Raw genomic sequence first — 72,089 nt, 5'->3', positions numbered from 1 at the left:
TTTCTTTTAATTATATCCATTTTTATTTTTGCTTTATCTGAGATCAGAATAACTATAATAAATTCTGTTCCAGCCATTTACCTTTACTCTTTTTGTGTCTCTCTGTGTCAATTTTTTACTTATAAATGTAAACATATTCTATGTTTTTTAATCCATTTTACCATTCCCTTTCATTTCATTTTATTTTATTTTCACAATCACAGTTAGGATTATAGCTTTATATTTCCTTTCTATGCTTTTTTCTCTTCTGTATATATGTTTGTTTTTTATCTTCCATCCTGTCTTTAGTAGTGTTTTTTAAATCCAGCAGATTCATTACTCATACATTACAGTGTTTCTGTCCTCCTTCTATCTATCCCCTCCCTTTTATATCCTCTTTTTCCATTCTACTTCTTTATTGAGTTAGATACATTTTTCTATTCAACTTAGTGATTAAGGTATTTCCTCTTTGAGCCCAAACTGATAAGATCAAGATTCAGACAATGCTCATCCTCTCCCTTTTCCCTGGATTGTAATAGATTTTTTGTGTCTCTTGATGTGATATATTTTGTCCCATTATACCTTCCCCTTTCCTCTTCTTGCAGTATAGACCTTTTCCACCCCTAGTTTCTTTTTCTTTGATATCATCACACAGACTTCATTCACAACCACACCATCCATCCATGTAATGCCTCCCTTTGTCTGCTCTAGTAACAGATACAGATGCAATTATGAAGTTATAGATATGGTTTTCCCTTGTAGAGATGTAAACAGTTTAACCTTTAAATAATATGCATATTTTCTCATTTACCTTTCTGTGGTTCTCTTGAGTCCAGGGTTTGAAGTTTAAATGTTCTGTTTAGTTCTGTTGTTACTGTTTTTTTTTTTCCCCCATAGAAATGATTGAAAATCTTTTACTTCATTAAAGATCCATTTCCTTCCCTGAAAGATGATGTTTAGTTGAAAGAAATAGTTCAAATTATTGGTTGTAACCCTAGATCTTTTGCCTTCCTGTATATGGTATTCCAGGCCCTCTGATCATGTATTGTAGAAACTGCTATATCCTGGGTAATGCTGACTGTTGCTCCTTTGCATTTGAATTGTTTTAGTCTGGCAACTTGAAGTGCTTTTTCCTTGAGATTATAGTTATGAAGTTTTGCAACAATGTTTTTTGAGGTCTTCCTTGTGGGATCTCTTTCCCAAAGTGATTATTGGACTTTTCTCAAGGATAATTTCCCCTCTGTTTCTACTATATTAGAATAGTTTTTCTTGATTATCTTGCCTTTTTTTTTTTTTTTTTTTTTTTTTTTTTGGTCATGGCTTTCAGGTAGAACAATAATTTTTAAATTGTCACTTTTGGATCTATTTTCCCAATGAGGTATTTTAAAGTTTCTTCCATTTTTTCACGATTTTTAGTTTGTTTGACTGATTCTCAATATCTCACAGAGTAATTAGCTTCCATTTGCCTCATTTTTGTGTATGTGATTTTCTTTGTGTGATTTTCTTTATGTAATTTTCTTCAATTAGATTTTCCCATTAGATTAATTTTATTTTGAAGGTATTTTCCTCAGTGGATTTTTTTTATTTGAACAATTTTATTTTGTAAGGAATTGACTTCTTCCAAGTTGTTCACTTTCTCTTGAATATTTCTCATTTCTTTTCTCATTTTTTTCTTTTATTGCTCTTATTTTCCTTTTAGAGATTTTTATGAGCACTTCCAAGAAGCTTCTTTGGGTTTGAGAACAATTCATCACTCTTTGAGATTTCCTCTATAGACATTTTGTCCTTGTCTGAGTTGGTGTTTTGGTCTTCCTTGTCCCCAAAGCAGCTTTCTAGGGTCAAGGTTCTTTTTTGTTTCTTACTCATTTTCTTTCCTTTTCTTTTGATATTTTCTTTCTTTAATTTTACAACTGAGCTTTGCTGTTGGGGTAAAGGGGGAATTATCCCCATCTTCCTGTGTAGCTCTGAACCTTGGCTTTTGCACAGGATAGGTTTATTTGCTCTTTCTAGAAAACAGTCTGGTTTCCCAAAATTTACATTCAGAGCTGAGAGTAGAGGCTTCCAAACTGGTTTGCTCCTCTACCAAGCCAGGAACAAGTGTTTCAGGTGATGATCTGCTATGATTAAGACCCCTCACTGACTTTCCCAGACTCTATCTGAGCTTTGTGAACACCCTTTTTACCCCAGTGAGACTGATCTTTCTTGAAATTTTTCCAATCTTTCTTGAATTGGAGGCTGATTGATGGATTCACATGTGAATTCTAGATGGATTCACGTGTGAATTCTACCAAACATTTAAAGAACAACTAACTCCAATGCTATATAAACTATTTGAAAAAATAGGGGATGAAGGAGTCCGACCAAACTCCTTTTATGACACAGACATGGTACTGATACCTAAACCAGGTAGATCGAAAACTGAGAAAGAAAATTATAGACCAATCTCCTTAATGAATATTGATGCTAAAATCTTAAATAAGATATTAGCAAAAATACTTCAGAAAATCATCTCCAGGATAATACACTATGATCAAGTAGGATTTATTCCAGGAATGCAGGGCTGGTTTAATATTAGGAAAACTATTAATATAATTGACCATATTAATAATCAAATTAATAAGAACCATATGATCATCTCAATAGATGCAGAAAAAGCATTTGACAAAATCCAACATCCATTCCTACTAAAAACTCTTGAGAGTATAGGAATAAATGGACTATTCCTTAGAATAATCAGGAGCATATATTTAAGACCTTCAGTAAGCATAATATGCAATAGAAATAAACTGCAACCTTTCCCAGTAAGATCAGGAGTGAAACAAGGTTGCCCACTATCACCATTACTATTCAATATAGTACTAGAAACGCTAGCCTCGGCAATAAGAGCCGAGAAAGAGATTCAAGGAATTAGAGTAGGAAATGAGGAAATCAAACTATCACTTTTTGCAGATGACATGATGGTATACTTAGAGAACCCCAAAGACTCTGCTAAAAAGCTACTAGAAATAATTCAAAATTTCAGCAAAGTGGCAGGATACAAAATAAATCCACATAAATCCTCAGCATTTTTATATATCACTAACAAAATGCAACAGCAAGAGATACAAAGAGAAATTCCATTCCAAACAAATGTTGAGAGTATAAAGTATTTGCGAATCCATCTACCAAAGAAAAGTCAGGAATTATATGAGAAAAACTACAAAACACTTGCCACAAAAATAAAGTCAGATTTAAATAATTGGAAAGACATTCAGTGCTCTTGGATAGGCCGAGCGAATATAATAAAGATGACAATACTCCCCAAACTAATCTATTTATTTAGTGCTATACCAATCAGACTCCCAAGAAACTATTTCAATGACCTAGAAAAAATAACAACATAATTCATATGGAAGAATAAAAGGTCGAGAATTGCAAGGGAACTAATGAAAAAAAAGTCAGAGGAAGGTGGTCTAAGTGTACCTGATCTAAAGCTATATTATATAGCAGCAGTCACCAAAACCATTTATTATTGGCTAAGAAATAGACCAGTAGATCAGTGGAACAGATTAGATACAAAGGATAAAAAAGGGTACATCTATAGCAATCTAATCTTTGACAAACCCAAAGATACCAACATTAGGGATAAAAATTCATTATTTGGAAAAAAACTGTTGGGAAAACTGGAAATTAATATGGCAGAAATTAGATATGGATCCACATTTAACACCATATACCAAGATAAGATCAAAATGGGTCCATGATTTAGGCATAAAGAATGAGATCATAAATAGATTAGAGGAACAGGGAATAGTCTACCTCTCAGACCTGTGGAGGAGGAAGGAATTTATGACCAGAGAAGAATTAGAGATCATTATTGATCACAAAATAGAAGATTTTGTTTACATCAAACTAAAAAGTTCCTGTACAAACAATACTAATGCAAACAAGATTAGAAGGGAAGTAACAAATTGGGAAAATATTTTTAAAAACAAAGGTTCTGACAAAGGTCTCATTTCCAAAATATATAGAGAACTAACACTAATTTATAAGAAACCGAACCATTCTCCAATTGATAAATGGTCAAAGGATATGAACAGACAATTCTCAGAGGAAGAAATTAAAACTATATCCACTCACATGAAAGAGTGTTCCAAATCACTATTGATCAGAGAAATGCAAATTAAGACAACTCTGAGATACCACTACACACCTGTCAGATTGGCTAAGATGACAGGAACAAATAACGATGAATGTTGGAGGGGATGTGGGGAAACTGGGACACTAATACATTGCTGGTGGAGTTGTGAAAGAATCCAGCCATTCTGGAGAGCAATCTGGAATTATGCCCAAAAAGTTATCAAACTGTGCATACCCTTTGACCCAGCAGCGCTACTACTGGGCTTATATCCCAAAGAAATACTAAAGAAGGGAAAGGGACCTGTATGTGCCAAAATGTTTGTGGCAGCTCTTTTTGTTGTAGCTAGAAACTGGAAGATGAATGGATGTCCATCAATTGGAGAATGGTTGGGTAAATTATGGTATATGAAGGTTATGGAATATTATTGCTCTGTAAGAAATGACCAGCAGGAGGAATACAGAGAGGCCTGGAGAGACTTAAATCAACTGATGCTGAGTGAAATGAGCAGAACCAGAAGATCACTATACACTTCAACAACAATATTGTATGAAGATGTATTCTGATGGAAGTGGAAATCTTCAACATAAAGAAAAGCCAACTCACTTCCAGTTGATCAATGATGGACAGAGGTAGCTACACCCAGAGAAGAAACACTGGGAAGTGAATGTAAATTGATAGCACTAATATCTGTCTGCCCAGGTTGCATGTACCTTCGGAATCTAATGTTTATTGTGCAACAAGAAAATGATATTCACAGACATGTATTGTACCTAGACTACATTGTAACACATGTAAAATGTATGGGATTGCCTGTCATCGGAAAAATTGAATACAACGGATAATATTATAATATATATATATATATATATATATATATATATATATATATATAATAAAAATTATTAATTAAAAAAAAAAAAGAATTGGAGGCTGATTTGAGTCTGTCAGATTTTGTTCACAGGCTTGGTTTCATGTGGTTTTTAAGGACAACTGGGAGAGCTGGAGCAGCTTCCTGGCTTCACTATGTCATCTTATCTTCAAGGTGATAAGCAGGGTCATCTCAGTCTCTGAGAATTCACCTGTGGTCAATGAGGAATTTTTGGAAGTGTTTCCTCATCCAATCCTTATCTTGATTAGTAGTTTGGAAAGACTCCATGAAATCTATGACAATGGAGCTGTGATAACTTTTTCATGGTTACAAGATGTCTCTTAGTTGTCTGTCTCTTTCTTTTGCAAATTCTTGAATCTCATTGGATTATGGAAATAACAGTGTGTGCTCTAATGGATATACAGCTGGTCACCCAGTAGGTTAGGTATCCTATCTTCAGGTTTTCTCTGTGGAACTTAATAGGATATAGTTTCATATACGTCTGCATCCAAATGAATTGAGAACTAACACTTTTTTGTAAGGACTACTTTAACTTGTCTAGGCTATTAATCAGACATGGACTGTTGGAAAGAGTTAGATGGGGCAATTACCAGTATCTATCTTTAGAGTCAACTGGAAGATTCTCTTTTTTTGGAAGATTGAATTCTCAGATCCTATTTTTAGAAAGCCTGAAATACCTCAATTTGTCCAGTCTTAACCAAGTGTATAAGACTGAGTAAATGCTACTGGAATATATAAAGATGGTAGATAAATAGTAAAGGATATAGTCCAAAAACCCTAATAGTTTTGCAAGGATCTGATAAAGAACTGATGAAGTCAAAATTTAAAAATGGAGAGTTAGAACCTGTGGATTTGTGAGAGGAATATGATTAGTCCAGAGCAACATTATATGGAGATAAATTCTTCATTGAAACTTATCCACAGAACCATGATTGGAAAGTACATAGGCAGTAGAATTTAATGTTTTCTTTTATGCATTGTTTGATACATTACTGAAATTTAGAAATATACTGAGGTTTGCTAATGCTTTCTGATCTCACTTCTGAAAATCATATCACATTATGTGATTAGATTACTATAATGGATTGTCAGATTACTGAATGATGTGCAATTGACCCAACATAGGTCAAATAGTTGATTAAAAGTCTGAAAATAGTATCTGAAAGAAGAAAGAATAGATAACTCTGGAAAAAAGACAGGGACAAATGAAACCAATTTCTTAAGATCTGGAGGAGACATGTTATCATTCTCCTAATTAAAAAGGAATTAAATTATATTATATCATTCTTCAGAAATTCAATAATAGAAATAACATTTAAGAATAATTTATATATACATATGTAAATATGCATATATTTATATGAGTACAATGTAAAAAGTATTTTCTTATAACATCACATCCTAATTCACTTCACATACATAGAAAACAGAATCTTTGACACTTAGTGTACAAGAATACTAATTACTGAGAGAATGAGGTTTTTAATAGCTTTAAAATAAAGCATATTAGCATACATTTTTTTTCTATGACACCATTTTCACTGTCAAGTTTGGACTCAAAAGCTTTCAATTGCTTGTAGCAGGGGTGTGGGGATTTTTTTTTTTTTTTGCTGCTAAGAGCCATTTGGATATTTATAATATCATTTGCATGTCATACAAAATTATCAACTTATAAAACTTAAGCTGTGGGAGATTTTTGTATCTAGATTTCTACTCATTATCACTTGTGGTCACTTTAACAAATTATTTTGTAGACATATAAGGTCTATGGTCAGATGTCGCTCACCCCAAGTCTATAGCATAAAATCTAAGCTCCTTAGCTTTGCATTCAAGATCTTATAAAATCTATAGGATCTATAAATTCTCTAGAAATAAAATTCCCACTAAACTTTTTTATTCATTTTTTCCTAAGTATGCCTTGTGCCTTATAGATCTCATAACATTGTTAGCCATTCATCATTCTTAATTATGCTACTTTCCTTGACTACTTTTTTGTTTTCTCCCCACTCTAGTGGAGCATGTCTAATGCCTCTTCCACATGGTATCATTTTAAATATTTAAAAATATATAGCATGAGTAGGCAGCTAGATGATGCAGTAGATAGAGCACCAGTCCTGGCATCAGAAGGGAGCTGAATTCAAATTTGGCCTTAGATATTTAATGTTCTCTAGCTGTGTAGCATTAGGCAAGTCATTTAAGTCCAATTGCCTCTCAAAAAAAAGAAAGGACAGAAAAGATACATATCATAGTTGTTTCCCTAAAGGATTCACTTAGGACTGCAACTCTTCTTTATGTCCTATGAACTTTAATCCCTTTCAGTCGTCCTCATCTGAATATATTCCATCTTTCCCATCTTCTTTCTAAACTATGGTGAATAGAGCTCTACATAAGATTCTCAGATTGTATGAACTGGCCAGGCAAACAGTGAGATTATGCTCCACTTTTCTTGGAAGATGTCTTTTTTTTTAAATGGAGATAAAGATCAATTTAGTTTTTTGGCCATATCACACTATTGAGTCACATTGAATTTGGAGTTCAAAAAAACTCACTATATTTTCTTCAAATCTCTATAAATCATTTTAGACAATTGTGAAGTTGGAAAGTAGATTTTTTTGTAAAATGGTATAAAAGTTGGCATCTATCCTTATTGGAGTTTAATTTAGCCCAGTACTATAGTCTGTCAAGGTGGTTTTGAATCCTAACTCTATCATCCACTCTTTTAGCAGGGAAAATACTATTTAAAGTGTAAAAATCAATTGGGGGGGAGGAGATGATTTAGGGGAAATTGTAGAGTAGATCAGAAAACCTTAAATTCTCCAGATTTCCCTCACAAACATGGCAGAATAGCATCTCAGGGCACAAATAGTGATACAAATAAAGAAAACTTGGGACAAAATGGTGGTCCTCCTGGGACAATTGGAGAAGACTCAGAGAAAGATATCAGGACTGAGGTCTGGTTCATATTAAGTTTAAACACCTCCAGTCTAGTTTCACTGAAATAGTAAGCAGTGAACCCTGGGACTAGCTGAGTTGGGATGCAGTAATAGGCTTAGCCATAGGCATTTTTACCTCCCAGACAGCATGGGGATTAGAGTGAGTGGGTCAGGGAAGACTGAGGGAACCTCTGTTGACAAGAATGCCAGACCCAGCTGTGCTTCAAAGATGAGGCCCTGGCCAAGAAGAAAACAGCACATGCAGAAACGGTGTGTCAGGGATATTATTAGCTGTGAACACTTATAGGAGAGTAGAATTCTTGAATTCTTGGTTTCAAGTTTCAGGCCAGAGGGGAGAACTGAATAAAACCTGAGGGTCAAAGGTATCATCCCCCTTACTCCAGGATTAGAGGTGATTATACTGATGTGCTGTGAAAAAAAAAAAAGCAAGCAAAGAAGAAAAAACCCAACCATGATTATGAGACTAGATCATACCAGGGTTCATCTTCAAAAGAAGGTATTGAAACAAAAATGAAGAGAGACAGAGTCACAGAGAGAGAGAGAGAGAGAGAGAGAGAGAGAGAGAGAGAGAGAGAGAGAGAGAGAGAGAGAGAAGAGAGAGAGAGAGAGAGAGAGAGAGAGAGAGAGAGAGAGAGAGAGAGAGAGAGAGAAAGAGAGAGAGAGAGAGGGAGAGAGGGAGAGAGAGAGAGAGAGGAGATACAGAGACAGAGACAGAGATAAAGGAAGGAAGGCAGGAAAGGTGATAGGGAGAAAGGGAGGGAGAGGAAGAAGGAAAAGGGAAGAGAATAGTGGGGAAAAGAATGGAAGAGAAGGGAAAGGAAAACATCTCCTATTTCAAAGAATGGTCATGAGAGAACCAAAAAATACTTTAAAAATCAAATGAGTCTGACAAAATGAACAAAAAATTCAAAAGGGCTCTAACCATTGACAGCTTCTGTGTGGAGAGGGAGCAGACTTCAAATGCTGAGGAGACTAGGAACAGACTGTCCCCAGATGTATCCCCTGGGAGGGATATAAGCTGCTCCTCAATACAAAAGAACCTCATAGAGGAAATCAAAAAGGCTCTCACAAGAGAGCTGGAGGAGAAATGGGAAAAGGAAAGGGAAGCTTGCAAGAGAGCCTGGAGAAGTCATCCCATGCATTCAAAGACAGAGTGGATAAAGAAATCAAATCATTGAGAAACAAGATTAGTGAGCTGGAAAAGGTAAACAACTCCAAGGAAAACAGGATTAGAGAGCTGGAAAAAGAAATCAGCTCTCTAAAAAATACAATGGAAAAAAATTCCATAGAAGATAAAAACTCAATTGGACAATTACAAAAAGATATAAAAAAAGTGAGTGAAGAAAATACATCATTGAAAATTAGACTGGAACAAGTAGAAATGAATGACTCAAGGAGAAACCAAGAGGGAGTCAAGCAAAACCAGAGAAATGAGACAATTGAAAAGACTGTCAAGTACCTTACCAGAAAGACAACAGACCTGGAAAACAGATCCAGGAGAGACAATTTGAGAATAATCGGACTCCCTGAAAAATGGGAGGAAAAAAAGAGCTTGGACACCATTTTCGAGGAAATTATCAAAGAGAACTGCCCAGACGTTTTGGAAACAGAGGGTAAAATAGACATTGAGAAAATTCATCGATCACCTACTGAAAGGGACCCTAAAATCAAAATGCCAAGAAATATAGTGGCCAAGTTCAAGAACCATCAGACAAAGGAAAAGATACTGGAAGCTGCTAGAAAAAAACAATTCAGATATGGAGGATCCACAATAAGGATAACACAGGATCTAGCAGTGTCCACATTAAAAGAACGCAGGGCCTGGAACATGATATTCCGAAAGGCTAAGGAACTTGGTATGCAGCCAAGAGTGACTTACCCAGCAAGAATGAGCATCATTTTCCAGGGAAGAAGATGGACATTTAACGAAATAAATGAATTCCATCTATTTTTGATGAAAAAACCAGACCTACATAAAAGGTTTAATCTTCAAATACAGAACTCAAGAGACTTCTAAAAAAGGTAAAAAGAATCTTGAGAACTATACTTCTGTCAAAAAAATATGTAAAGAACATATGTACAATTTGTCTTAGAAACTAGAGGTGGAAAGGAGATTATATCATAAAAAAGTATAAAGTGGTGGTACTACATCTCATGAAGAGGCAAAGGTAACCTATTATATCTGAGAGAAAGAAAGGAGGGAGATGAACATAGCGTGTATCAATAGACATATTCGATTTATGGTGAAACTTCTTCCACTTCATTGAAAAGTGAAAGGGAAGGAGTAAGCTAAGGGGAAGGGAATACAGTAATTTCGAGGAAAAGGGATAAAATAAGGGGAGGATCTTTAAGGTGGGGGAGGGATCCTAAAAAGGGAGGGCTGTGAAAAGCAAGTGGTGTTTACCAGTTTAATACTGGATAGGAGGGTAAAAGGGAAGGAAAGGGGAAAAGCATAAGCAGGGGTTAATAGATGGCAAGCAATATAGAATTAGTCCTTCTAACCATAAATGTGAATGGGGCAAACTGCCTCATAAAGAGGAAGCAGTTAGCAGACTGGATTAAAAGTCAGAATCCTACTATATGTTGTTTACAGGAAACACACCTGAAACAGGATGAGACATTCAAACTAAAAGTAAAAGGGTGGAGCAGAATCTATTATGCTTCAGGCAAAACCAAAAAAGCAGGAGTAGCCATCCTCATCTCAGATCAAGCAAAAACAAAAATTGATCTAATTAAAAGAGATAAGGAAGGGCATTATATCCTGCTAAAGGGAAGCATCAATAGTGAAGCCCTATCAATATTAAACATGTATGCACCAAGTGGTGCAGCATCTAAATTCTTAAAAGAGAAATTAAGAGAGCTGCAAGAGGAAATAGATAGCAAAACTATAATAGCGGGAGATCTCAACCTTGCACTCTCAGAATTAGATAAATCAAACCACAAAATAAATAAGAAAGAAGTCAAAGAGGTAAATAGAATACTAGAAAAGTTTGATATGATAGATCTTTGGCGAAAGCTAAATGGAGACAGAAAGGAATATACTTTCTTCTCAGCAGTTCATGGAACCTATACAAAAATTGATCATATACTAGGGCATAAAAACCTCAAAATCAAATGCAGTAAGGCAGAAATAGTAAATGCATCCTTTTCAGACCATAATGCAATCAAAATAACATTTAATAAAAAGCCAGGGGAAAATAGACCAAAAAATAATTGGAAACTAAATAATCTTATACTAAAGAATGATTGGGTAAAACAGCAAATCATAGACATAATTAATAACTTCACCCAAGAAAATGACAATAATGAGACATCATACCAAAATGTGTGGGATACAGCCAAAGCAGTAATTAGGGGAAGTTTTATATCTCTACAGGCCTACTTGCATAAAATAGAGAAAGAGAGGGCCAACGAATTGGGTTTACAACTAAAATTGCTAGAAAAGGAACAAATTAAAAACCCCCAGACAAACACAAAACTTGAAATTCAAAAAATAAAAGGTGAGATTAATAAAATTGAAAGTAAAAAAACTATTGAATTAATTAATAAAACTAAGAGTTGGTTTTATGAAAAAACCAACAAAATAGACAAACCCTTAGTAAACCTGATTAAAAAAAGGAAAGAGAAAAAGCAAATTGATAGTCTTGAAAATGAAAAGGGTGAACTCACCACTAATGAAGAGGAAATTAGAACAATAGTTAGGAGCTACTTTGCTCAACTTTATGCCGATAAATTCGATAACTTAAATGAAATGGAAGAATACCTTCAAAAATATAGCTTGCCCAGATTAACAGAGGAAGAAGTAAGTAGTTTAAATAGTCCCATCTCAGAAAAAGAAATAGACCAAGCTATTAACCAACTTCCTAAGAAAAAGTCCCCAGGACCAGATGGATTTACAGGTGAATTCTACCAAACATTTAAAGAACAACTAACTCCAATGCTATGTAAACTATTTGAAAAAATAGGGATTGAAGGAGTCCTACCAAATTCCTTCTATGACACAGACATGGTACTGATACTTAAACCAGGTAGATCGAAAACTGAGAAAGAAAACTATAGACCAATTTCCTTAATGAATATTGATGCTAAAATCTTAAATAAGATATTAGCAAATAGACTTCAGAAAATCATCCCCAGAATAATACACTATGACCAAGTGGGATTTATACCAGGAATGCAGGGCTGGTTTAATATTAGGAAAACTATTAGTATAATTGACCATATTAATAATCAAATTAATAAAAACCATATGATCATCTCAATAGATGCAGAAAAGGCATTTGATAAAATCCAACATCCATTCCTACTAAAAACGCTTGAGAGTATAGGAATAAATGGACTATTCCTTAAAATAATAAGGAGCATATATTTAAAACCTTCAGTAAACATCATATGTAATGGTGATAAACTAGAACCTTTCCCTGTTAGATCAGGAGTGAAACAAGGTTGCCCACTATCACCATTACTATTCAATATAGTACTAGAAACTCTAGCCTTGGCAATAAGAGCCGAGAAAGAGATCCAAGGAATTAGAGTAGGAAATGAAGAAATCAAATTGTCACTTTTCGCAGATGACATGATGGTATACTTAGAGAACCCCAAAGACTCTGCTAAAAAGCTATTAGAAATAATTCAGAATTTTAGCAAAGTCGCAGGATACAAAATAAATCCACATAAATCCTCAGGATTTTTATACATTACCAACACAATCCAACAGCAAGAGATACAAAGAGAAATTCCATTCAAAATAACAGTCGATAGTATCAAATATTTGGGAATATATCTACCAAAGGAGAGTCAGGAATTATATGAGCAAAATTACAAAACACTTGCCACAAAAATAACGTCAGATTTAAATAATTGGAAAGACATTCAATGTTCTTGGATAGGCCGAGCGAATATAATAAAGATGACAATACTCCCCAAACTAATCTATTTATTTAGTGCTATACCAATCAGACTCCCAAGAAACTATTTTAATGACCTAGAAAAAATAACAACAAAATTCATATGGAAGAATAAAAGGTCGAGAATTGCAAGGGAACTAATGAAAAAAAAGTCAGAGGAAGGTGGTCTAAGTGTACCTGATTTAAAGCTATATTATAAAGCAACAGTCACCAAAACCATTTGGTATTGGCTAAGAAATAGACTAGTTGATCAGTGGCATAGGTTAGGTTCACAGGACAAGATAGTGAATAAAAATAGCAATCTAATCTTTGACAAACCCAAAGATCCCAAATTTTGGGATAAGAATTCATTATTTAACAAAAACTGCTGGGAAAACTGGAAATTAGTATGGCAGAAACTAGGCATGGACCCACATTTAACACCACATACTAAGATTAGATCAAAATGGGTCCAAGATTTAGGCATAAAGAACGAAATCATAAATAAATTGGAGGAACATGGGATGGTTTACCTCTCAGACTTGTGGAGGAGGAAGGAGTTTGTGTCCAAGGGAGAACTAGAGACCATTATTGATCACAAAATAGAACATTTTGATTACACCAAATTAAAGAGTTTCTGCACAAACAAAACTAATGCAAACAAGATTAGAAGGGAAGTAACAAATTGGGAAAAAATTTTTACAGTTAAAGGTTCTGATAAAGGCCTCATCTCCAAAATATACAGAGAATTGACTTTAATCTATAAGAAATCAAGCCATTCTCCAATTGATAAATGGTCAAAGGATATGAACAGACAATTTTCAGATGATGAAATTAAAACTATTTCCACTCATATGAAAGAGTGTTCCAAATCACTATTGATCAGAGAAATGCAAATTAAGACAACTCTGAGGTATCATTACACACCTGTCAGATTGGCTAAGATGACAGGAACAAATAACGATGAATGTTGGAGGGGCTGTGGGAAAACTGGGACACTGATGCATTGTTGGTGGAGTTGTGAAAGAATCCAACCATTCTGGAGAGCAATCTGGAATTATGCCCAAAAAGTTATCAAAATGTGCATACCCTTTGACCCAGCCATACTACTACTGGGCTTATACCCCAAGGAACTACTAGAGAAGGGAAAGGGTCCTGTATGTGCCAAAATGTTTGTGGCAGCCCTTTTCATAGTGGCTAGAAGCTGGAAGATGAATGGATGTCCATCAATTGGAGAATGGTTGGGTAAACTATGGTATATGAATGTTATGGAATATTATTGTTCTATAAGAAATGACCAACAGGAGAAATATAGAGAGGCTTGGAGAGACTTACATCAACTGATGCTGAGTGAAACGAGCAGAACCAGAAGATCATTATACACTTCAACAATGATACTGTACGAGGATGTATGCTGATGGAAGTGGATTTCTTCAACATAGAGAAGAGCTAATCCAATTCCAATTGATTAATGATGGAAAGAACCAGCTACATCCAGAAAAGGAACAATGGGAAATGAATGTAAACTGTTATTTTTACCTTCTGAATCCAATTCTTCCTGTGCAACAAAAAATTCGGTTCTACACACATATATTGTATCTAAATTATACTGTAATATATTTAACATATATAAGACTGCTTGCCATCTGGGGGAGGGGGTTGGGGGAGGAAGGGAAAAAATCTGAATAGAAGTAAGTGCAAGGGATAATGTTGTAAAAAATTACCCATGCATATGTACTGTCAAAAAATGTTATAATTATAAAATAAAATAAAAATTAAAAAAAAAAAAAATCAAATGAGAGAGATTGAGGAAAAAATTTAAAAAAACCAAGAAGAACAAGATTATAAAAAATAAATCTTAAGGAAGATAATAATGCCTTAAAAACTAGAATTTGGCAAGGGGAAGCCAGCAAAATTATGGGACCAAGAAATATGTAATAAATATAAAACAAATATATTAAAAAATAAAACAAATATGTAATAAAACATAAAGAATAAAAAATAGGAGAGACTTTGAGATATCTCACATAAAAATATCTGATCTGGAGAAGAGATTAAACAGAAAACATAAAACTACCTGAAAGCTGTAGTGAAAACAAAATTTTTGATACAATCAAATAATAAATAGTTAAAGAAAACTGTCCTGAAATTTGAGAACAAGAGGGGAAAGTAGAAATAGGAAAAAAAAAACTCAACAATCACCACCTGAGAGAAGTCCTATGATGATAATATCTTTTTTTTTTAATTTTAATTTTATTTTATAATTATAACATTTTTTGACAGTACATATGCATGGGTAATTTTTACAACATTATCCCTTGCACTTACTTCTATTCAGATTTTTTCCCTTCCTCCCCCAACCCCCTCCCCCAGATGGTAAGAAGTCTTATATATGTTAAATATATTACAGTATATTCTAGATACAATATATGTGTGTAGAACTGAATTTTTTGTTGCACAGGAAGAATTGGATTCAGAAGGTAAAAATAACAGTTTACATTCATTTCCCAGTGTTCCTTTTCTGGATGTAGCTGGTTCTGTCCATCATTAATCAATTGGAATTGGATTAGCTCTTCTCTATGTTGAAGAAATCCACTTCCATCAGCATACATCCTTGTACAGTATCATTGTTGAAGTGTATAATGATCTTCTGGTTCTGCTCGTTTCACTCAGCATCAGTTGATGTAAGTCTCTCCAAGGCTCTGTATTTCTCCTGTTGGTCATTTCTTATAGAACAATAATATTCAATAACATTCATATACCATAGTTTACCCAACCATTCTCCAATTGATGGACATCCATTCATCTTCCAGCTTCTAGCCACTGTGAAAAGGGCTGCCACAAACATTTTGGCACACACAGGTCCCTTTCCCTTCTTCAGTAGTTCCTTGGGGTATAAGCCCAGTAGTAGTATGGCTGGGTCAAAGGGTATGCACATTTTGATAACTTTTTGGGCATAATTCCAGATTGCTCTCCAGAATGGTTGGATTCTTTCACAACTCCACCAACAATGCATCAGTGTCCCAGTGTTCCCACAGCCCCTCCAACATTCATCATTATTTGTTCCTGTCATCTTAGCCAATCTGACAGGTGTGTAATGATACCTCAGAGTTGTCTTAATTTGCATTTCTCTGATCAATAGTGATTTGGAACACTCTTTCATATGAGTGGAAATAGTTTTAATTTCATCATCTGAAAATTGTCTGTTCATATCTTTGACCATTTATCAATTGGAGAATGGCTTGATTTCTTATAAATTAAAGTCAATTCTCTGTATATTTTGGAGATGAGGCCTTTATCAGAACCTTTAACTGTAAAAAATTTTTCCCAATTTGTTACTTCCCTTCTAATCTTGTTTGCATTAGTTTTGTTTGTGCAGAAACTTTTTAATTTGGTGTAATCAAAATGTTCTATTTTGTGATCAATAATGGTCTCTAGTTCTCCCTTGGACACAAACTCCTTCCTCCTCCAAAAGTCTGAGAGGTAAACCATCCCTTGTTCCTCCAATTTATTTATGATTTCGTTCTTTATGCCTAAACCTTGGACCCATTTTGATCTAATCTTAGTATGTGGTGTTAAATGTGGGTCCATGCCTAGTTTCTGCCATACTAATTTCCAGTTTTCCCAGCAGTTTTTGTCAAATAATGAATTCTTATCCCAAAATTTGGGATCTTTGGGTTTGTCAAAGATTAGATTGCTATTTTTATTCACTATCTTGCCCTGTGAACCTAACCTATGCCACTGATCAACTAGTCTATTTTTTAGCCAATACCAAATGGTTTTGGTGACTGTTGCTTTATAATATAGCTTTAAATCAGGTACACTTAGACCACCTTCCTCTGACTTTTTTTTTCATTAGTTCCCTTGCAATTCTCGACCTTTTATTCTTCCATATGAATTTTGTTGTTATTTTTTCTAGGTCATTGAAATAGTTTCTTGGGAGTCTGATTGGTATAGCACTAAATAAATAGATTAGTTTGGGGAGTATTGTCATCTTTATTATATTCGCTCGGCCTATCCAAGAGCACTGAATGTCTTTCCAATTATTTAAATCTGACTTTATTTTTGTGGCAAGTGTTTTGTAATTTTGCTCATATAATTCCTGACTCTCCTTTGGTAGATATATTCCCAAATATTTTATACTATCAACTGTTATTTTGAATGGAATTTCTCTTTGTATGTCTTGCTGTTGGATTGTGTTGGTAATGTATAAAAATCCTGAGGATTTATGTGGATTTATTTTGTATCCTGCGACTTTGCTAAAATTCTGAATTATTTCTAATAGCTTTTTAGCAAAGTCTTTGGGGTTCTCTAAGTATACCATCATGTCATCTGTGAAAAGTGACAATTTGATTTCTTCATTTCCTACTCTAATTCCTTGAATCTCTTTCTCGGCTCTTATTGCCGAGGCTAGAGTTTCTAGTACTATATTGAATAGTAATGGTGATAGTGGGCAACCTTGTTTCACTCCTGATCTTACAGGGAAAGGTTCTAGTTTATCACCATTACATATGATGTTTACTGAAGGTTTTAAATATATTCTTGTTCTTATTTTAAGGAATAGTCCATTTATTCCTATACTCTCAAGCCTTTTTAGTAGGAATGGATGTTGGATTTTATCAAATGCTTTTTCTACATCTATTGAGATGATCATATGGTTTTTATTAATTTGATTATTAATGTGGTCAATTATACTAATAGTTTTTCTAATATTAAACCAGCCTTGCATTCCTGGTATAAATCCCACTTGGTCATAGTGTATTATCCTGGGGATGATTTTCTGAAGTCTATTTGCTAATATCTTATTTAAAATTTTAGCATCAATATTCATTAAGGAAATTGGTCTATAGTTTTCTTTCTCAGTTTTCGATCTACCTGGTTTAGGTATCAGTACAATGTCTGTGTCATAGAAGGAATTTGGTAGGACTCCTTCAATCCCTATTTTTTCAAATAGTTTACATAGCATTGGAGTTAGTTGTTCTTTAAATGTTTGGTAGAATTCACCTGTAAATCCATCTGGTCCTGGGGACTTTTTCTTAGGAAGTTGGTTAATAGCTTGGTCTATTTCTTTTTCTGAGATGGGACTATTTAGACTACTTACTTCTTCTTCTGATAATCTGGGCAAGCTATATTTTTGAAGGTATTCTTCCATTTCATTTAAGTTATCAAATTTATCGGCATAAAGTTGAGCAAACTAGCTCCTAACTATTGTTTTAATTTCCTCTTCATTAGTGGTGAGTTCACCCTTTTCATTTTCAAGACTATCAATTTGCTTTTTCTCTTTCCTTTTTTTAATCAGGTTTACTAAGGGTTTGTCTATTTTGTTGGTTTTTTCATAAAACCAACTCTTAGTTTTATTAATTAATTCAATAGTTTTTTTTTTACTTTCAATTTTATTAATCTCACCTTTTATTTTTTGAATTTCAAGTTTTGTGTTTGTCTGGGGGTTTTTAATTTGTTCCTTTTCTAGCAATTTTAGTTGTAAGCCCAATTCGTTGGCCCTCTCTTTCTCTATTTTATGCAAGTAGGCCTGTAGAGATATAAAACTTCCCCTTATTACTGCTTTGGCTGTATCCCACACTTTTTGGTATGATGTCTCATTATTGTCATTTTCTTGGGTGAAGTTATTAATTATGTCTATGATTTGCTGTTTTACCCAATCATTCTTTAGTATAAGATTATTTAGTTTCCAATTATTTTTTGGTCTATTTTCCCCTGGCTTTTTATTAAATGTTATTTTGATTGCATTATGGTCTGAAAAGGATGCATTTACTATTTCTGCCTTACTGCATTTGATTTTGAGGTTTTTATGCCCTAGTATATGATCAAGTTTTGTATAGGTTCCATGAACTGCTGAGAAGAAAGTATATTCTTTTCTGTCTCCATTTAGCTTTCGCCAAAGATCTATCATATCAAACTTTTCTAGTATTCTATTTACCTCTTTGATTTCTTTCTTATTTATTTTGTGGTTTGATTTATCTAATTCTGAGAGTGCAAGGTTGAGATCTCCCGCTATTATAGTTTTGCTATCTATTTCCTCTTGCAGCTCTCTTAATTTCTCTTTTAAGAATTTAGATGCTGCACCACTTGGTGCATATATGTTTAATATTGATACTGCTTCATTATTGATGCTGCCCTTTAGCAGGATATATTGCCCTTCCTTATCTCTTTTAATTAGATCAATTTTTGTTTTTGCTTGATCTGAGATGAGGATGGCTACTCCTGCTTTTTTGGTTTTGCCTGAAGCATAATAGATTCTGCTCCACCCTTTTACTTTTAGTTTGAATGTCTCACCCTGTTTCAGGTGTGTTTCCTGTAAACAACATATAGTAGGATTCTGACTTTTAATCCAGTCTGCTAACTGCTTCCTCTATAAATAGGCAGTTTGCCCCATTCACATTTATGGTTAGAAGGACTAATTCTATATTGCTTGCCATCCTATTAACCCCTGCTTATGCTTTTCCTCTTTCCTTCCCTTTTACCCTCCTATCCAGTATTAAACTGGTGAACACCACTTGCTTTTCACAGCCCTCCATTTTTAGGATCCCTCCCCCACCTTAAAGATCCTCCCCTTATTTTACCCCTTTTCCTCAAAATTACTGTATTCCCTTCCCCTTAGCTTACTCCTTCCCTTTCACTTTTCAATGAAGTGGAAGAAGTTTCACCATAAATTGAATATGTCTATTGATACACGCTATTTTCATCTCCCTCCTTTCTTTCTCTCAGATATAATAGGTTACCTTTGCCTCTTCATGAGATGTAGGACCACCACTTTACACTTTTTTATGATATAATCTCCTTTCCACCTCTAGTTTCTAAGACAAATTGTACATATGTTCTTTACATATTTTTTTTGACAGAAGTATATTTCTCAAGATTTCTTTTTACCTTTTAAGAAATCTCTTGAGTTCTGTATTTGAAGATCAAACCTTTTATGTAGGTCTGTTTTTTTCATCAAAAATAGATGGAATTCATTTATTTCATTAAATGTCCATCTTCTTCCCTGGAAAACGATGCTCATTCTTGCTGGGTAAGTTATTCTTGGCTGCATACCAAGTTCCTTAGCCTTTCGGAATATCATGTTCCAGGCCCTGCGTTCTTTTAATGTGGACGCTGCTAGATCCTGGGTTATCCTTATTGTGGATCCTCCATATCTGAATTGCTTTTTTCTAGCAGCTTCCAATATCTTTTCCTTTGTCTGATGGTTCCTGAACTTGGCCACTGTATTTCTTGGCGTTTTGATTTTAGGGTCCCTTTCAGTAGGTGATCGATGAATGTTTTCAATGTCTATTTTACCCTCTGTTTCCAGCACATCTGGGCAGTTCTCTTTGATAATTTCCTCGAAAATGGTGTCCAAGCTCTTTTTTTCCTCCCATTTTTCAGGGAGTCCGCTTATTCTCAAATTGTCTCTCCTGGATCTGTTTTCCAGGTCCGTTGTCTTTCTGGTAAGGTACTTGACATTCTTTTCAATTGTTTCATTTCTCTGGTTTTGCTTGACTACCTCTTGGTTTCTCCTTAAGTCATTCATTTCTACTTGTTCCAGTCTAATTTTCAATGATGTATTTTCTTCACTCACTTTTTTTATATCTCTTTGTAATTGTCCAATTGAGTTTTTATCTTCTATGGAATTTTTTTCCATTTTATCCATTTTATTTTTTAGAGAGCTGATTTCTTTTTCCAGCTCACTAATCCTGTTTTCCTTGGAGTTGTTTACCTTTTCCAGCTCACTAATCCTGTTTCTCAATGATTTGATTTCTTTATCCACTCTGTCTTTGAATGCATGGGATGACTTCTCCAGGCTCTCTTGCCAAGCTTCCCTTTCCTTTTCCCATTTCTCTTCCAGCTCTCTTGTAAGAGCCTTTTTGATTTCCTCTATGAGGTTCTTTTGTATTGAGGAGCAGCTTATATCCCTCCCAGGGGATACATCTGGGGACAGTCTGTTCCTAGTCTCCTCAGCATTTGAAGTCTGCTCCCTCTCCACACAGAAGCTGTCAGTGGTTAGAGCCCTTTTGAATTTTTTGTTCATTTTGTCAGAGTAGGAATCAAAGAAAACAAACTGACAAGAGAAACAATTGGTCTGTTTTGTGGGGGATGGGGCTGGATGGTATTAATGGGCTTCCTCTACAGACAGGGTGTAGGGCAGCAGAGAGCCACTAACAGAACAGCAATGACTGTACTGAGTCTGCACTCTGAGGCTCCGAGAATGCACTGAGTCAGTCCAGGTGGGGGTTGGGGGTGGCCAGGCTCTGAGAGATGCTGGCTTTCTGGGGTTTTAATCTTCACCTCCGGTGTTTACACCCTCTCCGCTGCTCCTGGCTTGCTGCCAAGACGGAGCATCCACACTGGGGCAAAAGCCCTTTCACAGAAACGGGAGAGATCACACCCCTCCCCCTCTGGTCTGAGTTGTGTGAGCTGCCTGTCTTGCTCTGGCTGCCTGCCCTCAGTCTGTGCCCAGTCTGATTGACCCTCCCCAGAGCAAACACAGACCTTTTTTGGCGACTTTCAAGGATGTCTTCTCTTGGTGATTATTTGTGGATTTCTTTCTGGGTCAAGCATTAAGTCAGAGGCTTGTCATGAAGTAAGTTCTGAGAGAAAATGAGGAGCTTAAGCAGCTGTCTGCCTCCACGCAGCCATCTTGGCCGGACTATGATGATAATATCTGGGAACATCATAGTAAAATTTCTAAACTCTCAGGTTAAGGAGAAAATATTACAATAAATAAGAAAAAGAAATTGAAATTGAAATATGGCTGAGGGTAAGATGGCGGCGTGGAGGCAGACAGCTGCTTGAGCTCCTCGCTTTCTCTCAGAACTTACTTCATGACAAGCCTCTGACTTAATGCTTGTCCCAGAAAGAAATCCACAAATTATCACCAAGAGAAGACATCCTTGAAAGTCGCCATAAAAGGTCTGTGTTTGTTCGGGGGAGGGTCAATCAGACTGGGCGCAGACTGAGGGCAGACAGCCAGAGCAAGGCAGGCAGCTCACACAGCTCAGACCGGACGGGGAGGGGTGTGATCTCTGCAGTTTCTGCGAAAGGGCTTTTGCCCCAGTGTGGATGCTCCGTCTTGGCAGCAAGCCAGGAGCAGCAGAGAGGGTGTAAACACCGGAGGTGAAGATTAAAACCCCAGAAAGCCAGCGTCTCTCAGAGCCCGGCCACCCCCAACCCCCACCTGGACTGACTCGGTGCGTTCTCGGAGCCTCAGAGCGCAGACTCAGTACAGTCATTGCTGTTCTGTTAGTGGCTCTCTGCTGCCCTATCCCCAGTCTGTAGAGGAAGCCCATTAATAACATCCAGCCCTATCCCCCGCAAAACAGACCAATTGCTTCTCTTGTCAGTTTGTTTTCTTTGATTCTGACAAAATGAATAAAAAATTCAAAAGGGCTCTAACCATTGACAGCTTTTGTGTGGAGAGGGAGCAGACTTCAAATGCTGAGGAGACTAGGAACAGAATGTCCCCAGATGTATCCCCTGGGAGGGATATAAGCTGCTCCTCAATACAAAAGAACCTCATAGAGGAAATAAAAAAGGCTCTCACAAGAGAGCTGGAAGAGAAATGGGAAAAGGAAAGGGAAGCTTGGCAAGAGAGCCTGGAGAAGTCATCCCATGCATTCAAAGACAGAATGGATAAAGAAATCAAATCATTGAGAAACAAGATTAGTGAGCTGGAAAAGGTAAACAACTCCAAGGAAAACAGGATTAGTGAGCTGGAAAAAGAAATCAGCTCTCTAAAAAATAAAATGGATAAAATGGAAAAAAATTCCATAGAAGATAAAAACTCAATTGGACAACTACAAAGAGATATAAAAAAAGTGAGTGAAGAAAATACATCATTGAAAATTAGACTGGAACAAGTAGAAATGAATGACTCAAGGAGAAACCAAGAGGGAGTCAAGCAAAACCAGAGAAATGAAACAATTGAAAAGACTGTCAAGTACCTTACCAGAAAGACAACAGACCTGGAAAACAGATCCAGGAGAGACAATTTGAGAATAATCGGACTCCCTGAAAAATGGGAGGAAAAAAAGAGCTTGGACACCATTTTCGAGGAAATTATCAAAGAGAACTGCCCAGACGTTTTGGAAACAGAGGGTAAAATAGACATTGAGAAAATTCATCGATCACCTACTGAAAGGGACCCTAAAATCAAAACGCCAAGAAATATAGTGGCCAAGTTCAAGAACCATCGGACAAAGGAAAAGATATTGGAAGCTGCTAGAAAAAAACAATTCAGATATGGAGGATCCACAATAAGGATAACCCAGGATCTAGCAGCGTCCACATTAAAAGAACGCAGGGCCTGGAACATGATATTCCGAAAGGCTAAGGAACTTGGTATGCAGCCAAGAATAACTTACCCAGCAAGAATGAGCATCGTTTTCCAGGGAAGAAGATGGACATTTAACGAAATAAATGAATTCCATCTATTTTTGATGAAAAAACCAGACCTACATAAGAGGTTTGATCTTCAAATACAGAACTCAAGAGACTTCTAAAAAAGGTAAAAAGAAATCTTGAGAACTATACTTCTGTCAAAAAAATATGTAAAGAACATATGTACAATTTGTCTTAGAAAATAGAGGTGGAAAGGAGATTATATCATAAAAAAGTACAAAGTGGTGGTACTACATCTCATGAAGAGGCAAAGGTAACCTATTATATCTGAGAGAAAGAAAGGAGGGAGATGAACATAGCGTGTATCAATAGACATATTCGATTTATGGTGAAACTTCTTCCACTTCATTGAAAAGTGAAAGGGAAGGAGTAAGCTAAGGGGAAGGGAATACAGTAATTTCTAGGAAAAGGGGTAAAATAAGGGGAGGATCTTTAAGGTGGGGGAGGGATCCTAAAAAGGGAGGGCTGTGAAAAGCAAGTGGTGTTTACCAGTTTAATACTAGATAGGAGGGTAAAAGGGAAGGAAAGGGGAAAAGCATAAGCAGGGGTTAATAGGATGGCAAGCAATATAGAATTAGTCCTTCTAACCATAAATGTGAATGGGGCAAACTGCCTCATAAAGAGGAAGCAGTTAGCAGACTGGATTAAAAGTCAGAATCCTACTATATGTTGTTTACAGGAAACACACCTGAAACAGGATGAGACATTCAAACTAAAAGTAAAAGGGTGGAGCAGAATCTATTATGCTTCAGGCAAAACCAAAAAAGCAGGAGTAGCCATCCTCATCTCAGATCAAGCAAAAACAAAAATTGATCTAATTAAAAGAGATAAGGAAGGGCATTATATCCTGCTAAAGGGAAGCATCAATAGTGAAGCAGTATCAATATTAAACATGTATGCACCAAGTGGTGCAGCATCTAAATTCTTAAAAGAGAAATTAAGAGAGCTGAAAGAGGAAATAGATAGCAAAACTATAATAGCGGGAGATCTCAACCTTGCACTCTCAGAATTAGATAAATCAAACCACAAAATAAATAAGAAAGAAGTCAAAGAGGTAAATAGAATACTAGAAAAGTTTGATATGATAGACCTTTGGCGAAAGCTAAATGGAGACAGAAAGGAATATACTTTCTTCTCAGCAGTTCATGGAACCTATACAAAAATTGATCATATACTAGGGCATAAAAACCTCAAAATCAAATGCAGTAAGGCAGAAATAGTAAATGCATCCTTTTCAGACCATAATGCAATCAAAATAACATTTAATAAAAAGCCAGGGGAAAATAGACCAAAAAATAATTGGAAACTAAATAATCTTATACTAAAGAATGATTGGGTAAAACAGCAAATCATAGACATAATTAATAACTTCACCCAAGAAAATGACAATAATGAGACATCATACCAAAATGTGTGGGATACAGCCAAAGCAGTAATTAGGGGAAGTTTTATATCTCTACAGGCCTACCTGCATAAAATAGAGAAAGAGAGGGCCAACGAATTGGGTTTACAACTAAAATTGCTAGAAAAGGAACAAATTAAAAACCCCCAGACAAACACAAAACTTGAAATTCAAAAAATAAAAGGTGAGATTAATAAAATTAAAAGTAAAAAAACTATTGAATTAATTAATAAAACTAAGAGTTGGTTTTATGAAAAAACCAACAAAATAGACAAACCCTTAGTAAACCTGATTAAAAAAAGGAAAGAGAAAAAGCAAATTGATAGTCTTGAAAATGAAAAGGGTGAACTCACCACTAATGAAGAGGAAATTAGAACAATAGTTAGGAGCTACTTTGCTCAACTTTATGCCGATAAATTCGATAACTTAAATGAAATGGAAGAATACCTTCAAAAATATAGCTTGCCCAGATTAACAGAGGAAGAAGTAAGTAGTTTAAATAGTCCCATCTCAGAAAAAGAAATAGACCAAGCTATTAACCAACTTCCTAAGAAAAAGTCCCCAGGACCAGATGGATTTACAGGTGAATTCTACCAAACATTTAAAGAACAACTAACTCCAATGCTATGTAAACTATTTGAAAAAATAGGGATTGAAGGAGTCCTACCAAACTCCTTCTATGACACAGACATGGTACTGATACCTAAACCAGGTAGATCGAAAACTGAGAAAGAAAACTATAGACCAATTTCCTTAATGAATATTGATGCTAAAATCTTAAATAAGATATTAGCAAATAGACTTCAGAAAATCATCCCCAGGATAATACACTATGACCAAGTGGGATTTATACCAGGAATGCAGGGATGGTTTAATATTAGGAAAACTATTAGTATAATTGACCATATTAATAATCAAATTAATAAAAACCATATGATCATCTCAATAGATGCAGAAAAGGCATTTGATAAAATCCAACATCCATTCCTACTAAAAACGCTTGAGAGTATAGGAATAAATGGACTATTCCTTAAAATAATAAGGAGCATATATTTAAAACCTTCAGTAAACATCATATGTAATGGTGATAAACTAGAACCTTTCCCTGTAAGATCAGGAGTGAAACAAGGTTGCCCACTATCACCATTACTATTCAATATAGTACTAGAAACTCTAGCCTTGGCAATAAGAGCCGAGAAAGAGATCCAAGGAATTAGAGTAGGAAATGAAGAAATCAAATTGTCACTTTTCGCAGATGACATGATGGTATACTTAGAGAACCCCAAAGACTCTGCTAAAAAGCTATTAGAAATAATTCAGAATTTTAGCAAAGTCGCAGGATACAAAATAAATCCACATAAATCCTCAGGATTTTTATACATTACCAACACAATCCAACAGCAAGAGATACAAAGAGAAATTCCATTCAAAATAACAGTCGATAGTATCAAATATTTGGGAATATATCTACCAAAGGAGAGTCAGGAATTATATGAGCAAAATTACAAAACACTTGCCACAAAAATAAAGTCAGATTTAAATAATTGGAAAGACATTCAATGTTCTTGGATAGGCCGAGCGAATATAATAAAGATGACAATACTCCCCAAACTAATCTATTTATTTAGTGCTATACCAATCAGACTCCCAAGAAACTATTTTAATGACCTAGAAAAAATAACAACAAAATTCATATGGAAGAATAAAAGGTCGAGAATTGCAAGGGAACTAATGAAAAAAAAGTCAGAGGAAGGTGGTCTAAGTGTACCTGATTTAAAGCTATATTATAAAGCAACAGTCACCAAAACCATTTGGTATTGGCTAAGAAATAGACTAGTTGATCAGTGGCATAGGTTAGGTTCACAGGACAAGATAGTGAATAAAAATAGCAATCTAATCTTTGACAAACCCAAAGATCCCAAATTTTGGGATAAGAATTCATTATTTAACAAAAACTGCTGGGAAAACTGGAAATTAGTATGGCAGAAACTAGGCATGGACCCACATTTAACACCACATACTAAGATTAGATCAAAATGGGTCCAAGATTTAGGCATAAAGAACGAAATCATAAATAAATTGGAGGAACATGGGATGGTTTACCTCTCAGACTTGTGGAGGAGGAAGGAGTTTGTGTCCAAGGGAGAACTAGAGACCATTATTGATCACAAAATAGAACATTTTGATTACACCAAATTAAAAAGTTTCTGCACAAACAAAACTAATGCAAACAAGATTAGAAGGGAAGTAACAAATTGGGAAAAAATTTTTACAGTTAAAGGTTCTGATAAAGGCCTCATCTCCAAAATATACAGAGAATTGACTTTAATTTATAAGAAATCAAGCCATTCTCCAATTGATAAATGGTCAAAGGATATGAACAGACAATTTTCAGATGATGAAATTAAAACTATTTCCACTCATATGAAAGAGTGTTCCAAATCACTATTGATCAGAGAAATGCAAATTAAGACAACTCTGAGGTATCATTACACACCTGTCAGATTGGCTAAAATGACAGGAACAAATAACGATGAATGTTGGAGGGGCTGTGGGAAAACTGGGACACTGATGCATTGTTGGTGGAGATGTGAAAGAATCCAACCATTCTGGAGAGCAATCTGGAATTATGCCCAAAAAGTTATCAAAATGTGCATACCCTTTGACCCAGCCATACTACTACTGGGCTTATACCCCAAGGAACTACTAGAGAAGGGAAAGGGTCCTGTATGTGCCAAAATGTTTGTGGCAGCCCTTTTCATAGTGGCTAGAAGCTGGAAGATGAATGGATGTCCATCAATTGGAGAATGGTTGGGTAAACTATGGTATATGAATGTTATGGAATATTACTGTTCTATAAGAAATGACCAACAGGAGAAATACAGAGAGGCTTGGAGAGACTTACATCAACTGATGCTGAGTGAAACAAGCAGAACCAGAAGATCATTATACACTTCAACAATGATACTGTACGAGGATGTATGCTGATGGAAGTGGATTTCTTCAACATAGAGAAGAGCTAATCCAATTCCAATTGATTAATGATGGACAGAACCAGCTACATCCAGAAAAGGACTGGGAAATGAATGTAAACTGTTATTTTTACCTTCTGAATCCAATTCTTCCTGTGCAACAAAAAATTCAGTTCTACAAACATATATTGTATCTAAATTATACTGTAATATATTGAACATATATAAGACTGCTTGCCATCAGGGGGAGGGGGTTGGGGGAGGAAGGGAAAAAATCTGAATAGAAGTAAGTGCAAGGGATAATGTTGTAAAAAATTACCCATGCATATGTACTGTCAAAAAATGTTATAATTATAAAATAAAATAAAAAATTAAAAAAAAAAAAAAAAAAAAAAAAAAAGAAATATGGCTGAGGCACAATAAGAATCACATAAGATCTAGCAGTTGCTTTACCAAAAGACTGCAAATCTTGGAATATAATATATTGATGGACAAAATAAATTGAGCTATGGCTGAAAATTTCATACCCAGAAATATTAAGCATAAGACTGAATGGAAAAAAAAAAATGGACATTTAATGATGTGCCAGAATTTCAGAAGATGTGAACTTAATAGGAAATTTGACATGCAAGATACAAGAGACATATAAGACTAACATTAACTACTAATTACAGGGGACTCAATAAAGGCAAACATTTTTATGTTTTATACATGGAAATCTAAGCCATATGTCTAAGATTTTAATTAGTAATTGGGTAGTTGGAAAAAAAGATTGGGGTAGAGCTGAATATAATACAATTCTAAAAGCAAAACCATGTAGAAAAAAGATTTTAACAAAAGATTAATTATGCTACATGAATTAAATAAGAGAGGAGGAACAGACACAAAGAATTAGATGAGGGAGTAGGAATGTTTTTTCTGGAACCCTACTTTTATTGGAAATGGATTAAAGAGGGAAATATACACACATGCATAGATATGTGTGTTTATCTCTCTCTCACTTCTCTCTCTTTCTCTCTCTCTCTCTCTCCTCTCTCTCTCTCTCTCTCTCTCTCTCTCTCTCTCTCTCTCTCAATCTCTCTCTCAATCTCTCTCTCTCTCTCTCTCTTTCTCTCTCTCTCTCTATATATATGTGTGTTACATATATGCAAACAGATATATATATATATATGTATATATTTTATATGTATATATATATAAAATTCTTCCAATTGATAAAGAAATAAAATAGAAGGGAATAGATTAAGGGGGATAAAGAAAGGCATTTACATTAATGGAAATGGAACAAGGTGTATAGATTAATGAGAATGGGATAAAGGAAGAAAATGGTGGGAGGGAAAAATAAGAGTGGGATCCTTGGAGAGGGGGAGGTTAAGTCATAATCAAGCAAGATAGTGCATTGATTTAAAGCAAAGGAATGAGCAGAATTAGAAAATAAGAAATACAAACAAATATATTGCTAATGATCAGGAGTAAATTTTATTTTAAAAATAGGTAGGAATCATTGATCTCAAAGCTAAAACTAAAATAGATTTACTCAAAAGAGAAAAATGGGGAAATTACACTATGTGTCAGCCATATTAATCAGTACTTTTTAAAACTTTAAAATAACTAGAAAGTGTAATGTTGGAATATTGTGGTGTAGGAAATGATGAGTTGATGGGTTTAGAAAAATATTAAAATTTAGAATTATAAAGGAAGATGTTACCCACTTTGAGAGAAATAGAAGATAATTGTTATGGACTTATGTATATATATATATATATATATATATTTATATTTATATTTATATATATGTATATTTATATTTGTGTAGGATGATAGATATGTATATATATGTATGTGTATTCATGTGAGTATATATTTTCATATATACACTCATATACACCTAATTTAACTTTCATGGTCTTGGGCAGGATGTGGGAGTTGAGGAAAGAGGAAAATAATAAAGTAAAAAGTCCACATCAGAGAACAAAAAAAAAACCTACAAAGAAGTAAAGAAAAGCTGGACAGCTCTGGAAATAATGTGCAGTATTTATTATATAGGCTTTCTTGAAATGGAAATGTTATTTCACATTTTGAATTCTATCTTATATTCTTCTGTACACATTGAATTTTTTTCCTACTTTGTATTTATATTTTAAATTAATTTAATGAAAAAATAAAAATAAATAAATTCAATAGGGGATGGGACTTTGTGGAGGCAGCTGCAAGAACTGTCAGCTAGAAAAAAAGAATAGCACTAGGGTAAAAGATAAGGGAAAGTGTACTGTGCCACCTTCAATCTGGTTTAGCACATAATATAAAGAGAACTTGGCTTTTTAAAAATACATTTTTTCTGAAAATTCTCTCTTGAAATAGGACATATGTTAGAATTTTACTAAGTGCTAAGTTGGTTGTCTGATACTTAACAATTCTCTAGTTCAGAGTTCACACCTTTAAGAGGAGTTTACACTTTTAGACTTATGAAAGGACTTTATACCTTTAAAGGAGTTTACCTTTAAAAGAGTTCATTGATTCTGTAAGGAATTTTCACAAGCCCATGGAGTACCCACAAGCCTATTCTCTGGGAGCATATAAGGAGGCAGGATTCAGGAAGGAGAGGTCATTTGAGATTCTACTGTGGTGCTGGCTGGGGACACTTGGACAAGAGCATATTCACAAGTCTAAAGGAAAAGCCTGCTCATGGAGATTCACAACTAGGATTGACTTCTGGGAAACCCACAATCCCACACTTGGAGGCAGAGTCTGATTCATTCCCAGGTCTACCTTTCTGCTAACTGGAGGCTTTGGATTCAGAGAGAGCTAGAGACTGAAGCTGGCTGGAGACATTCTGACAGGAAAAGATTCAAGACTTTGAAGGACACAATATAAGATCTGGACTTTAACTCCTGGCTGCATTTTTGGGATTACTGGTACTGAAACTAAAACTAAGGCTGCCTCCCCAGAAGCTCCCCAAGAGATCTCCTCCCAGAGAGTTATTACAATCTAGAGACATCAGAACATTATAGACATAGAACAAAGCAATGGACAAAACAGGAAGAGGTAGGCTTTCCAACCAGAAAGAGGAGGGAAATCTGAATGGTGGAACCAATGTTTGGCTTTGTCATCTATTATACTTGACACAACTGTGTCTACACAACTTCACTAAATAATGTTTCAACTTGTATAAGAAGCTTGACTGAAATTAGGGATTACCACATGGAAGGAGTTGTGCATATAGATACAAAAATGAAACTGTTCCTACTCTCCAGGAGTTGACATTTTACTGGAAGAATTCAGAATGAAGACAAAGTAAGTAAATATTAAGAAAATAATTATGAAGTAACATCCAGAGACAGAGCACAGAAAACTAGTAAATAAGGAAAAAACTTCATTTAGGATATGAATTCTGTGTTCACAACTCTTCATATAGAAATCCAAAATAGCTAATTTAGGAAGTGATGTAGCTTTCTTTTTCTTCTTTTCTTTTATGTCATTTGTGGATAATTGTTGGCTTTCTAAAGAACAACAATGTGCTCTCATTTTTAAAAAACATTATCTGCATGTACGTTAGCGTCCATTAGATTATAAATTCTCCTGCAGGGGAGAACTGTGTCCTAAGACTTGATTCTTCATAAACACAAAGTGTGATGTTTTTTCATAGAATAGGCATTAACAAATATTTATTGACATGAACAATTGTAATATAATAATAATTATGATAATAATAACAACTGTGATATTCTGCTCCCAAAGCTTCAGTGACTCCCTACTACCTTTATGATAAACTATCAGCTCCTCTATTTGGAATTCAAATCATTCAATCCAGTCAAATTGGTCTACTTGCTATTCATCATCATTAATATCATCGTCACCTCTAGCATTTATAAATGTCTTTAGATGTGCAAAGAACTTTGCATATGTTAACTCTATTTGTGAGATAAATGAGATTATTATCCTAATTTTATGGGTGATGAAGAGAGATTTCACTCTTCACTGATAAGTATGTGAATCAGAACTTGAACTCATGACTTTCTAAAACTAAATCATGCACTTTTTCCACTGACCCAAAACACCCAACCTTCTCTTCATGAATGATATTCCATCTCCTATCCCCTGGACTCTGCACACATTGTCCCTCTTCCTGGAATACATTCCCTTTTTACTTCTACCTCTTAGAATTCCTATATTCCTATAAAATTTAACTCAAATGCCATCTTCTATGTGAGACTTTTTGGGTTCCCTCATTGAAGTTGATCTCCTTAAATTATATTACATTTACATTTTAAGTGGTTAGTACTGACTTATCTATCTATATATTATTGTTTGGCTTCAATAAAATAGAAATTCCTTAGGGATTGGGGCTTTCATTTATTGTGGCTAGGATCTAACACAATGCTTGGCACAGAATAGGTACTTAATAAATTAGTGAATAATAACAGCCATAACTAATTATAAATCTTCCCCTTACTGGGAAATTTAAAAGCTAAAAACCAAATGATATAGCCCAGACTAGATGTGGAACTCCTGTTTCTTAGTGAGGCTTAGTGACTTTGCTGAGTAGAATGTTTGTTTTCCTTATGAATGTGCTACTGTTCTCATGGATTTGTATTTAAAATAAACCCGGGGAGACCATTCAAGACAAGTAGATTTAATATAATTTGCATGTGCTCCCCTCTTGTTTTGGAGTCTCTAGTATAGACTATGATTGGGGTTAATTAGTGATAATTTCTCCTTTTGTATTTGTAATTTTTCTCTGGCAGTTTTGCTCTGTTATTATTAGTACTCTCCTTTGTCCTACTTAATTAAATGCTGAAAAGCTTCCAGTTGATTTTACAGTCAGCTGAGGTAGTTAGATAATGTACAATCTAAATAAAGAGTTCAGCTTTGACTCCACATTCAAGCTTCTCTCGTTCATGAAAAGCTCATATCATTGTTTTGTGGTTGTATTCCCACTCTGATTTAAAACACATTCATAAAATAATACAAAACAGAAACAAGAATAGACTTTTTCACAAATTGAGCTTCCCTGTATGTTTTCTTTATAATGTTTTCAGCAATGAAGACTAATTATCACTGTCATATTTAGTAACTCATGGTATGAAAATGCAGAGAAGGCAACAGTAGGCCTTTCAGAATATGATCATTTAATTATATTCCAGGAAGGATAATTCATTACAAAATTTTTTCAGTCATCAGTAATAATAATAATAATAATTTACTTATTGCTTTGGATAATTATGCCATATATTCTACACTCTTTAGTTTATATCTATCTATCTATCTATCTATCTATCTATCTATCTATATATATATTATAAATATCTATAGGTATATTATTTCCTCCTTTAGAATACTAGTTCCTGGAAGAGCAAAACTCATGTTTTTGCCCTTTTTTGTGTCCCCAGAACTGGGCACATTACTTGACATAAAACAAGTATTTCATTCATAAGTGTATTTGATTTTAATTCTTTACTTTTTGGAATTTGGGTACATGAAAGTCAGGTGGCATAATAGATTTACAGAACTAGTCTTAAGAGTGAAAAAGATTGCCTCTGGTACATGTTAGCAGTGTGACCATGGCAAAATCACTTAATCTCTCAGCGCTCCAAAGAACTCTCTTAAGATTTTGTTGCAGGCAGGGACATGTCAGATATACATCAATGAAGGTGATTTTCAAGTCAATACATGAAAGCACATATGTCCACCCAAAATAAACAAAAATGAAACAAACAGTGGCTTATGTGTGTATTTATGCACACAAATTGCTTGTAAATAAGTATGTCTGTGTGTACATATATGTGTATGTGTGTGACTATGCTTACCTAAATTATTAAAGGAATAATTGCAAAAACTTTATCTAAAATCACATGAAACCCAATAAGGATTTCGCTCTCTGTTTCTATGAGGAGGTCAAAATTTATGCAGGTGATTAAAGCAATCAAAGTCTGAAGGGAAACTTCTACTGGAAGTAAATAAGAATAGAGTCCAAAAGAATAGAGTCAACCAAAGGGCAGTTTAGGTTAAGAATTAAAACATCTAAGAAATATTAAATTAAAAGCAGTGATATAGGACTAAGAAATTAAGATCTGAGTTTCATGCCAGGGGCTAGGGAAGAAGTCATCCAATTCAATCCATGTCTTTGAAAATCTACTCTTTTATTTTTGGTGAACATCAGCTCCTTATTTTCTTTCCATTGGGGAAATTGAATTGCCTAAGAAGCATAATTTTAATTACCTTCTCATTTTACTGTTTTGCCCCTAGAACTCCTGTCTTGACTTTGGGACTATATTAAAAGAAGAGTACTAATGGAAGTCATGTCTTACCTTTGTGTTCTTTCTTTTTTACCAACCTGCTTCCCCCGAGATTGCTTTGTGTACCCTGATTACCCAAGAGATTTAAGGAAATATGCTCTGTGGAGATGAATCTTTTCCTGGAAGAAATATGAAATCTTCACAGACTTGAAATAAAATGAAAACTCTATTTAGAGGAGAAAAAATGTGGAGCTGGCAAATTTCCAAGATATAAAAACAGTATGTCCAACACAGGAAAGAGGAAGAGAATTTTCTTGTGTCAGGTAAATATCACCATAATGTTGTTATATTCCTGAGACAAGGAAAGGTTTTCTGATGAAATAACAATTACCACTGGCAAGAGGCAATCAACAAGTATTAATAATACTTTAACATATTAGATATGCTGGCAAATTTCATATCATGGTTTCAGTCACCAAATACCCCAGATAATTATACATAATTAATAATCATATACAGCTCCTTCCTCCTCTCCTCCAAATATGTTGTATAGGTGGATCTTATGATAGAAGTATAACATAGTACAGCAAATTTCACAAAGAATGGACATACATATGGGAAAATAGGTATAAGAGCCATTTTAATCATGTGAAAAAATGATGATTTGGATTCATTAATTCCTATAATAAGTCAATGGAGTTCAATATATTAAGATCCAATTCTGATCCTACACTCTTATGAGCAGATGTGGTAATGAAGTAAAGTCCACAACAGATCTGGTAGTGTTTGAGTTATTGATCAAATCCAAAAGGGTTTGAGTCTCCATGGTCATTCCCTTTTTGTCTCCTTTAAGACGGTACCATCATGCTTCAGAAGCAGTTTTGGCTACAAATTACAACTTTTATGTGACATAATTCTTTTCTACATTGTTCCTCTCCCCATACTCACAGCATCAGTATGAAAAAATAACTTTCATAGTAGTGTTGACTATGTTAGTCTTTATTGTGTATGATTTCTATGGACCCTACTATGTCAATACTATGTCACTAAGTGAAAGTCCTTCAGGTCAATTATGCACTTTCTTATTCTTCTTGTGACCAATTGCAGTCTTGAAATAAGTAATATATTTTATCGTGGATTAATTTGGGTTGCTGTTTATATTCCAAGAATGGAATAGGGCATCATTGGGAAATATAGTTGTCTCTAAGATCAGTGAAGATTAAAAAAATACTGAATTCATAATCAGAACTTCAGTGCTATCTTTTCCAAACCTTATTTTAAAAGAAATCCATTCTATAACATATTTGTAAAATGGTCATCTCTTCAGGCATGAGGATGTCTAAAATTGGAGTAGGAAAAGATCCAAAATTGTCTGGAAACTTATAATAATTTTGATCAATCACTAATTGTTGTAAAGACTTCTTTACATCAAACCTAAATTTACTACTTTCTACATTACACTACTTTCTCCCTCGTCTGCCTGATGAAGTCAAAAGGAAGAAATCTAATTCCTATCTACATAATAATCTGTTACAGTTAGAAGCAGATTTTATGCCCCCTCCTAAATTTCCAAGCAACACATTTTGTTTTTTCAATGGATCTTCATTTATATGACACCATTTCAACACTTGGATTAATTTGACTGTATTACTTTTGACAAGAGCTTTTCATTCTTTCTTAAAATATAATGAAATGAACATCAGTTCATGAGACTTGGAAGAATTAGAGTTAAGAAAGGCAGGATAGAGTACTGGAAAGAAAACTAGCCTTGATGCCACTAAAAGTTGGGATTTCTTCTCTGGAATGTATGTTTGTACATGTGCTGGTTGTGTGATGTTGAGCCTATCACTTAACTTCTTCATAACTCACACAACTCTAAAACTATAAGTTGCAGAGGAAATTGCTATTCTCTTTTGTTGGAAGAAGTTTTTTTCTGGACTCTCTACTAAAATAGAGTCAGAACGACAATACAAATAAACAACCTCCTACTCAAAAAAAAAGCCCCTGGTTGCTTGGTTCCCAATAGGACATTTATACAACTAAAATGGCAGTATTCATACAATCTCTGTGGATCAGCTTCCAATCATTGAAATCAAGAAGCATACATATCCATATTCAGATCAGATTGGATTCCCCCAAGATTTCTAATTTGGGAAATATTACCATTCCTGCCAGGAAATCAATGATATTATAAATGAAAGGCAGGGAGGTGAGTTAGAAGGAGCTGGTTTTAGAAGGCCATTTCATTCAAAATCTTTGTAGAAAAGAAAAATAATACATGGCTACCCCTTCTCTTTTTTCCTTCCCTTTTTCCTCCATTACAAATAGCACTAAAGCTCTCTTACAGGAGAGAGAAAATTTTATGAACTTGTTGTGTCTTTCTTTTTTTAAGTTATTTTTAAAGAAACCTCATAAAATAACAGGACAGAACTTGTTAAATTCATAATCATAAAGACTATATGGAGACAACTCTTTTGCTTCCTAGTCATCCAGGTACTGAGAAAGGAATTCTGACTTGGGATCTGGCTGAGTCTATGACTGAATGTTTTGTGCACACAGACATATACATATGCATATATGTGTATAAGTGTGTATATATGACATGCAATGATTTATATATAAATGTATGAAAATATACAAAAACACACATATACATACTTGTACATATATACTTTAATATATTTATATACAATGATTCTAGGACTGGTAGGAGCAAAATATGATATTCCCTGAGATCCATGCAAAGGCCAAATTATGCAATACTTATAAAATTCTGCCCAATACATCTCAGAAAGTGAGGGACTGGATTATTTTCAGACTCAGTGCTCAGTAAGGGTTTTACCCGCCTCAATTCTTAGATGCATAGAAATTTGGATTCCTAAGTCCTTCTTTTGGATCAGAATATGTGTCTGTGCCTTGTTTCAACTGTTACTGAGGAAGATCTTATCACAATCAAACCCTACTATAGCTTTTAAATGGTTGAGGAAAGTTTGCATATTCCCTTCTAGGTTTCTAAGCTAAATACTTGCAATTGCTTCAATAGTTCTGCATTCCTTCTATCATTAAAAGTTTGTTTTTTGTCTTTCTTTGGTAGGGGAAAATGAACATAAAAAACATTTCTTCCCATATAAAACATGTGATTCTCATGTAAATGGGACATGTGAGACCAGGCATGACTTTATTCAATGATCTTCTTAGTAACAGTACAAGGGAGGCATCAAAGCGGAAGTAATCACATTTTTTCATTAGTGTTATGTAGGATACTATGTGTATTGTCCAAATAGCAGAGGGCTTCTCTACTGTTAGAAAGGTTCATTAAATGCTCCAATTATTGATGAATTTATACTGATTCTATTGAATAACTAAATATTATAATTTTTCCTTGAAGATATACTGGTAGACATTAATATAGATGATGATCATGACATTTTAAAGTTTGCAAAACATTTTACATGATCTCATTTTCTATTCTCAACAGTAATTACACACATTGCACATACATACGTAATGTATGCATGTATATATATATATGTATACACAGCAATACATATATATATATATATATGTATGTATTTAAAGGTTGCAGCAGATTTATTTTACATAATCCTCATAATACTAATGTGATCAAAGATCACTTTATCAAGTAATTTGGGGACAATGAGGTTAAGATAAATTAATGGTCTTCTCCAGGATCACATGGCTAATGTTAGGGCTAAAATTTGATTCTTCATTCAAATCCACCACTTTATCTACCATGCAACTTACTTGCTTCTAATACATTGATAGATATGTGGAACATTACAGGTATTATTACTTTATGAGGAAACTGAGACTCTTATTATCTCCATTTTACAGGTTAGGACATTGAGGCTGACACAGGCTAAGTGACTTTTTCATGATCATACAGCTCCTAAGTGCCAAATATTAAATTCAAACCTAGTCTTCCTGACTCCAAGTGCAGAAGCACGAACAATAAGTCACTATCAAAAGTACGTTAGAGTGCCTGGATAGAGTAGGTGATTAATAAATGCTTGTTTCCTTTTTTTTTTTTTCTTTCTAATTTCTATCTTTTTGAAAAGGTCATAGACACCTTATGACTGAAATGTATTCTTTTCACACTTCCACCTCTTAAAACTGGATTCTTTTGAAGCTCAGGTCCTAGTTCCTATTAGATGTCTTACTAATCTTCATAGCTATTATTGTTCTCTCCTTTTAAAATTCAATTCATATGATTTTATATATTTTATAATTATAGTTTATGCATAGTTTATCTTTATGGATAGTTTATCTTTCCACCTTCCTAGTAAAATGTAAAATTTGGGGGATCAAGGTTTTTTCCTTTATCATTTTAATCTCAGCTCATAGTAGAGTTCTGGCATGTAGAAGTCACTTAAAGGGATTTTAAGGACTAAAGTCCATGTCCATGAGTTGGGCTTTTGTAATTCAATTATTTCTGATTTCATCATTGTTTAGCTACTATACTGTTGTAGTCCACTAATTTCAACTTGGTTAGTGATTCTCCAAAGTTGCTTTGACCACAGATTTATCACAGATTTATGTTTACTGGTTGAATTAAATATCATTTAGCATTCCTTAGATGCAGTGTCTTAGCTCATTTGTTCAGAGTAAAGATCTAATTAAAACAGAATTGTGGATTCTGACTTCCTGTGAGCCAGTTTTAAACTGTGACCACAGTCTGAACTTTCATTAATAGTCTATTATTTTCTAAATGTACATCACTTGTCACAAAGAGGTGTGGGTGAAATGTTAAATCCAAATTGTGAAAACTCATCAATAAAAGGATGTTAACATGATAATCATGATGATTAGAGTGCTAGAATATATATAATATTTTTGGGAATCAGAAATACCTAGGTTCAAATCTCTTCTTTGACCCATACTAGTTTTCTAACCATAGACAAATAATAAACTTTTCATATCCCAGGTAATCTTCAAAGATTTGTTACCCAAGTTTTTCATATATGTCAGTAGAATGAGTTTCTTTTCTGGGAGTTTTCCACATTAATAAACAATAGCTAAAAATAAGTGCATGCCTATTAATATTGAATTATAATTTTTCAGGCATGAAGTGAGCTTTCATTTCATAGACTATATGGGAGTGGAGCACACATTTACAATATCCTCCCCAAACTAGAAAGGTTTTCGAGTATCAGTTAAATGATAGACTGTATATTAATTAATCAATTATTTAATTTTTGCTGAGGCAATTGAAGTGCCCAGGGTCACACAGATAGGAAGTGTTAAGTGTCTGAAACCAGCTTTGACCTCAGGTCCTCCTGGCTTCAGGGTTGGTGCTCTATTCATTGTGCCACCTAGCTGCTCCTGTATATATTTTTTTAAGAACCAAAATCAATAATTTCAGAAACACTCATCACAAATTTGGATATGGGATGATAAATCAGTGGTCAAAGCAACTTTGGAGAATCACTAACCAAGTTGAAATTAGTGGACTACAAAAGTATAGTAGCTAAACAATGATGAAATCAGAAATAATTGAATTATTAAAGCCCAACTCATGGACATGGACTTTAGTCCTTAAAATCCTTAAAATATTGATTTTATAGGGAATTTTTTAAGAACAAATGGAACACACCATAAATGGTGAATACTGAATAAGTCAAAGTTTTAGATGTCTACCTTAAGCTATTGTTATCATTATTATTTTATCAAAAACAGAAGTTTAGGGAAGCTTTAAGGGCAGGATAAAACATTCCCTATGAATAGTTACTGAAATATATCCTTAATTCTAATAATTTTGAAAATGTTGTCAAAAATACATGCTTTCCACAGTACTAATCTATAAATTGTGCTCAAATGAATCATTCAGTAAAACAAAAACAAAATAAAACAAATGCACCTCAAAATTAAGTCATCTTTTAATTTGTGAGACAACTAATACAGTCTCATGTATCTCTTAAGAGCTCATTAAAAATTTGTCAGTGGTAATATGGCCATTTTTTGGTAACTAATTCATCACTATTGTCAATAGAAAGAAATGCGTAATTATAGTTACTAAGAGATTCCAGTTAGATTTTTGAGCCATAGAAGAAAAAAAAAAAAAAAGAAAAGAAAAGAAAGAAAGAAAAGGAAAGGGGAAAAAAAGGTATGCAAATTTAGTTATAGTTTTGATGCCCAACTCCCCTTTAACAAGAAAACTACTATTTAATAAGAACTTTTTTATATGCCTGGCTCTATACTTAAGCTGGGTATGCAAAAAAATAGTAAACATGTAGAAACTGCCATTAAGGAACTCACATTATAGTTTGATAAATCCAGTTGGGATTAAGGAAAGACAGAAACTGCAGTTTTTATTGGTATAGATACATTTCAATTAGGAAACCCTGTCAGTGCGGTGTAGTACCTTTTCAGTACCTAAAGTCTTATAGAGCTGATTAGAGAAATAAGAGGATAACTGATCTAGATCACACAGCTTGAGGCATGAGCTTAAATTAGATTGTATTGGTTTTCAGATCTGGGACCTACCTACTGTACTCTGCACCTCTTATATTTATAAATAAAGTTTAATACGCTTTCCAGATCTCAAGAATGTTTTTGACATCTTGTGGTCCCCTTCTGAGGGTTCATAAAGAACAAAATGAATGAAGTCTTACCTATAAAATAAGTTTAAAGTGTATACTATTGTCCTTAATAAAGAGAATAAAGTTCAATTGTACAGTCATATCAATATCACAATGGAAAATAGACTTTATTTCTACTTCAATTTTTGTATATATAGGAGTATAATTTTATTCTTTTCTTCATCCTAAAAAGAAAAGAAAAATAATCTATAAAAAGGGCATGCTCATCATTGTAACATTCTTAGTTATTTAATATAATTTTAACACTATGCCAGTGCATTGTTGAAATTGATGGACACTGTTAAATGATTCAACTTCCATCTGTAATTGTAGGCAAATTGTCCATCCTTGTAGTACATTATGCACATATGTTTCTCATTGGGGTGTTATTTTGAAAACAATTTTCCATACTGTTGTTAAAAGTGTTACTTTGTGAATTTGAGAAAATTTGGCATAACGATTGTTTAAACAAATTACCGTGCTAATAGCATCTCACTAATGTAAATATCAGCAGAGAATGACATTACACATTTCAGCAAAACATAACCCCCTGAGAATTAAAATGTTTGACTGTTATTCTTTAAGTTGCTCTGTATGGGAATACTTACAATTTGTTTAAGTTTCATAATACAGTTTGTGATCTGTATTCATCTCTTATATTTGGTGGGGGTGAGAGTGGGGATTCTAGATATGAACAGATGGAGAGCCATGAAGGTCTATTTAATGGAGTTTTCTTCTTATGGTTTCATTCCAGGAAACTAGTTTCAGGTTGATCTTAGTGTAGCTTTTCTAAGGTTAAGCTCCTGTTAAGAAAGAAAATGTTTATAAATAATTCCCATACTGACTTATTTCATCATCATCCTTCTTTTCAACTTATGGAGTTTCTAAGTGGCAGGAATCCAGTCAGAAACAAGTTCTCAACTAAAGACAGGCTTGGAAATTATCTAGTCCTGTTTTTTTTCTTTAGAGATAAAACAAACACCATTTGATAATGGTGGTAATCAGAAGGAAAGAAAAAGGGAGCAAAAGCTCTATCTTAAAAAAAAAATGCTCCCATTGGGTGGGAGAGGGAATATCAGGGAGACTTAAAAAGCAAATTGGGATCTCATATGTAGGATTCTACTTCATATGATGAAATGAAGCCATCCATTCTTGCTTGTTGAATATTATTTTTTCCATGTCTTCAGTGTTCTTTCAACAAACCTTTATGAAATGATTTACCATATGTTAAGTCAAGGACCATTTTTTAAAAAGTCTTCTATTTGACAGAGCCAATGTTAAAATCTGCAGCCACAAAGAAAGGCAACAACATGGTGTCTTTCCTTAAGGAGATCACATTTTAATTGTATAATACACAAGTTAATTATGTAAAAAGAAAATTTTTACATATACATTAAATTATGTATATGCATGTGTGTGCATAAGTGTGTAAATTGGATGCCATGATATGTCAATAAAACAAACATGTAGAGAGAAAAAAAAGCCTTTTGAAGAAAGTAGGATCTAACAGGATTCTTCTCCCTTTATTTTTACAATATAAGATATTGAAAGAGGTCATGGGATGTTCAGCGATTATCTTTTACTCTCCCAATAATAGGCAAATATGTATATATATATATATATATATATATACATATATGTATATATATATATATATATATATACATACACACATACATATGTAGAGACACATATGATATTGATGTGATATTGAATAAATGTTATATATACACTCTTGTTATATATACATATGTATATATAATTGATTATATATATGCATACATTTATGTGTATATATAAAATGATTTATATATAATGCATGTTATATATATATATATATCATATATATATCATATATATGCTATTTTGACATTTCCCTTTATTATATCTCAGCTTTACAACTCACTATTATACAGCCTGCTCTTGCCCAACATGAACATTTCTCACCCATTAGGCAGTCTTCAATATTATTTCTTCAGATTATAGCATTCCATGTCTCATAACCTTGTGACATCAACAGATGAATATTTATATTAAAAAGAAGGCCCTTTGTTCAGAGGAAAAGTTGGATTCATTCAAATAATTTTATATGGTATATAATTAAATATGTTATAAATAAAGAAACAAACAAACAATAAATAAATAAATTGTGATTTCCCAGAGGCAATCTTTTATTCAATTCTAGGCACAAAGCATTTTCTGTATTCAATCCCTAAACGTAGATATAGACCAAATTAGACCAAAATATTTAAAGTTATTATATATTTCACTGAGGAATCTTTTAAATATCCCAGAGTGTAATTCAATTTTTACAAAGTCACCAACAAACAGGATCATTTAATAACCTCATCATCTTTTGGGACACTCTCTCAAATTATGACTTGGAGAAATCCTTCATGATAATAATAAACATATTTGGTAAGCATACATCTCTGTATTTTATGAATTGCCAAAATTAATGTTCATATTCACTCAAGTCACAAATAAGGTTACTTCTATTGTTAAACTTTAAAGGAATAGAATATATTTATATACATATGTTTTATATAGTATATTTGCAATGTGTATATGCACACATGTATGTACATGCATGTATACATACATGCATTTATAATATATTATGACCAATTAGATGGAGTAGCACATAGAATGCCATGTCTGGAGTCAATAATACTCATCATCCTGAATTCAAATCTATCTTCAGACATTGTGTGACCTCAGCCAGATCACCTGCTCCTATTTGCGTGTTTCTTTATATATAAAATAATGTAGAAAAGGAAATAGCAAACCACTGCAGTGTCTTTGCCAAGAAAACCCCAAATAGGATCACAAAGGGTCAGGTATAAGTGAAAACAATTGAATAAAAACAAATGTTTATATACAGTACCCATAATTTTCTTTTTTTTTCTTATGAATTTAATCGACAAAAAGCTAGCATTTCTATAAATGAAAATAACATGACAGTTGCTTGTCAGATAAGTTCTTGAATTCCTATGTCTAATTTGTTTATACACACATACATATATGTGTGTGTATATGTGTGTATATGTGTCTATATATAGACATGTATCTATGTATGTACATAGGGAGAAAATAATTAATATAGATATTGTGAAGGTAAAAATGATAAAATTTGGTATTTTTTGGATAATGGAGTGATAGAGAATAAAATCATTGAAAGAAAAAATAATCTCATAATAGTTGTGCTAGATAAAATTATAAGGCAAATAACTTAAAAATTTTATTAAATTATTAAAAAAATGCAGTCAAAAAGAATGATTTCAGAGGAGAGAAAATGAAGCATTCTACCCACTTCTTTCAAGAAGTATAACACAATTAAAATGCAGATTGAGTCACACATTTTAGACATGGCTAATATGAGATTTTGTTTTGCTTGAGTATGTATATTTGTTATGAATATTTTCTTTTTTATTATAATTGCTTAACTTGGGAGGAAAGAAGAAAATTAATAAAATTATGTATGGCCTCTCGGTTATAAAACTAACAAGAAGAAAATTTGATATATTCTCTGATTCTTACAACTTCTCAAATTTCTCAAAATCAGAAACTTTACATCAATGATAACACAACATCAACTGTCTCTCATATGTAAGATGTCTAGAATGCAAAAGAAAGTGAAGACAAAACAAAATATTTGATATTATGCCTACTTTGAGCTCACTCTCATTCCTGCCACCCACTACCAAAAGAGGAACAGAAGCAGAGCCAGAATACATGTTTGAATTCGAAATAGTGCTCAACCCTATAATCTGTCCCTCTCCACCCTAATCCTCAGAGAATAAAATGACAGAAACCAACCCTGCAGCATCACCATGCCAACTCTCTGAATTGCTTGTTTCAGATCAGAAAACTGAAGAACAAAGGGAATAAGATAGGATACTGGAATAGTATGTCCTGCAATTTCCAGGAGGGAAGTTATGTGGCATTTTACTAATCATGAAGGATAGATCTCAGTTCTGTCACCACCAAAAAGCAGTTGGTGCAGAGAACTAAACCAAAGAACTTTGAATTAGCCAATTGGGGTTGAAATGCTTTGAGATCTAGCCCAAAGAGTAAACACTGTCAGAGAGGAAGGAATGAAAAAGTGAACCTTAAGGAAAGGGAAAAAAAAGAAAAGGAAGAAGTGTACAGAAGAGACTAAAATTATGGAAGATATCAGAAAGAAGAAAATTTGGGGACTTTGAACAAAAGTAGATAAAGCAGCAAGGAAAACAAGAAAAAGTAGCATCAAAAAGAGATGTGGCTTCTATATTTAGTAAACTAGTTTACCTTTAAATACTAAAGAGAAAAAAATTGCAAAACAAGTGTAAACCATGCAACATTTGATGAAACTGAAAGTTCTATGGAATGTCAAAGCACAGGACACAATATACTATGCATCAAAAATAGGAACTGTGTAAGAAGAATTTATAGCTTGTACAGCAAAAAATAATGGTCAAAATAGAAAATCGTATGTAGACAAGATTAAGGTCAGAAGCCAGGAAGTTGTGAGCACACTCTCCGACTTGAAATCAAGCCTCTTCACATAATCTGGAGTGACAGAAACTACAAAGTGATATAATTAAAAAAAAATCCAGCTCAATATACCTTGGAAGGACTTCAGGAAAGGTTATTCTTACTTGAGTGAAAAAGAATGCAGACCAGTCCAGATATTGTCTGAGCAAGCCAGTAGGAGAATCTTAGCCATGATACAGATCAGCAGTGGATACTCTCATTTCCACCTCAAGAAGATAGTAGCTCATCAGATTAATTAAACAGCCCCAGTCCCAGCACATAAGGCAAATTGTCAGCTCCAGAAAGCAAAGGACAACAGGTAGGACTGGCTTTGCTTTCCCCAGTGTTATGAGCAAGTAATCAAACACCAATGGTCTGAGTGCTAAAGTGCCCTAAAGCTCAAAGATATTCAAGAAACTCAGGACAGTGCCCTCTTGTGCCCCAGGAGTAGACTTTAACTTTCAAAGTTATAAAATAGGCAAAAAAGAATAAAAAATAAAAGAAAGGAAAGGAAAAGGAAAGAGGAGAGAAAAGGAGAAGAGAGGAGAGGAGAGGAGAGGAGAGGAGAGGAGAGGAGAGGAGAGGAGAAGAGAAGAGAGGAGAGGAGAGGAGCAAGAGACTAAAAAGAACATTGATTATAGAAAGCTGCTGTGGTAACAAGAGAAGACCAAAACACTAATTCAGAAGAGGAAAAGATGGCTACATGTGAAACTTTAAAATGTGAATTGGTTTCAAGCTCAGAGAACCTTATTGGAGAGGCTCTAAAAAGATTTTAAAATTCAAAATAAAAGAAGTAAAATGACAATTGTTAAAATAGATGACTGGTAGCAAGAAAGGATCAATGGCTTGGAATAGAAAGGAGAAAAATTGACTGAAGAAACACCATATCTAAAGATAGAATTAGCTGAATGGAAAATAAAACACAAAAGGTAACTGAGAAAAATATGTTAAAGTCTAGGATTGGGCAAATTAAAATTAATGACTGTAAGAGACATCAAGAATTAGTAAAAATATAAAAAGAATGAAATAATAGAATAAATTTGTAAAATAAAGATTGAATTAAAAAAAAAAAAAAAACTAGCTGGAAAATAGATCCAGGAAAGATAAAGTAATAGTTGTTGGACTTCCTGAAAGCAATGATAAAAAAGAATCTGAAAAACATCTTCTAAGAAATACTTTAAGAAAACTACAAATATCCTATAACCAGAAAGCATAATAATTATTGAAAAATCACATCCTGAAAAATATCCCACAAGAAAAACTCCAAGAAATATTGTAGCTAAACTCCAGAATTTCAAGGTAGAGAAAATGTTGCAAACTAATAGAAAGAACAATTAAACTATCAAGGAATCACTATCAGGATTATCCCAGGATTTAGCAAAATCTACCTTGAAGGATAAGAGACCCTAGAATTTGATATTCTGGGAAACAAAGGATCTTGGATTAAAAGTCAGAATCAGCTATGTTGAGGACCATGCCTAGCTGAAGGAGCAGGTCAATTCTCTGAGAGCCTCCACAGCTGTGAATCATAAACTTGAAGGAGTTGCAAAGAAGCCTTCCCAGATCTTCCTTGTGGATTGGGAATGAAATAAATTGGAGGCAAGAGGGAAGAGGTTAGAGGTCAGACAATGCAACTATCTCTCAGTGGGGAGGTCAAAGAAGTAACTGCTTCTCAATCTCCTTGTGTCATCATCATCCTCTCACATGAAGAGATCCATTCTACAGGTCTGAGTTAGAACTCCTGCAGCCAATAGCAAGTAGCTCCCGTACCACAACACAACTACCCAACAAAATTGATCATAATTTTTCAAGGGAAGACATGAATTTTCAGTGAAATAGTAAAGTTAAAAATAATTTTAAAATTTCTTTTTAAAATTTATTCATTTAAAAATTAAATACAAAATGAGAACAAACAAAATACAAAAAGGAAACAAAGAAGCAAAAGATAAGAAAAAAAATTATCATTTGGCCAGAAAAATATCATGGAGATTCAAAATATGTAAAAATAAATTTACATTTCAAGAAAGCATAATATAATAATAGAAGACATAATATTCATCACTGTCCTTTTGTTTCCTTGCTTATAGTTATACTTTGTTCTCTGCTGTGTACCTTTTACTTTATTCTCTTTTTCCCCTTTCATCCTGCCTTTATCTCCCCAAATGGGGTACAAATAAGCACAGATATATTATGTATATATACATAAAACCAAACACACATGCTTATATCTATATATACACATATATGTGCATATATACTTGTATAGATATGCATCTAAAATATTTATATGGCTGACATATAAAGTAGATTTCTTTCTTCATAGAATCTTTGTTACACTTTTTCTGAGATCAATGATTACTAGCCCTACTTTTTTTTTTCTAATAACTTCTACTCTTGATCTTTGTTACTGTGCTTATATATGGCTTTTATTTTCTGTCCCTGCTAACACTTCTTTAATTCTACTTCTTAACTTGCCTTGCTATTACTTAACCACTCCCCAACCCTGGATCCTCCCTAGTCTTTTCCTCTCATCTTTTTCCTTCCTCTTTTTCCCAGTCCCATTCATTTATAAACCTACCCTCAGTCTCATGATACAAAATGCTCTTTTCTCACCTTCATCCTCTGTCACTCTTTCCCTCCACCTTTATCATTTTTCTATTATATACATATCTTGTGCAAGTGCTGTGAATTTACACATCCTTCATACTCTACTTTACCCTATTCCCTCCTCCCTTATTTTTGCTAGATTTTTTGAGGATGCCCTTATTATATGCATATACATACATATGCACACATAGGCCTGTATCTATATCTGTGTAAATATAGATACAGTGGTTGTCTCTATGTGTGTGTGTGTGTTTGTGTGTGTGTCTGTGTGTGTGTGTGTGTGTGTGTGTGTGAGAGAGAGAGAGAGAGAGAGAGAGAGAGAGAGAATGTATATATGTATTGTTCCCAATTCCTGATAGATTCCCCCACTAGTATAGTTTTGCTGTTTATTTCTTCTTGTAGCTCTCTTAACTTCTGCTCTAGGAATTTGGATGCTATACCACTGGCTTCATATATGTTTAGTTTTGATATTACTTTATCATCTATGATCACCTTTAGTAAAATGTAGTTTCCTTCCCTATCTTTTTAAATTAGATCTAGTTTTTCTTTTGTTTGATCCTGAGATCAGGATCACTACCCCTATTTGTTTGTTTTATTTTGTTTTTGCTTTAGTTGAAGCATAATAAATTCTGCCCAAAGCATTTATCTTTACCCTTGGTGTATCACTTTGCTTTAAATGTATTTTTTGTAAACAATATTTTGTAGGATTCTGGTTTGTAATCCAGTATCCAATCTGCTTCCACTTTATGGGACAGTTCATCCCATTCAAAATTACAGTTAAAATGACCAACTCTATTTTCCCTCCATCTTATTTTCCCCAGGTTATACTTTTCTCTTTACTTTTCCCCTTTCCCTCCTCTCTAGCATTTTGCTTCTGATAACCACTTCCCTCAAATAGCCCTTCTCTTTTACAGCCCCTCTCTCTTTCTTATCTTTTTCACCTTTTGCTTCTGTTCTCTCTTCTATTACCCTTGTAATATTCTTCTTTAAAATGTAATCTTCTCTTGTTGGAGTTTTCTTGAGGTCTCTGGAAGCAGCCTTAGTTTTAGTTCAGTAACACCCCAAAAGCAGCCAGGTATTAAAGTCAAAATCCTTTATTGTCTCCTTCAAAGTCTTGTCACCTTCACTTGGGGCTCGGGTAAGTTTTCTGGAGCCCTTTCAGATCTTGTTTTCAGTGAAGAAGTAAAGTACAGCCTGCCACCACTTCTCTGTTCTTCCCTCATTCTCCCCAACTGAATCTTGGTTGAGGTTCCTAGGTTACATATGTTCTCTTAAAGGTGTGAATCTTGTAGAATTCTAGTAAGTACTAAGTGCATGTACTGAACTAGAGAACTGTTAAATACCATGCTAAATAATCATTGTCTTTATCAATTTCACTGATTTATCACCTTGTTTCAGGTTTTGGCCCATAATATAGCCTCCACTTTTCCTTTCCTATTTCCTTTCCTTCTTCCCTATAGGGTTTGAAAATTTTCTTGTTGAAGCTAAATTTGTTTGATATTCTATCCTTGAGTACAATGTCATAGGAATAAGATTCACAAAATGCTCTTACTACTCCCTTCTTCCCCTCAATAGTAATTCATGTTTTTTTCCTCTTCATGAAATGTGATTTACCTCATTTTTCTTTCATTTCCCTCTTCTTCCAGGACGAACCCCTTTCCTACCTCTAGTTTCTTTTTTATATCATCACAATGCAACCAAATTATATCTATATCATCTCAGTATACCCATAACAGAGATACAGTTCTCAAGAGTTAAATATATCATCTTCCTATATAGAGATGTTAACTTTTTAACTTTTAAAAGAAATATTTTTATTTTCCTTTGCTTTTCACCTTCTCTTGAATTCTGTATTTGAATATCAAATTTTTTGTTCAGCTCTGGTTTCTTCACCAGAAATAAATGAAATTCATCTCTTTCATTGGATGGTCATCTTTCCCCCTGAAACATAATGCTTAATATTCTGTTTAGTTGATTCTTCGCTTCAACCCAAGTTCCTTTGCCCTTTGAAATATCATATTCCAGGCCCTTTTATCCCTTAAAGTGGAAGCTTCTAGTTCCTGAGTTGTTAGGTTCTTGCTAAGTGCTTCTTTTATCCTCCCAGAGAATGGGCGTGGGATAATACAAGGGCTTCTGGGAAAAATTACTTCAACCAATGAACTTGCTCCTAAGCATGCAAGCTTTTCCCCAGGAATTCACAAGTAAAAACTCCCAGTAAAGGCCAGAACTAGAGAATTGTCAAGTACTGACTTAGCACTTAGTAAGAACCTAATACTGAGTATTCCTGTTTGTGGCTTCTCAGTATTTTAATTGTTTCCTTTTGGCTTTTTGTAATGTTTTCTCCCAGATTTGATAATTCTGAAATTTAACTATGATATTATTTGATATTTTCATTTCACTTGATTTTTCATTTTGATATATTCATTTCATTTCATTTTGATATTTCATATTCTCTTTCAGGAAGTGATTGGTGAATTCTTTCAATGGCTGTTTTGCCCTTTGGTTTTAGGACATCCAGACAGTTTTCCTTGATGATTTTCTGAAAGATGTTGTCTAAACTCTTTTTTACATCATGGTTTTCAGATAGTCCAAAAATTCTTAGCTTCTCTCTCCTGGATCTATTTTCTCTGTCAGTTGTTTTTTCCATGAGATATTTTACATTTTCTTCTATTTTTTTCATGCTTTTCTTTTGCTTGATTAATTCTTGAGTTATTTACTTCTATTTGTTCAGTTCTAATTTTAGTGAATTATTTTATTCTATAAGCTTATTTACCTCCTTTTGAATTTATCCAGTTCAACTTTTAATGAGTTGTTTTGTTGATTGAGCTTTTTTTTTTTTTAATTTCACAAATTTTGTTTTTCAATGAGTAGATTCCTTTTCCCATTTTCTCTAATCTATTTTGTAGGAAGTTATATGTTTTTTTTTTTCCCATGCCATCAAATCTATTTTTTTATTCTATGATTCTAAGTATACTTAGAACCTTTCTCTTTCTTTTTTTGTTTTTAAATTTATTTACTTATTTAATTTTTACAAAAAAAATTATGCATAGGTAATTTTCCAGCATTGCCAATTGCAAAACCTTTCTTTTCAACTTTTCCCCTTGTTCCCCCTACCCCTTCCCCAAGATGGCATGTTGACCACTACATGTTAAATATGTTAAAATATAAGTTAAATACAATATATGTATACATGTCCGAACAGTTATTTTGCTGTACAAAAAGAATCGGACTTTGAAATAGTGTACAATTAGCTTGTGAAGGAAATAAAAAAAAATGTAGGCAGATAAAAATATAGGGATTAAGAATTCTATGTAGTGGTTCATAGTCACCTCCCAGAGTTCTTTAGCTGGGTATAACTGGTTCAGTTCATCACTGCTCTATTGGAACTGATTTGGTTCATCTCATTGTTGGAGAGGGCCACATCCATCAGAATTGATCATCATACAGTATTGTTGTTGAAGTATATAATGATCTCATGGTCCTGCTCATTTCACTCAACATCAGTTCATGTAAGTCTCTCCAGGCCTTTCTGTAATCATCCTGTTGGTCATTTCTTACAGAACAATAATATTCCATAATATTTATATACCACAATTTATTCAGCCATTCTCCAATTTATGGGCATCCACTCAGTTTCCAGTTTCTGGCCACTACAAAGAGGGCTGCCACAAACATTCTTGCACATACAGGTCCCTTTCCCTTCTTTAGTATTTCCTTGGGATGTAAGCTCAGTAATAATGCTGCAGGATCAAAGGATATCTAAATTTTATAACTCTCATCAAATCTATTTTCTATGGAGTTTTACATATATATATATTTATTATTATTATTATTATTTATTTATTATTATTATTATTATTAAATCTATTTTAAGGATTTCTCTTCAAATGATTTTTGTGTTTCCTTTTTTCAAACTCTCCTGCAAAACTCTCATTTCCTTTTCCATTTTTTTTTTTTTTTTTGGTAACTCTTCTGAAAGATCCTTTTTGAATTCTTCCAAGAAAGGCTTGTGAGATGGAAACTAGGTGATGTCATCCTTTGAGGCTTCATCTGGAGACACTTTGTCTTTAGTGTTCTCAGTGTTTGAGATCTATTCTTTTCTGTCTCCATAAAAGTTATCTATAGTCAAAGATGTTTTTTCTTTTTTCATCATTTTAAATGTTGAGGTCTGCTCTTAGGGCAAAGGGAAGATTATCCCAAGCTTCCTCTACAGACAACAGTGGCTTCACACTGCTCTAGGGCCCAGTACTATTGACTTCCTTCTTATGACTGATAGGCACGGCCTATTCCTATAATATTCTGAGGATCAGGAGCTCACTATTTCCCTTTTGTAGTTGCATTGGATGTCTCACCGTAGTTTGCTGATGCACTAGATTCTAAAACTGAACAGAGTAGCCAATGCTGCTGTATTTGGCCAAATGCCTCTCTGGATGTTTCCCCAATTCAGGGACACCACACTACCCTTGGTCCTTGTGCTGGACCTTCACTTAAGTGGTTGCCTCCTTCCCCTCATCCATATGCTGATTGAAACAGATCTTTTCTGATGTTCTTCCAAAATATCCTCTTCTGGAAATTTGTTACACTCCAAATATTTGTGTGTTCTGTCACTTCAGTTTAAAGGCTTGCTCTGGTGTTGATCTGAGGGAAGACAGGAAGAGCTCAGAAAAAGGCCTATCTACTCTTGCCTATCTTGGCTCACTTTTCCTTTCAATCTTTTTTGATGGAAAGAGCAAAATTAAACAGAAAATTCAATATTTAAATAGAAATCTCAAGATCAGTATAAAAAGATAAAAAAGAAAGAAAAAGAAACATCATTTAAAAGTTAAACTATTTCCATTCCTGTGCATTTTTATATACTTTATCTTTTAAGTTTAAATACTGTATCTTTATCAGGGCCATTAGAAAGAGTACACATAGTCAGAGGGTGTGGGTATAAGTTGACTATGATGTGTTAAAAAAAAAAAAAGACATTATGGGGTGGAAAAGGGTGAAGATGAAAGGGGAGGTAAAATGGAATAAATTAGATCATATAAAGAGGCAAAAAGATCTATTTCAATAGAGGAAAAGAAGGGAGAGTAAGGAGCATTATTTGAAGCTAACACCTATCAGACTTGGCTCAAAGAAGGAATAACATAAACATTCAGTGGAATATAATTATTTATCTTACATAATAGGGAAGTAGCAAGAGAAAAGGGCAAGAAAAATGGAGAACCTAGATAGGGGAATAGAAAAAGAAAATGGAGGAGAAATGATAGAAGGAGGGCAGATTGAGGAAGGATATAGTGAGAAGCAAAACACTGGTGAAAAGGGACAGGGGGAAAATAGATTTTAAAAAAAGTATAAACTGTGGATAAAAAATAGCATTGAGGGAAACACAGAATTGGCAATACTAACTGTGAATGTGAATGGTATGAACTCTCCCATAAAGCAGAAGCAAATAACAGAGTGGATTAAAAAGTAGAGTCTTACAATATGTTGTTTACAAGAAACATATGTGAAGCAGCGAGATGCCTATAGAGTAAAGATGAAATAAAATAAAATAAAATTTAAAAAGGCCTGGTGCAAGATATACTATGCTTCAGCTGAAATTGGGGGAAAAAAAAGTAGGGGTATTGATCCTGATATCAAATCAAGCAAAAGCAAAACAAAACAAAACAAAACAAAAAACAAACAAACAAAAAAACAGGTCTAATTAAAAGAAACAAGGAAGGAAAATATGTCTTGCTAAAATATTACACAGATAATGAAGTAATATTAATACTAAACAATTGGTGGTGTAGCATCCAAATTTCTAGAGGAGAAATTAAGTCATTTACAGGTAGAAATATATAGCAAAACTATATTAGTATTGGACATTAGCCTGTCCCTTTCAGAATTAATTGAATTAAAATTATTCCATTCATAAATTACAAAGAAGACTCCAGTAATGCAGAAGCTTTTAAAAAAATGTCCTAACATTGTAATTCAGAATGGTGTTATGCCACAGTCTACTTGAATTATCCTACTTCAATTATCATGCCCCAATTCCTTCCATCTTCCTTCCCTCTTAATCATCAAAATATTTGATAAGGAGAAAGATCTTCTATGTTAGACATCATGACTCCAGATCTTCTTTACTTATCAAAATGTCAAGTACCTCCCCCAATTCTGTCATTGTTCTTCTTGATCCCAATTTATCAGAATATCTGGTGTCTCCTCCACCCTGTCAGAACCAGATAGACCCTTCCAGCTCTCAGTGCTCTGACTCTACCCCTGCCTCAGTCTACCCCCGGTACCTTGGAGCCATATGTACATATACTTCATGGGAAGCACACATTGCTGCTGGATGCTTTGGACATGAGCCCTGGGAGCATCATGCCCCCAGCACAATTTCTTCCTTTCAAATAAAATATTAAAAACTCTCTAATCTCTATCTTGCCTCAGTTTCCCTGGCATTACAATGGTCACTCCTTTAAGACCTAGATGGTTGTTGGTGTATTTTGTTTGTTGCTTCTGTAGACCTGGCAGGATAAAGAGTGCTAGTTATATAGTATGTTCTTATTAGTTTAGATTACTTTGGTGAATAAGGATGGTGCAAGCCTTCAAAATGAAGGAATTTGGAAGGTTTAGCATGGAGATGAAAGAGAAGACAGAGAGGAAATAATATCTTCCAGCATTTAAAGAATTTTTTTTTTATTTATTCTTTTTGCTCCTAGAGTGTAACTCTTGAAGCAAATGGATAAATTCCCTCTTCATGTCAGGGAAAAACAAAACAAAACAAAACATAAAACTATTAAATAGAAATATCACATAATCAAACAAGTATTTAATAAGTGGATAAGAATATCAGGACCTGAGCTAGCATTGGATATACAAAAACAAACAAAAAGAAATAGTCCCGAATCTTAAGATGCATCAGAAGAAGCAATGGTTACACATATGTGTATATAAAATATATACCAAATACTGGCAAAATAAATAAAAGAAAATTTGGGAAAGTATGAGCAGCCTGGAACATAAAGAAAATCCTGATTTAGGAATGTTTAAAGTAATCTTTTTAGGCTCTGTCTTAAGTGGAAGAGCTCTTCTCTGTCAGGTAAAAGTCTGAATGTCATTTTTGCAGTAAAATGTAGAGAATGTTCTTATACAAGTATGGATTAGTCCTTTCAATTCTATAATTCTGGTTCTGCTGGGTCACTTTATCTTGTTAGGTTTGTATTAAAGCAAGAAATGCTCTTCTCTTTATCAACATATCTAAACTTATCTCAGAAACCAGTGGAAAGAAAATATCCTTAAAAGTGAGCACTTATCTCTCTTATTCAGAGAGATGTCCAGGATGATATGCAAACAAAGAAACAAAAATTGCACTATCACCCTACTTAATGGGTAACCATTTAGCTTTTGACAGGAATTAGCTAATAAGTATCTCCTTCCTGCCACTCCAAAGATTCAAATCACTGCTGATGGCAGAGTTAATTTTTAATGTGCTTTCATGGAGAGTTAGACTAACTTTTAAAAAACTCAGGTTAAAGCTGATGCCATCCCATGGACAAATGACATCAATTGAAATGTGATTTTTTTTTTCTTCAAGGTGATTGATGTAATTTTCTATTAAAGTGACCTTTGCTAGAAATGTTTTCACTGTAATGATTTCCTGTCCTTTCGGCTCAGCCATCAGAACAGAAGAACTGGCATAAGCCTGTTTCAACTGCCTGATGTTAAAATAGTAAAAGAAGTCATCTGGGAAGATTGTTGTACTGAAGTACAATGAGGACAGGCAATACTGAGACAGGACCCCAGCCTCTAGAACTGGGTCCCCTAACACTAATATGCAATTAATCATCAAGAACACTCTACTTGAAAATACTTTTAATGTTTTTTTTAAGTTTATTTGAAAAGCATCATAGGTGGTCAACACTGTTATCTTTATCTTGCAGATTAAGTAACTGAATACATTGGGATTACATTGATGTGAATGGTATTTATAAATGCAACTATGAATAGGAAAAGAAAAAATAAATTACTTTAGATTTGCATTCTCTGTGAATGCTAAGTGTGGGAGAAGCCCATATGGATGAAGAATACACATAAAACAATTCTCCTCTACCCTCTTCAGTCCATCAATGAACTCACCAGGAGGAAACTAGGAACTGAATAAACTCAGTTCATTATTCTCTAGTTCAAAAGTACCTTTACCTAAGGACTTTATCTGAATGGGTTTCTATCCCTTTCACCTGATTATTCCTCCATCTCTCATCCTTTACTCCCATAACTCAAAGAAAATTTAAGGAATAAGAATGCCACTAAAAATGTCATATACTTTCTGACTTCAAATTAAACATTCAATTTATGTTTAAGGATTCATTTCAAAAATGAAAGTGAAAGATATGCAATTATAATGATAATGCTTGGACACAGAAAAAGGGTTGAGAAAAATGTATTTCCCTTCTTTGCAGACCTAGGGAACCATGGGTATGGAATATCACATGCTATCAGATTTTGTATTGCAGAGTTTTTTTTTTCTTTTTTTTTATTACAAAGGAAAAGACTATATTCAGAATTAAATGTGTTTAAAAAAAGGAATCAATTCCAAAAAGCAAAACAAAAATCAATAAAAATTAATTATTGATTTCTTTTGCATATGATTCAAGTGATTTCTCAGTATTCATATTTATTAAACTCATCCTTGTTAATAATAATGACAATGATAACAACAATAATAAATGTTAAATCAAATTGAACAATGAAATGACTACATCATTATTCAGAATACTCCTCGAGGAACAGAAGACTAGAGAACTATCTTTACTAAGAAGAGGGGAAAATTCCACCACCTAATTTATGTCATTATGTTTTCCTAATTTAAATTTCCTATGCGGTAGAAGAAGCACTAAAGAAAGCAAGTAGAAAGGATGGAAGAAAGGCAGGAGGAAAGGAAGGATGGAAAGAGGAAAGATAAAAAATAAGGAAGGAAAGGGGGAAGTAAGGAAAGAAAATATTTGTATATGTTTATATATATCTATCTATCCATCTATCTACCAATTTATATAGATGTATATGTTTATTTAACAAAGTAAACATTTCACCCTAAGTTTAGAAATAGGACTTTTTCTGATGTGAAATACAGATTTATGTGCTTATTTTTCTCTGAAGTAAATCAAAATAAATTTTTATGATTGCCTCCTTTAATGTGTAGTGGGTTTGAAATAATAAAAATTATTCAGGCATTCACATTTTGCTCAGAAACAAAATAGGAATAGGATTAATAAACTGGGCAAGCAAACCTGATGAAAAATAATTTTTGATGAGTATATTGTATAATTATACCATGTTATTATTCAAAATAATATTATCATCATGGTGCTGATATCTAGGAGGAAGCTGAGTGGAAAATGGAATTTTTCTGTGCTGTGGAGATTTTTAACCCCATGTTCCTTAACAAAATGCAAACTAGCTTGGCTATCTTTATTCTATTATAATGGCTTTAAATTCTATTATGAAGGCTATATAAATGATTATTATAATGGCTAAAGGAGTGTAGAAAAGGGATAGTGTTTCCCTTAAATCTGTAAAGGTTGTAACAACTGGTTTTTCCCCTATTATTCACTTTTTGCTTATTTCTAGAATGAACATAGACAATGATTCTTCCAATCTGTGTGTGATGCTGAATGTAGGAAGTTCCACAAAATAAAAAAAAAAAAAATTAAAAATAAAAAAAAAAGTTTAAAGGGAATAAACTTAATTATTTTTAGAATCTACTACTTGTAGGGATTTATCTACTACTTTAAAAAATAGAAACAAATGTACATATTTAGAAATGGCATTGATTTTTATGCAAATTAGCTGAGGTTTTAAGTTCTAACTTACAAATATAAAATTATTATTCAGTCCTTTTTCAATCTTTTTCAAGTCTTTGTGACCTCATTTCAGATTGAAAAGGATACTGGAGTGATTTGCCATTTCTTAGTCTAATTCATTCTACTGATGAGGAAACTGAGACAAACAAGTTAAGCTACTTGTTAAGAGTTACACAGCTTATTGTCAGAGGCTGAATTTTAAGGCAGGTCTTGATTGTCTGTCCCCAATTATTTTACTTTAGGATTTAAAATGTATTCTCACTTTTTAAGGAAATTTGTTCTTTGGATTAAAAAAAAAAAGAAGCAGAAAAGGAATATTTTGATAATCTTTATTCATCATCATCATTTAATTTGGTCATATCATTAATAATTTTATTTTTTGCATAATCTGTTTAGTTCTTTGATTTTTTAACCTTTGTTTTTGTTTTTTTGTTTTTTGTTTTATTGAAGTGTGGTTGATTTCATTGCCGAAGTTAGAAAATCATGTAATAAAATTGTATTTTATTCAAATGTATTTAAATCAAATTATCTTGTAAATACACTATATGTATTTCCTTTTCAGTGGAATCATGTGATGAACTTCTGAACATCACTTAAGTGGTATCTGGAAAAAAACAATTTTGTGGGATTTCCTACATGCATTGATAAATTGGGAGTAAGATAGTATAGTTGAATTCTAATCCGATTATTCTATGCTTTTATGAGTTTAGGAAGGGGCTAAATGCATATTCAGGTAGAGATTAGAAAAAGATGATCAAGAAGAATTGAAATGTTTCTCTTCTCTCTTTCCTACTTTTTCTTAGTTTAGTCCCTCTAATAAATTTAAGTAGTATCTATCTCTTCACTCTTTCTTTCTTCTTTCCCTACTACTATTTTGCCATTTTGAGAAATTTGAATCATTTTTTGAGGAGTCAATGATTTTATAGCTGGTTGCATATTTTGTCTTTTGTTCTCTAAGAGGACCAAAATCACATCACTATGTTAGAGTCCAGTATATCCAGACTGTGGCTGATTAGACCAATGTAAGCTTAGAATCTCTACCACAGGTTGAACACAAATAGTCCCTATGAACATTTGGGTAGCTTCTCTAATTTTTCACAATAGCTGTCATTTTAAGAGTGAGGAACATTGGTTCTAAGAGGATTCATAAAAACTGATTTTTCATATAGAAAACTACTATAGACATCTATTTTGACCCACATCTTTATTCATCATCATCATTTAATTTGGTCATATCATTAATATTTTTATTTTTATATGTGTGCATGAGTGTATATGTATGTGTATGCATTGCATATTTATACATATATGTATACATATTTATACATACATATAATTACCAGAAATATGAAACTATATATATATATACATATATATACATATAACATATAAAACTCTCTCTCTCTCTTTTTCCATATATATATATAGTTTCATATTCTGGTAATTATTTTAAGGCAAGGAGTTGTAAAAAAAAAGTCATTATCAAGGGCACAAATGACTGCAAAAGTAGATTGGATAACTATGTATATAGAGTGAAGGGAGAACAGATGGACAAGTCTGAGTACCACATTGATCAATATGTCAAAGACCACCTGTGAATTTGTCTGTGAGGGAATCCCCTCTCTTGATACATATGGAGAGCAATTTATAACTTAGTAGATAAATGTTAGGGAGCTTCCTGATGCTCAGAGACAAGAAGTGACTTGCCCATGTTCATATAGCCAGTTTGTTTTAGTAACAGAATTTGAACTTAGACTTTACTAACTGTACTCTTTCCTCTATGCCACAATGCTTTATTTCCTTGACATAGAAAAAAATAGAGGATGCTTTGTTGTATACATACTGTACAAAAGAACTAGAGCAAACCCAGAAAATAATGACAGATCATAATCATTATACAACGATTATTTATTTATCTAAGAGGTTAAGTAAGATTGCCATCATATGTTTAACATCATCGCTGTTAATTTCACACTCATAGACATTTATGTGTTCATGAGAGGGAGTGACATAGACATAAATGAAAAAAGAAAAAAAAAAGAGAAGCTCCATTCCCTCTCTTTTTCTATTTTTTTATTTGAAAAGTTTTTGACCCTCCAAATGACTGTTTAAAATTATTTTATCTGGTTCTATAGAATAACATTTTGGTAGTTTTATTATTCCCTTGCAAAATCTACATATTAATTTTGTTCATATTGTCATTTTTTTGTTATATTGGTATAATTTAAGTATGACTACTGAAGATTCTTCCAGTTTCTTAAATAACAACAAACTTTCAATTTTAATGAATAATTTCATCTCAGCCATTATTTAATATGTTCTGATAGATGGACTCCCAGGTATTTTATTCATTTTGTAGTTTTGTCAATGGAGCTTTCCTTTTCATTACAACTTCCTGGATTTGATTATTGATTTAAAGTTCACTTTGTAGTCTGATACTTAACCAGATTTATTAATTATTCCCCAGTTTCTTTGATAATTCCTTACAATTTTTGCTTGGTTTTACAGTATTACAGTAACAAAAAAAAAAAAAAAAAAAAAGTAAGGGACTTGGTTTCAGGAAAATCTTAGTTAGAATCTTTCCAAAGACACTTATTAGCTATGTGACTAGACTTTTCTCACATTCATAAAAAGAGAAATAATAATACCATTGACCTTAGGATTTATGGTGAGGATAAACTGACATAATGAATATTAAAAGCTTTATGAAATATAAGGTCTAAAAAAAAGGATATTATTATTTTTATGTAATCCCAAGTAAATGCTTGTGGTTTAATTGTGCTAATGTTCTCTTCCCTTTTCTTGTCCTTATGAATTTACTTTCTTTCAATTAATGTGTTGTTATTGCTAGCATTTCTAGAGACCAAAAAAAAAATAGGGAATATCCTTGTTTTACTCCAGTTTTTGTTGTAGAATGTTCTAATTCTTAGTCATTGCATATACCGGCTGTTTTGATTTTAGGTAGCAGATATTTTGTTTTTAGATAAACACATACATACATGTAACATAACATCTAACCCTGGTGATGTTTTTTAGCTATAAGAATCTCCCAATGGATCATGCATTGAGTAAAAATGATGTTTATTTCTATCACCTTTAATTTTTGTTACAAATTCAATATTCTCATTGTTGCTCCAGTATTTTCTATAAAAATTCTAATGCAATTTTCCCACTGGAAAGCTTCTTTGTAAAAAATTCATAGATTGAGAAAAATATATTTCCCTCTTTTGTGCCTTTCCAAAGAGCGATAAAACAGTAACTTCTCATATTATAAACATTTTTTACACAAAATAACCACTGTGCCATGTTAGAAATATCAGTTGTTTCATCTAAATGAATTTGCAAAGTTTGAGGTTTTCTTTTCTTTTTCTTTCTTTCTTTTTTTCTTTTTCTTTTTCTTTTTTTTTTTTTTTTTTTTTTTTTTTTTTTTTTTTTTTGCTGAGGCAACTGAGCTTAAGTAATTTGCCTATTTGCCTAGGGTCACAAAGCTAGGAAGTCTTAAGTGTCTGAGATCACATTTGAACTCAGATTCTCTTGACCTGAGCTTTTCTTAAGCAAGGGAATAACTTGCTGAAATTGGTCATTACTAATTTTAGAAATTATTTTGTAAATAGTACCATTGGATAATGGAATTTTACAAATTTCATCCACATACTTTTTTCCATGAACTATTTCTGACATGTTAATAGCAGCAGATAATATGAGATCTTATATCCTGTATAGTTTTTTTTTATTTTTTTGCAATTAAACAATAATTTATTTAGTAATAATTAAATGTATTAATTTTATGAATTCAATTATTAATTTTATTTATCAAATGATTTAATTAATAATTAAATTATTTTATAATAAGCATTTTATAAGATACAAGTAAATACTTTTATTTAACAGTAGAAAATCTTATTTTAAGATTTTAAAAACCAATCAAAATATTCCTTTAGTTTATTGTAGTAACTTGGATACTTGTTATTAAGATGTTGTTTTAGTTTGCCTGGTTTCAAGATCTCCACAGCCAAAACTTCATTACAAATTAATCAAAGAGATTTATGCACTCATTATTATTAGGAATAAATCCATATAGAAAAATGATTTTAAATATTTTCTTTTTCTTTTCAATTTAGATGAACTACAATCTTGTAGCCAAGATTCTGCCTCACAGTCATCAGTATTTTTACCTCCTCTGTCTAAATTTAGCCTCTTATTCATAAAGAAAAAAAAAATTCACCCTAAAATACAGCAGTGTTTGCAGAGAAATATTATTAAAGTACTTTTGTCTTTACTTTCTGAAATTAAATATTTATGTTTCTGCAAAAGAAGGAGATAACAATTGTTAACATAAACATTCTAATGCAATACAATCCAAAGATACACTGATTTGATACATGCAAAGGAATGATGGGAAAATATTATCTTTATTTTTCACAGATAAAACTATTATGCTTTTTGTAAGAGCAGAAAACTGTGTGTACAGCAAAAATACTGCAATTCATAACATACCATAGTCTCAAATGTGAGTTGAAGTGTTTCTGGAAACATCATTCATGGTGTGACAGCATGCATATTGTGAAGTTCTCATGTTATATGTTCAAAACCGAGGCTGTAGTGAAGTCTTACAATAGAAAATGCAGAAGTGATGCCAGATATACATCAGACTCATTTTATAGAAAAAGAAACTGAGGGGAAATAGGGTTAGGAATGACTTACTCAGGGTCACAGCTAGTAAGATTTTGATGCTATATTTGCACTTAGGAAGAGGAGTCTTCCTGACTCCAGACTCTTCATTCTATCCGCTATACCACTATTTAAAATTTACTCATTTTTCTCTCTCCTGCTTGAATGGTCAAATTTATTCTGCTATATTTTCTAACAATAGATTTTTTATTTGGGTTTTTCACTAATACTCATCCATTCCTATCTTTAATAAAATTTATTGTCTAATTTGTGTTCTACATCCTTATTTATTCTTTGTTTAATTTATTTGTTCACGAACTTAATAAAAGTATAGAGTCCATTTTTTCCTATATTGTATTGCTCCACTCTCCATTTATGCATTTTATAATTCTGTAGTTTAGATTTACAAAATATGTTGATTCATCTGGAGGAATATTTTTAGTTTTAAGGAGTGCTACTTTTGGCATTCACTGCTCTGATTCCTTAAACTTTGCCTTAAATATCTCACACACACACACACACACACACACACACACACACACACATACCACACATATATATTCCCTTGTGTAATTTTAAAGATCTATTTATGACCCTCTATTTGATCACAGGGGCCATTGTTTATATTTCTTATTTACTTAAAAAGAAAGAGCATTTATTAATGTCATAGTTTCTTTCCTTGATTGTTATGGGCCAGAACTCTGAATTTGAAACAAGGATTCTTACAAGGTGCTAAGTTAGTGGAATTGATAAAGACAATGGTTTAGCATGATGCTTAACAGTTCTCTAGTTCAGTACATGTACTTAGTACTTAATATAGTGCCACAAGATTCACACCTATAATAATGGAGTATATAACAGCCAGCAAAGACTGAGAGAGATTCCTTCCATCATCCACCTTTGTGATGGCTGGAGGTTGAAACACAAACCTTTGGACTCAGAGAGATTCATTCACTTCATCTCACACCACCTTGGTGGCAGGCTCTCTTCCTTTGCTTCTCTACTGAAACCCAGACTCCAAAAGGCCTCCAGAAAACTAGCCAAGCTCCATGTGAAGGAGATAGGACTTTGAAGGAGACAATAAAGTATTTGGACTTTAACACCTGGCTACCCTTGTGGTGATTACTGAACTGAAACAAAGGCTGCCTCCAGAGACCCCAAGAGAACCGAACAGAAGAACATTACACTTGAAGAACATTATATCTTAGTTTCCCTAGTGGGGTGTGTATATGTGTGTATATGTGAGAGAGAGAGAGAGAGAGAGAGAGAGAGAGAGAGAGAGCGAGAGAGAGAGAGAGATTTGTAAATTAAGTAAATTATTTTACCTGTATTTTTATATCTTTAAACTTTCTCTCTTTACATTTCTTTCCCTTATCCTTTACCTTCTTCTTTGCTTTTGGATTATTACTGTGTTCAAGTCTATAGGGAATATAATTTGGCATGTAGCTTGAAGTATTTCCCTTTTCAGAATATAACATTTCGTTCTTTCTGAGAGATGTAGAAATAATCTTATGTTATATTTCTTTTAGTTTTAATCTCTTTCCATAATTTATTATCATTTGAATTATGACATTTAATTACAATGTTGCTTCCTTTTATGTAGTTTTGTTATTTAGTCATTTATTAAATTAGTTGTAACTGAAGTTTTCTTATTATTAATAAATTTTATTATCAATATTAAAGGTTCTTTTCAAAATATATTTATAATTTTAAATATTTATCTTTGCATAATTTTGCTCCCAAATTTGTTCTTCTTCCCTTTCCCCCCATAGATTGCAAGTGATGGAATATATATTAAATGTATAATTTTTCTATGCCCATTTCCAAAATTATCATGCTGTACAAGAAAAATCAGATAAAATGGGAGAAAGGAAGAAAGAAAAGAAAATTCAAGAAAACAATAGCAAAAAAAAAAATGAAAATACTATGTTATGACCCACACTCAGTCCCCAGAATTCCATTCCTGGGTGCAGATGTCTCTTTTCATCACAAGACCTTTGGAATTGATCTGAATTTTTTCATCATTGAAGAGAACAATGTCCATCAGAAGAGATCATCATATGATCTTGGTGTTGCCATGTATAATGATCTACTGGTTGTGTTCATTTCACTTACCATCAGTTCATGTAAGTTTCTACAAAAAGGGCTGCCACAAACATTTTTGCACATATGAATCCTTTGTCTTTTTTAATGATTTCTTTGGGATACAGAACCAGTAGAGACACTGCTGGATCAAAGTTTGATAACAGTTTGATAGCCCTTTGGGCATAGTTCCAAATAGCTCTCCAGAATGATGGGAGCAGTTCACAACTCCACAATAATGTATTAGTATCCCAGTTTTTGCTCATGCCCCCCATCATTCATCATTATCTTTTCTTGTCATCTTAGCCAATCTGAGAAGTATATAGGGATACCTCAGAGATTTCTTTACATTTCTCTGGTTAATAGTGATTTAGAGAATTTTTTTTTTCATATGACTAGAAATGGTTTTAATTTCTTCATTTGAAAATTGTCTTTTCATATCTTTTGACTATTTATCAATTGGAGAATGTTTTGAATTGTTATTAATGTGAGTCAATAGTCTATATATTTTAGAAAAGAAGCCTTCATCAAAATCATTGGATGTACAAATTTTCCCAGTTTATTGCTTTCCTTCTTGTCTGAATTGGTTTTGTTTGTATTAAATTTTTTAACTTAAAATAACCAAAATTATCCATATTGTATTCCATTAATCAGCTAGAATTCTTCCTTCTCCACAGATCTAATTCTAGATTCTTCTTCTAGTTTGCTTATACTATCACTTTTTATGTCTAAATCATGAATCCATTTCAATCTTTTCTTGGTATACAGTGTTAGGGGTGGGTTAATACCTAGTTTCTGCCACACTAAGTTTGAATTATCCCAGCAATTATTGTCAAATAGTGAGTTCTTATCCCAGAAGCTAAGGTTTTTGGATTTATCAAACACTAGATTATTGTAGTCATTGACTATTGTGAAATGTGAACCTAACCTATTCCACTGATTGACTACTCTGTTTCTTAGATAATACCACATTGTTTGATAATCACTGCTTTATAATATAATTTTAGGTCTGGTACAACTAGACCACATTCTTTTGCATTTTTTTCCATTATTTCCCTTGATACTCTGTTAGGCCCATTCTCACCTAACTAATGCTAATCGGTCCTTATTCCTAGGCCTATCAGAGAGAAACTGGTAAATATAATATCAATCTTACTTCTCTTTTGAGGTCTCCAGAATCCTCCAGCTGCTATCTCATAGGGAAGCAGTTTTTAAGCATAACAGAGCACCGGAGAGTTTTGGCAAACAAGCTTAGACTTTATTCACGTGGTTCACATCTACTCTATGACCTCCTGCCTATCTGGGTAGTGCTCCCCCAGACCAAGTTCTAGATTGTAAGAGAGATGGAGCTCTTCCTGCCAAGAGCTTATATAAGGTCTATGAGGTCACAGACACAAGCCAAGAAAAGTTCAGATAAAGAACTGTCTACTTTGTGCCATCTTGGCTCTATTTTGGGGGTTTTCTTGAAAAAAAATATATTGGTGTGATTTGTCATTTTCTTTTCTCTAGCTCATTTTACTGATGCCCTGTTTCTATAGTTGAATTAATTTGGATCAACAAAAGTTTAATAATTTGTTTAAGGTCACTTAACATATAGAGGATCAATGTTAATGTTGAATCCAGATCTTCTGTAACTCCAAATCTTGTACTGATTCAACTTTGCCATATTACATCTTAAATTAATCCTCTCCCTTTTCTGTCAGGTTTTCATCCACTTCACTATTTTTGCATTACAGATCTTTAATCTCTTTAATCTCTCTTTGTTTCATTGATGAAACTTTAAGTAATGCATTCATTGTTCTCTAATCTTTTAAGTGATTTTTTTAAACTTCTGTATTCAGAGCTATATTTATTCTGACATATCTATATTCATTGTGAATTTCATTTCTCTTCAAAATCATGCTGGCAATCCTTGTTTTCTAATGTTGTCTTGTGATAATGAAATTCTGTGATTCATTTGCATTATATTTGTTCTGTTATATTTGTTGAGAAAACTTTGTTACTTATTTGAGGATTTATTATTTATTATTCTTTTTAGTTTTAGAATTCCTCTATTGAGTTATCTGCACTTTTTCTGTGTTTCTGTTTAATCCTTCCTCTTGAATTTCTGGTGTTTTAATGTCTCTTTTTTCCGTATTTCCCTCATTGTGTACTTCCATGTTCTTTCCCAGTGCTATTAAATATGCCTACATTTCTAAGGCTATACTACAAATATACAGCATCTTTCCCCCACACTGAGGTATTTATGTTTCACTAACATATGTTTCTGTCCTCAGTAACCTGTAGTTAAACAAGACTGGGTGGCTTTTGAAGATTAAATTACATTTCCTTCAGGGCCCCCCAAAATATTCATTAATGCTATTCCCTGCTATGGTTTTTCCTTTGTTTAACCTCTTTTCTTCTCTGGCTGGGGTAAATTATCATCATCACATTTTTAAGAAGGAGAGAAGAGTAAAGACCATATTATCTCCACAGCTTTTGGGTTCCCACTCCAAGAGCATCCCAGGTAATACAAAATGATTCCCCAGTTCCACTACTATTCATGTTGGTAGAAAGAATCAATTCTTATAACTTATAAAGTTAGCTGAGGTGACAGGTCCTGGCAAAATTTTTGTATAGAGAGGAATTATGAGTAGTTGTCTGGCATAATCCCCAATTATAAGAAGCTTAAAAGGTCAATTTATATATCATTGATAATAACATGGTGGCTTGTCAGGGAGAAGTGTTAGTATTTCTATGATAAATTATAAATTCCTACAAATTTTAACTATATATATATATATAGTTTTATCTTTTTTTTTTAACCTTGTGGATTGAGCTGCAAGTGTATATAATCTGAATCAATTCCTATCAGACAAGGATTTTTAAGAGTTAGTAGTGTCTGAAAGGAATATTCTTATGTGCCATTTTTTTGTTCCCATAACAAAGAAGTGTGAATAACAGTTTTATATGCTATTGTGTTTCAATTCCAATACAGTTTATTTGTTGAGTTGTTAAGGAATTTTTGAGGTCTGCATTTGTAATGTGGGATTTTTATTTTATTAGTTTATAAATGTAATGATCTTCAGGTAATACATAATCCTTCTTATAAGGATATAAATTGTTGATTATAGATGCTAAATTTTTGCAAGATATCTTGATATGTCATACAGTTTCTACTATTTCCTTGCATAAACTTTGATCAATAAAGTCTGGTTTCTTTCATGATGATGTTTCTATAGTTGTGGGTAGTAATTACTTGATCCTGATTTTCATTCCTAATCCCTTTTTTATTATACACAACTTCACATAGTTTAATTCAGTTCTTCCTTATTTGTATATTGTTGGATGAGTTCAGTTGCTTTATTCCTGTACATTTTTTTCATCATGCTTTCATCTGTGTTCTTTAAATTTAGTGGCATTTACCTTATGTCATCTTTAATTGCTTGGTAAAATCATGTCTATTTGTTCCAAAAATATCTCTGAAAGTTTTTAACCTGTTTATCTTGTGCTTTGAAAATACTTCTTAATCATCTTTCTCCTTTTTGGTGAGGAAGCTAAATCTTTTTGTAGCTACCTTCTTATAACAAATGTTCTTTTTCCATCTCTGTCTCTCTCTTTCCTTTCTTCCTTTCCTTATATTAAGTAGTTTTTTTGTTTGTTTGTTTGTTTGTTTTTTTTCCCGAGGGTACTTTCTGGATCAGTAGTCATACACATTTCAACTACAAAACTATATATTAAAACTGGTGATATGTTCATTGTAGTAAACATTCTTCCTATTAACCTTTGATTTCAATGTTTCTTTTAATATACACATAACATTTTTCTTGTTAGTTTTCTACTTGTTCTGCATTGGATGGAGGAGTTTGAGGTTTTTGTTAGACTTCTGAATCCAAGCTTCATTTCCATTTTCCTCCTTGATATATATTAGAAACTTTAAATTTACTGGGACTTTATTATATTTGGTATCACTGGAAGTATTTTATTTTCTGAAAAATCCAGGTATGAATCTTATTAATTCATTTCCTGAAAGCAGTACAAAAACATCAGCACAAATTCTGTTTTTTTTTTTTTTTTTGTTTGTTTGTTTGTTTGTTTTTGTACTATCATGAAAGTGGGTTTAATTGCTTTTTTTTTTTTGATAATTTAGTAGTGTCAGTCAATCAATCAGTCACTGAGCATTTATTAAGTGCTTATTATGTGTCAGAAAATTGGTCCACATAATTTGAAGTTTTTCATTTTGTTAAGTGTACCTGCCTCAAGGAGTTCACAACCTAATGAAAAACAAATTAAATATATAAAATAAACTATACATAGAAAAATAAATTTTAAAAAATAACAGGAAAAGACACTGGAATTAAGAAGAATTGGGAAAGGTTTCATATAGAAGGTGAGACTTTCCTGATGCTTTAATGAAGCCAGAGAATCTAAGAGAGAGGAATAAAAAAAGAAGCATTCTTGCAATGGGAGAAAGCCATGTTCATTTATAAAAACTTCATAGAAGTAGTATAATTCACATGATAAAGTACTTTGTTCATGATTTAATTGCAAATTTTTCATTTTGTAAATGCTCTTATTTTAATTAAAGAAATTCTCAACACCCCTTGTACATTTCAATAATTAAAAAAAAAATCTTGAATCTCTTGACAAGATTTTTGTCCAAAGTCAATTTCCTTTCTTTCAACTACCACTAACCACTGTCACCTTTATCAATAAATCATTCAAATGGCTTTAGTCACCTTTAGTTAGATTGAAAATCCACATTTTGCCTTTTCTGACATTTCTCTTAAGTTACTTCTTGTTTAATTTATGTCAAATGTTTCCATATTTGCTATGACAGTTGCAGCAGTACAAACACTGCATCCTGAAAAGTAAAGTAATATATTAACATATCTATGTTACTTCTTGATATTAAACAGCTGATATATATATATATATATATATATATATAGGTAAATGTATGTCTCATAGTACATGTAGTTACCTAGAATTGTGTACTCCATTCTGCTCTCTGTCCCAGTGAAAGCATATTTGTTGCTGCATAAAGTGATGCAAGTTTGTTAGAAAATTGGAGAAAATAACTACAAGGTGTTTTAATATACTGTACAAATAAAAGGAACCCCACATGAAAAAATCTATGTAAAGATTTCAAATGTGTCATCAGCTAGTTTCCTGACCTTGGTCAAATCGCTGTAAGTCTATCTATTGATGCAGAAAGTGGATTAGGAATTTCTTTGGTACCCACTAACTCTTACTTTTAATGAGTTCATGAGACTGATATCCTTCGAGAAAATATATCTGATTTGTATCCAATATACCTCCTCTATATAATTGTAAAGTAGGAATAGAGCACATCATGTCCATTTTAAGATATAGAAGATGGATTTCTCCAAATTTAAGTAAGATTTATAAGTAAACTCTGAAAATCTACTAGCCTTCCAAGGAGTATACTCTCATTAACAGTTTTTTTTTTCCCCCAACCAGTTCTTATTTTGTTTTTAGAAAAAAAAACACTGCGTTTTATTTTCTTCCTCATTGTTTCCCTTTTTAATCTGATTTTTCTTGTGCAGCAAAATAATTGTACAAATATGTATGCATATGTTGGATGTAACATATATTTTTACCATGTTTAACATACATTGGATTACTTGCCATCTAGGGGAAGGGGTGGGTGGAAGGGGAGAAAAATTGGAACACAAGGTTTTGCAAGGACCAAGGTTGAAAAATTATCCTTGCACATGCTTTAAAAATAAAAAGCTTTAATTTAAAAAAAAGGGGAGAAGAAAAGACAATACATTTCCATTCAATAAATCCATCTTGAATGAACAGAAAGTGAACTGTGAAATTATTTTAAAATAATGGACCCTTTGCTTACAGAAAATTGTTTGGTATAAATTGGGTTTTCCTCCAAGATTTCATATCCTAGCACTTAACACAGTATATGGAATATAGTAGGTACTAAACAAATATCAATTAATTTATTGACTGTGTATGTCATATTCATAGTATATAACAAAAATATCATAAATGAAAAATATATCAAACATTGCATTAATGTGTATGTATTACATGTACATGTATTCACAAAAATGGAGTAGCTAGATGCCACAGTAGAGTGCCAATTCTGAAGGTAGGAAAATTCCTCTTTATATATTTAAATTCAGTTTCAGCCTTTTTCTAGATGTTTGACCCTTTGCAAGTCATGTTACCCTGTTTGCCTCATTTTCTTCATCTGTAAAATGAGCTAGAGAAAGAAATGGAAAATTGATCACAAAATAGAATATTTTGATTACATCAAACTAAAAAGTTTCTGTACAAACAATACTAATGCAAACAAGAGTAGAAGGGAAGTAACAATTGGGAAAATATTTTACAGTTAAAGGTTCTGATAAAGGTCTCATTTCCAAAATATATAGAGAACTAACTCTAATTTATAAGAAATCAAACCATTCTCCAATTGATAAATGGTCAAAGGATATGAAGAGAAAATTCTCAGATGATGAAATTGAAATTGTATCCACTCATATGAAAGAGTTCCAAATCACTACTGATCAGAGAAATGCAAATTAAGACAATCTGTTAGATTGGCTAAGATGACAGGAACAAATAATGATGAATGTTGGAGGGGATGTGGGAAAACTGGGACACTAATACATTGTTGGTGGAGTTGTGAAAGAATCCAACCATTCTGGAGAGCAATTTGGTACTATGCCCAAAAAGTTATCAAACTGTGCATACCCTTTGATCCAGCAGTGCTACTACAGGGCTTATATCCCAAAGAAATACTGAGGAGGGGAAAGGGACCTGTATGTGCCAAAATGTTTGTGGCAGCTCTTTTTGTAGTGGCTAGAAACTGGAAGATGAATGGATGTCCATCAATTGGAGACATTATGGTATATGGTATATTATGGTATATGAAGGTTATGGAATATTATTGCTCTGTAAGAAATAACCAGCAGGAGGAATACAGAGAGGCTTGGAGAGACTTACATCAACTGATGCTGAGTGAAATGAGCAGAACCAGAAGATCACTATACACTTCAACAACAATATTGTATGAAGATGTATTCTGATGGAAGTGGATATCTTCAACATAAAGAAGATCCAACTCACTTCCAGTGGATCAATGATGGACAGAAACAACTACACCCAGAGAAGGAACACTGGGAAGTGAATGTAAATTGTTAGCACTACTGTCTATCTACCCAGGTTACTTATACCTTCGGAATCTAATACTTAATGTGCAACAAGAAAATGGTATTTACACACATATATTGTATCTAGGTTATATTGTAACACATGTAAAATGTATGGGATTGCCTGTCATCTAGGGGAGGGAGTAGAGGAAGGGAGGGAGGGGATAATTTGGAAAAATGAATACAAGGGATAATGTTATAAAAAAATTACTCATGCATATATACTGTCAAAAATTATAAATAAAATTTTAAAAAATAAATGATAAATTCTTGTTATTAAAAAAAGAAATGGAAAAGCATTTCAGTATTTTTGCCAAGAAAACCCCAAGGAAGGGCACCTACATGATGCAGTGGATAGAGTACCTGAGTCAGGAACACCTGGGTTCATGTCCATCCTGTAACACTTACCATCTGTAAAAGTCTGGGCAAGTCATTTAACTCTCAAAAACAAAGAAATAAATAAAAAGAAAACCCCAAATGGGGTCCAGAAGAGGTGGACATAACTAAAAAATGACTCAATAACAACATTGTACACACACATATATGAAAACATTAGTTTTCACCACTTCCAATGAGATTTAAATTTTGAAACAACAAACTAACCTTTTGATTAGTAGCTGAAAACCTGCTATATTTGTAGTAAAATATTAATTTATTGAATAGATTATATGCCTGTGAAACTTGGACAGTATACCAGTGCCATGCCAGAAAATTAAACCACTTCCATATGAATTTTGGTTTGCTTAAAAAACTGTTTTACAGAGAACCTCA

The sequence above is a fragment of the Sminthopsis crassicaudata genome, chromosome 4, assembly GCF_048593235.1.
Source record: "Sminthopsis crassicaudata isolate SCR6 chromosome 4, ASM4859323v1, whole genome shotgun sequence".
NCBI lineage: Eukaryota > Metazoa > Chordata > Mammalia > Dasyuromorphia > Dasyuridae > Sminthopsis > Sminthopsis crassicaudata.
The sequence above is the reverse complement of the archived record's forward strand: the minus strand, read 5'-3'. Positions refer to the sequence as shown.